Raw genomic sequence first — 52,840 nt, 5'->3', positions numbered from 1 at the left:
TCCAGCTAATTTATCTTGATTACCCCTGTAGTATCCTAGAAAAATTAAGCTAAAAACTTTCCAGGTCTTTGGGTCTTGAACTCTGTGTTGTTGTGGTTCTGAATGCCACACCCTGCAGACCAGCAAATTTGGGAGTGACTGCCACAGAAAGTTGTTTCATTTCAGTAACAGTTTCAATCATGGGTTACAATTTTATTCAGGAACTTTACTGCATCTCATTCAAAATTAACTAAACAGCTTGGAAATTCAATTCTGGAGCATTTCTGATCAGCATTCGAACATTTGGAGGCTCATTTTGTAGTTTCTCGTATTTAAATTATTATCGAAATATTAATATTGAAACACAAAATAAAATTCATATGAATGCTGAGCATCTCAGATATCGTTCTGAGTACAATTCAATGATCCGCAAGTATTGTGTTACATATTTTATTGATGTTTGCTGGAATTTAAATAAATCTGACAGCTGAACAGGTACTGTTATATTCAACAATCATCACCTTTAGAGCTGCATTCAAAATTACATACATACGATATACATAATATAGCTATCAGGCCATTCTAACCTTACACGGTTATCTGAAAAAAAAAAAATTAAATAATTATTACAGTGGTTAAGATAAAAAAATATATACATATATGTGTGCATGTGTACATACACATATATATGTAAACACTTTTACACCATATAGATTGGATAAAGAAAAACAGGTCAACACATTCGCTGCCTGAATGCAAACTTGCATTAAAGCAAACTGCAATTTTTGTGCCTCAATGCAAATATGCATCCATTCAATTGCAGTCAATAAATTGCAGTTAATAAAGGCACTGTAAAAAGAAAAGCACATAAAATGAACAACTGAGTAATATATATCAGCACACTGAACCATGAGCTATTGCATTATGGCTGGGATTTTGCTTAGCAACAATCGCACTGTCTAGAGATCGATATAAACACTGCAAAGCTGTAAATATTGGTTATTTTATCTAGTTCAGTATTTTCCATAAGAAAAAAGGTAACTTTTGTTTTTTTTAATATGCTTGCTGAATTTTAATTTTTTAGTTTGTCAAAAACAAAACATCTTTAGCGTGTGTCTACTGATAAAATTTTGTGTAAAAAGTGTTTTCCATAAAAAATTTTACCCTAAAGGGTTATTATAATGGATCCACAGCCTGGGACATCAGGATTAAAAAGGAACAGGGATGGACAGTAAGTTGAAGCTGATGACATTGAATCAGCTCTTTATAATATGTCATCTGAAACTGTATTAGAATTTTATTCAAGTGATGCAGAGTCTGGATCTCGTTTAAATGCATCTGTTGACGTTAGAATGCTACAAACAACAGATGCTCGCATTACTCGGAGTGATGATTCTTCACAGATAAAATCCATTTACTAAAAATCAGTGCCTACTTGTTCCAGAGCCCCAGATAAGTACCCCACAGTAGTGCTCCAAGGCACAAATAAAGGACCCTCATAAATATAAGTGGCAGCAAACATGTTAAACTGTATGTGGATTTTTTCAGTCTGCTTAGCATAAAAATGTCTTAATATATATATGTACACTCTTTATATACAGGGTGTTTCAGTTAAACGTTTCAGAACTTCTAAGAGGGGTAGGGTACATCCTGACAACTCGAAATCATATACCAATGGGCAGAATTGAACATTCCGAGCTTTAGTGCAGGGAATCTTAATTTCGCACAAGAACGCCAAGTTAGTAGGATGGATGATTACACGAACGCAGAGTTAGCCGATATGCATTTGGCGTACGGGGCTGCAAATTGTAGTGGGCCAGCCGCACAGCGTTTGTACGCGGAACGATATCTGACGAGGCGTATTCCCAGTCATAATTTCTTTGCAAGACTGCACCAGAGGTTAGCTGAGAGAGGTTCATTTGAAAGAGCTGACAGGGACAGGGTAAGAACAGCACGGACTCCAGCCGTCGAACAGAATGTGCTGCAGCATGTACAGGGGAATCCAAGAACAAGTACACGAAGTCTAGCAAACGCAGTCGGGGTTTCCCATTGCAGCGTCTGGAGGATTCTCCGAGAACAAGACATGCACCCGTTTCACGTGCGTGTCCAGACACAGCAACCGGAGGATTATGCACCTCGTATTGCTTTCGCACAGTGGTACCTTGGAAAATGTGCTACAAATCCCCTTTTTCCTGCTGAAGTGCTGTTTTCCGATGAGGCATCCTTCACAAGGGAAGGAATTTTTAACACGCATAACGACCATATCTGGGCGGTCGAGAACCCGCATGCAATACGACGTCGTGCAGCACAGATTTGATTTTCGGTCAATGTATGGGCCGGTATTATGGGAGATCACCTCATCGGACCTTACCTGTTACCGTGTCGTCTAACCGGACCTATCTACTTGATCTTTCTGCAGCAAGTATTGCCACAACTTTTGAGAGATGAACAGATTTCTGCATCGACGCAACAGACAATGTGGTTCCAACACGATGGAGCCCCTGCCCATTATAGCGGAGATGTTCGTAACTACCTGGATGTCACATTTGGTCAACAGTGGATCGGACGTGGCGGTCCCGTGCGTTGGCCTGCTCGGTCACCCGACCTATCATGTCTTGATTTTTATTTCTGGGGTCATATGAAATTGCTAGTTTATGACACCCCTGTTGACAATGCTGAGGAGCTGGTTGCAAGAATCGCAGTAGCTGCCGAAGAAATTCGAAATTCGCCTGGAGTATTCCAGAATGTTCGGATGTCCATGCGTCGGAGATGTGAGGCGTCCATTGTAGCCCGTGGAAGAAACTTCGAACACTTACTTTAATCCATGTACCTTTTGCTTCTTTTCATGTATTATTAAAGCGATTTCTCACTTATGGTCTCTTTTCTTCATGGTGCTTTTGTGTACAACACCGCTTCAGGAAAGCATTTCCGACCCCACATTGCTATATGATTTCGAGTTGTCAGGATGTACCCTACCCCTCTTAGAAGTTCTGAAACGTTTAACTGAAACACCCTGTATATTCATACATTATCTTAGTGGATATTAAATATGTACTGTATCATTATTACCATGGTTCTCAGGGTATCACCTGTTAATAGTTAGCAATGTAATGGCTACTAAACAAACAAGGACTGGCAACCAATGTGGGACCATGCCAACCAAATTAGAAAAATTATAGGCTAAAACTTCACCACAATGGCAAAACAAAGTAATCAAAAATTTTCATACTGGCTGGAATTCTGCCTGTATCAACAAGGCCCCAACTATACTTTAGAGAAATAGGAAACATAGTGCTGAATATGTGACTGGAATAACCATCAAGAGGGGTAATATGATGGCAGAAGATTAAATTGCAAAGTGGAACTAGCAAAACTAGGCTGATGTGATATCAGAATAGTAGGTATCACAGAAACCAAGAAAGATGAATACAGAAGAGCTGCAGTTAATATTTATAAATTATTTTATTCTGCAAGAGACAATGGAAGAAATTAGCTTTTAGAACTAATTTAAAAAAAGGAAAACATTATTCAGCAGAGTTATGCAGGCAAAATTTAAGATGGAAATTTAGATGATAAAATTTTTCTGTATATACAGACAAATTTTATCATCAAAATGTGAATGCTCAAAAAAAAAAAAAAAAAAAAAAAGAAAAATAAGACTTCTTTAACGTCTTAGAAAGAGCATAAGAAACTAATATATATATATATATATATATATATATATCCAAGTATAACAAAGCAAATATTAAATGTTATAATAAATATAAGTATTATAATAAATATTAAGTAGTAACATAACCAATTAATGCCATCTAGGACGATTAAACATTACATCGGTCTGTATGAATATGAGTTAAGTTAATAATGGTTAGAGTTTTTTTAAAAATAAAATATGATATACTAGCTTATCAGGCAAACCATAAACCATGGTGAGTACCCAACGTGACCTGGAAAAAATCAATCTATGCCATGACATAAGCAATAAAAATATATAAAAATACCATTAAAATGTTAGTTATGGCAATCAGATACATTGCAAGGGACTTTTTCGAGGGCTAACCCTTACAATGTATCAACCATAATTAACGAGCTATCCGTTTCTGTAGTCATCGTCCAGCATAACTATGTCCTAATATACGTAAAATAGTATTAAGTTAGAGCCAATGGTATAAATATAAAATTAGTAGTAATTTAGAGCCAAATAGTAGTAATAAATCCAAATTTAGCAGTTAACTGGCAAGATGACTGTTAGCCCGACGGATAGCCAAAATATTAAGTTAAATTAAAATTATAGAAAGAGCTATAATTATTGTTAGGCATATGTGCGTAGTTGATAGTAAATGCTGCCACGGTAGTCTCATCAAATTAATAAAAATAGTAACAGTGTGAGCTATAGCTAACTAAGGCGAACGGAACAAAGGTATAAGAATAGATTGGGTACTCACCATGGTTTATGGTTTGCCTGATAAGCTAGTATATCATATTTTATTTTTAAAAAAACTCTAACCATTATTAACTTAACTCATATATATATATATATATATAATTATTCTTTTGTATTATCATTCTATTGTGGTTTAATTCGTCTTTGTTCATCATTAATGTCATTGTTTTTCGCCATGATGGCTAATTAAACATTGTCCGTGCCGGTGTTTTTTACCTATAGATATTATAGTTAATACATTACTGGTCTTTAAGCTAGCCTATTCTCGGTTATCTTAATTACCGAGAATAGGCTAGCTTAAAGACCAGTAATGTATTAACTATAATATCTATAGGTAAAAAACACCGGCACGGACAATGTTTAATTAGCCATCATGGCGAAAAACAATGACATTAATGATGAACAAAGACGAATTAAACCACAATAGAATGATAATACAAAAGAATAATAATAGGTACTCTGTTTGTACCCATGCATTGCTAAAACAGCTACTGGGACAACAGAAAAAGCTAGAAAGAAATTAAATAAAACTACTATAATAGAATATTAAAAATAAAATGCGAATTGAACCATCATAATACAAAAGAATAATTATATATATATATATATATGTGTGTGTGTGTGTGTGTGTGTGTTACGGTAAATTTGATTAATCCGGTGATTATGAATAAATACTGGTTAATATGTATAATTGCTAATAATATTGGAGAATTTAATTAATATATAGCAATTTATTAAATATACCGGTCATTTTACATATTCTCCAGCGCTCGCTGGTGTATTTGATAAATAGGACAGAGAAATCATATGAATGAAATGAAGGGAAGTGCTTCTGCACACTGTCGAGCCGACTAGCCGCTTCTAAAACCTATAATATACCGCCATTTAGTTAGTGCAGTGCTGTTGGGCTGAACGAGAACGACCACTGTGTCAACATTTCTACCGTTTAATGCAACATACAACAACACATCAGCATTTAGTTAGTGCAGCGTTGTTGAGCTGAACTAGAACGACAACTGAGTCTGCATTCTTACTGTTTAATGCAACGTTATACTTATAGATAAAGTTAAATGTATTTAGTTTATGTCCATAGGTAAGTTTTCTGGGAAAAACAATTAGAAATGAACATGTAATGAAAATTTTTGTAGTTTGCCAAAGTGTAACGGTTATGGATACCATTGAAAGAATGAAAGAAAGTTTTACTGCAAATTTAACGAAAGTAATAGAAACAAAATGCAGTAACAAAGATTTTATAACAAAAGAAAAATATATACAGCTGATAAATGACATTTTTTCACTATAATTGAAAACCACAGGAAAACTCTAGCAGATTACCAAAGACTCAAGTGCTATGATATAATTAAAGTAGGTGATTGTAATAATTGATTTACCCTGTTCAAGAAAATAACCAAAGCATAAAATATTATGTCTGCACTGAGGAAATTTTTGATACAATACATAATATTCATATAGCTATTGGCCATGGGGGAAGAAATCGGATGATGAACGAAATTCAAAAAAAGTATAAAAATATAACCGCCGAGTCTATAATGGTATATTTAAACTTAGGTGAGCCTTGTCAGAAGAAAAGTAAAGTTCCTAAAAAAGGCTTAGTGGTTAAGCCAATGGTGTTTAACGAAATGAATAGTAGGTGTCAGGTAGACCTGACTGACATGCAAAGTCAGAAAAACAAGGGATACAAATTTATTCTTGTATATCAAGACTACCTAACAAAATTTGTACAATTGCGTCCCTTAAAAAGCAAAAGTGCTGAAAAAGTTGGATAATTGGATATATAAATTGGATATATTTACTATTTTTGGAGCTCCTTCTATCCTTCAAAGCGATAACAGTCGCGAATAAAGTTATCAAAGAATTATGTTCTTCTTGGGAAGAACTCAAAATCGTACATGGTAAACCTTGGCACAGCCAGAGCGTGCAAACCAGGACATAGAGAATATATTGAGTACGTGGCTAGAAACTAATGAAATATGCAACTGGAGTGAAGGATTACGATTGGTTCAATTAATGAAAAATAGAGCATATCACCAAGGAATTAAATGCAGTCTATTTTGTTTCTATTACTTTCGTTAAATTTGCAGTAAAACTTTCTTTCATTCTTTCAATGGTATCCATAACCAAAACATTAAAATTGGCCTCAAAACCTCATGGCTTCCCAAAGAAGTTGTTGTTAATTTAAAAGAAGAGGAAGAACTAGAAAACATAATGAAGCAATTTAAAAATGATCATATGACAGAGAAGGAATCAAATATTTATGATTCTGGAGAGATTGCAGGAGACACTAGCATAAAGAGTATTGAAATTGAAAATGACAATATAATGGAGAACGTTGAAGAGAATATGGAGAACGTTGAAGAGAATATGGAGAACATTGAGGAGAATAAGGAGAATATTAAAGAGAATAACAAGGACTTGGATAATATTGTTGCGAATAGGAAAGCACAAATATATAGAAAACGTAAAATACTAAAAGAAAATCTAAAAATACAAGCTAAAAAATGATAAACGTGTCTAACAAAAAGTTTCCTACTAGAAAAAAAGCCTCTAATGATAGGTTTATATTTATTTATTATGTTATTTTATATTTAACTTTTAAGCCATTATTCAAATATAAATTAATGGTAGTAGTGGGTTGATATGCTAAATAAGCAACGCCTGTGCCGCCATCTATTCCTTTCTTTCCTTTATATAAGCTGGTTAAGCTTACATTATGTCAGTGGTGTTGCTCTGATTTAGAGTGCTGTCTGTTCTATATATGATTTCTTGCTGCATAAGGACCACCGCCATGTAAATCCTCTGCATTGGCGGATCGATCGGAGGAGGATTGGGTGGTTTGGTTCTTCGATCTTTTCGCCTTTGCGATGATTTGTATGGCGATTGAAATGCAGTGATTCCATGACCATTATTGGCCTCGTGGTCCTCTGTCGATATGGGGCATAACGGTCAGTCTATTATTTTGATATTTTGTTTTTTATTTAGGTAGTTCTTTTGACCTCTTTTTTGGTGATATTTCACGTTTTTTCGGATCTGATACCTTAAAGGGGGGTACCGCTAAATCATATTATAATTGGCATTATTTTAAATTTGACACTGGTTTTATTAATTGGATTTAAATTGCTAAATTATATAGGGGACAATCGGCTACTGCTTATATCTTAGTACCTTTACTTTTCCTTCCCCTTTCGATTTTATTTTATTTTATTTTACGTTATTTTTATGTTAATTTCGCTCTACATTTTTAGCCATACTACTGGCTTATGTTTTTATTTTGTTTTATTTTGAATCATATATATATATATATACTATCATTGAATTATATTAAATAAAGTTAAATTATAATGAAATGAATAAATAAATAAATCCTTACGCATTCATTAGAGGCAGCGACATGCAATTCCTCCATATGAAGCTGAAATACATCCAATATTTTAAATTAAATAAAATAAAACATAAGCCAGTAGTATGGCAAAAACTGTAGATCGAAAATTAACATAAAAATAACCCAAATAAACAATCGAACGAAAAAAAAAAGAATAGATATAAATAGTAGCCCAGAAACCCTTGTATAATTTTGATCTTTAAATCCAATTAACAAAAACTATACAAAATTTAGGATAATGCCAATTATTTATTAATTTAGCGGTACCCCCCCCCCCCCGAGAGGTACCGATTCCGAAAGACGTGAAATATCACCAAAAGAGGGTTAAAGGAACTACCAAACGATAACAAAATAAATTAAAATAAAATAGACTGACCATCATGCCCCATCTCGACAGAGGACCACGAGGCCAATAATGGTCATGGAATCGCTGCATTTCAATCGCTATACAAATCGTCGCCATGGTGAAAAGATCGAAGTACCAATTCACCCTCCCTCCTCCGATCGATCCACCAATGCAGAGGATTTGCACGGCGGTGGTCCTTATGCAGCGAAAAATAAAATATAGAACAGACAGCACTCTAGAGCAGAGCCACACCACTGACATACTGTAAGCCGAATCAGCTTATATAGAAGAAAAAAGGAAAACAGATGGCGGCACAGGCGTTGCTAAATTAGCATATCGACCCATTACTATTGAATAATATTAAATGTTGACGAAAGTTAAATTATAATAAAATAAATAATTAATTAAGCATTCATTAGAGGCAGCAACTTGCAATTCCTCCATATGAAGCTGAAATATATACTATCATTGAATTATATTAAATAAAGTTAAATTATAATGAAATGAATAAATAAATAAATCCTTAAGCTTAGGATTTATAGCTTAGGATATTTCACGTCTTTCGGAACTGGTACCTCTCGGGGGGGGGGGGGGGTACCGCTAAATTAATAAATAATTGGCATTATCCTAAATTTTGTATAGTTTTTGTTAATTGGATTTAAAGATCAAAATTATACAAGGGTTTCTGGGCTACTATTTATATCTATTCTTTTTTTTTTTTTTTTTTCCGTTCGATTGTTTATTTGGGTTATTTTTATGTTAATTTTCGATCTACAGTTTTTGCCATACTACTGGCTTATGTTTTATTTTATTTAATTTAAAATATTGGATATATATATATATATATATATATATATACTATCATTGAATTATATTAAATAAAGTTAAATTATAATAAAATAAATAAATCCTAAGCGTTCATTAGAGGCAGCGACGTGCAATTCCTCCATATGAAGCTTAAATACATCCAATTTTTTAAATTTAATAAAATATAACATAGGCCAGTAGTATGGTAAAAACTGTAGAGCGAAAATTAACATAAAATAAAATAAATTTTATGTTAATTTTCGCTCTACAGTTTTTACCATACTACTGGCCTATGTTATATTTTATTAAATTTAAAAAATTGGATATATATATATATATATATACAGCAGACTCTCGAGTCACCGGGATTGGATTATCCGGGACACTTCAAGATTCCAAATAAAAAAAAAAAAACCAGAAATCATAAAATTCAAGTAATAAATAGAATAGGTATAACCAGATGTTTTGCAAGTCGTAAATAAATAAGCGACAAGAAGCGGCGTTATAAGTCATCACTGGGAGATTAGAGTGCACCTATTATCTTGCAACCCCCACTGTCTTCACACCCACTGCTCAAAACAAAAAAAAAAAAAAAAAATGACCAAATGTTTAGTTTGTTTTAGCACGTCCATTATTGTGTTCTGTCGCACCGCAAAAGGACAAATTTTGTTTTGTTATGTATGTCCGGTACATCGGAATTTTTTTTTTTTTTTTTTGTTTAGAAGTCGCGAAAATGATGGGCAAACGCAAGAGCTATGCTTCCAATTAAACAAAAACTTTGAAATTGTTCAAAAGTCTGAAAATGGTGCATCCGTTAAATCTCTAAAGAACCATTATAATGCTGGTGACCAAACCATATGCGACATCGTAAAAAATAAAGGGAAGATATTAGATTTAAAATCGATATCATAAAAAATAAATGGAAGCATCGTATTGGACACACGAGTAGTGCGTGGTAAGTTTTTTTCATTTTTTACCTATCGCCATACTTTTTTTACATAGGTTGCTAAATATTTTTCGATACAGTAAGTCCCCAACTTATGTAACATCATTTATATTTTTTTATATGACTGAAGATTGTAGTGAAGGGGACACACATTTCAGAATACACAGAATTCCAGCTATCAGTATTATCACAAATGGAATAAGATCGAGTTTACTACCCGTTTATAATTAATTGCACTGACAGAAAAGCCCAGTAACCTGGAAAGTGCAAATTGTTTTTATTGTTTTATGGCAGTGATCTCCGGAAATGTGCTTTAATAAAATGTGAGTTTGCATGGGATGATAATAGTGAGTTTTCGCCTTAACCCTGTGAAGTTTTTTAAGAAAATTTAATTTTGACCATTATCATGGTGCCGACTAAGAGAATAAGTGACAGCAGTACTAGTAAATCTATCAAGAAAAGTAAAGCGATCCAGTTAGATCAGAAAATTAAAATAATAAGGATGTATGAAAACAACCAAACATTAACAAGTATCGTGCAGAATTGAAATTTGTCGGTGGCAACGGTGAATGCAATAATAAAGGAGAAAGACAGAATACAAGAAGCGGTGAAGCGATCGGCACCAATTAAGGTCAACTATAATAATAACTGTTTGTACACATAATAAGCAAGGCGACGAAATACATATCAGTTTTTACAGTTCAATAACATGCGGTTTTTATTTTCTTATGTGCCACTCCACATAAGAAAAGGCTACTTCACCGCTGTTCCCAGATAAAGTTTTTAATTGAACTAATTAAAAACATATACAGTGAAACTTCTCCTAACGGACATCTCTCTACAACGGACATTTTCAAATTCCCCAACTCACCTCCATTGGTTTTAACGTGTTTGCAGCTTCTGTCTAGCGGACATTCTCTGTAACGGACGCGGACAGGCAATCTGCACTGTTTCGTTTAGATTAGCACTTAATTTGATCTCCTCATAACGGACAGCGGGCGAGCTCACGGCCCTTTTTCTAGGAACGTTTCTTCCACGTATTGCCTCAATCATGTGTTTATTTTCTATTTCCGATTCTCTGAATTTTATCAAGGTTTACGTCGCAGTTCTAAACCCTTTTTCAAGAATTTTAAGGCATGTGTAAAACTTCTGATGAATTCGGTGTGTGCAGGGGGGGGGGAATATGGTCGGCCTTTTGTCTTTTCAGTTTCAGTTTTGTTCAGTGTCGTGTAAAGTGCACAATGTCTTCACATAAACATTTAACTTTAAAAGATAAAGTCGAACTCATTAATGCGTATGATCGGCAAAAAAATAGTGTTTGCAATCTCGCTGCAAAATTCAAAATTGGGAAGATGCTGGTAAGCGACATCCTAAAGAAAAACAATGAACTGCTCAAACAATTTTGGCAACACGGAAATGATCAGGTTCAAAAATCATTCCCGAAAATTGTTGGGCTTCAAATTTGTCGCGCACGTGCTAAAAAAATTCCCATTAATGGGCCTATTATTAGGGAAAAGGCTTTGGAGGTTGCAAAATCTATGGGAGTAAATGAGTTCAAAGCTTCTGTGGGATGGCTAGACAAGTTCAAAACTCGGCATAAAATTTCTTGGAAAACTGTAAGTGGTTAAGGTGGATCTGTTGATACTGGGGTTGTAACAGAGTGGACCGTCAAATTGGAAGAGTTATGTCGTGATTTTGAAGCTAAGGATATTTACAACTGTGACGAAACAGGGTTGTTTTTTTAAAGCTCTTCCTGAAAAAACAATGAGTCTTAAAAACGAAAAGTGCCAGGGCGGAAAAATTTCTAAGGAACGCTTGACTGTACTATTGTGTACAAATATGCTGGGAGACTTTGAACAACCTCTTGTTATAGGAAAACCACAAAATCCTTGTTGTTTCAAGGGCATAAAGTTGAATCTTTTGAATGTTGACTGGAAGTCTAATAAAAAAGCGTGGATGACACGAGATATCATGAGCGAATGGATAAGTCACTTTAACCAAAACATGATTCGTCAAAACAGAAAAATTATTCTTTTCATGGATAATGCTGCATCTCACCAGCACATTGAATTGTCCAACATTCAAATCATTTTTCTGCCACCAAACACATCTGCAGAGTTTCAGCCCTTGGATCAAGGGATAATAAAAAATTTTAAACTTCACTACAGAAAACGTGTTTTAAGACATCTCATTGCAAACATGAACGATTTAACATGTGCGAGTGACCTTGCAAAGAAAATCAGCATCCTAGATGCGATTCAATGGATTTCCTCTTCAGTAAACGCAATTAGAAAACAAACTGTCGTGAACTGTTTTGTAAAGTCTGGCTTCTCAAACGCAAAAATTGAAGTTGTGAACAGCAATGTGGAGCACCAAGAACAAGAACTTCAACATCTATTGATAATGTACGATACTTCCGCTGCAAGTGATCCTGGCTACAAAGATATAGACTCAAACCTCACTACAGAAGATGGTGCTCTAGATATCAACGACATTATCATCGATATTTTTCAAGAAGTTCCTCATGAGGATGAAGAAATGGAAGGAGGTCATTCTGTCGAAGAACCTATTAACGACGAACCACCAATGAAAATAGAAGCGCTCATACAAATCAATCGTTTAAAAATGTTTTTCGCCGCTGAAGAAGATACTGAAGGACTTTTGATGGTTTCTTCACTCCAAACAAATGTTGAAAACAAAATTATCAGCTGGAAGAAGGTGCAGAAGAAAATAAGTGATTACTGTATGTATTTTCCTTAAGATAAATTCATAATATGCATAGCACAATTGTATGTATATTATTTAAAAAATTTTGTTCAAAATCTCTATATATTTTAATTTAATTTTACATTAAACGTTTAACGATTTTTCTTTCTTTCTTTTTTTTTTTTTTCTCCCTCAGACTTCTTGTTAGCGGACACTTCTCTCTAACGGACACATTTTCGTTCCCCATGGCTGTCTGTTAAAGGGAAGTTTCACTGTAACTATTTTTCTTCATTCTTCTGAGGATATTATGTGGTTTTTGTAATTTTGGCATATCAGGAATATAGTAGCAATATTTTATTAGTCATTCTCGAGTTATGTAAAACTCGACTTACATAAGAAGTCCTGGAACGTATCTCTTACATATGTCGGGGACTTACTGTATTTTTGGATTAACTGGGAAATCGATTATCTGGGAATATTTTTTTACCATCTATCCCAGAAAATCAAGAGTCTACTATATATATATATGTGTGTGTGTGTGTGTGTGTGTGTGTTTTAATAAATAAGACTGAGGTGTGAAGATGGAAGTGTAAGTTACACATAATGCCAAAAGCTAAAAGGAACAGGCTAGCAGAAATATGAGAAAGTGTAGGTGTGAAAAGGGAAAAAGAATGTGAATATCCTATAAGTTGAGATGAATTAGGTAAAATTATAGGCTGAATTGTAAAGCCAATTAGAGAGGAGTGACCTGTAAAGTAAAAATAATTAAGTCAAGACAATAAATTAATAAAAATAATGGTAGCTGGCAGCAGATAAGGGTGGGTAAATTTGGCTATAATTCAAAAGGGGTAGAGCAAATATGCAATTAAATCTGATGTAAGCAAAGGAAATATTGATACATGATCAGGTATTTCTTCAGGGGACTACACCTAATCATGCATCAAGGACTGCGTTTCTATACATGTCCATAACTGTGGAAGAGAAGAAATTTAATAATAAATTAAGTGAAATCAAAAGGAGAAAGCAGTATAACTCTCACAAAGTATGGACAAGGTAATCCCAACACAGTGTATGTTGTATAAATTAATTAACACACACACACACAGTTTTAAAAACTATTTATACACATAATAAACAGAAATATATACTCGTATGCACATTTTAATTTTGTGTATTTAACAGTTTTTTTTTTTCAAACTATAAAATAGAAGGGGCTAATGGTTTCATCTTTATATATTAGGCCTTTTTTTTTAATTTCAGCAGAATTAATTTTTTTAAATAAAAAGTAAAAACACAGAATTTTTTAAATATTTAATTTTTAAAAAAAAAAATTACATAAAATTAAGTGCTAAAATCCATTAGGGAATGATGAAATACTGGTATACTCCAAGCCAGATTCAAAAAACCAGAAACAATTTCCAGAAATTAAAAAGAAAGTTGTCACTTGTCAGGTTCTCTGCCACAGACATTGTTACAACATGGCATGCCATTGCAGGGTTAATTATGAAATAAATTATCAACTATCTTCTCTTTATGTATTTTGCTGCAGGCACAATTTCAACTGCCACGAGTATTAAAGACCGTAGCATTTTAATCATAACACTGGCGAAACAATATACAAACCAGTTCCTCAATTTATTAAAAAACAATTAAAAGTCTGAAAAACTCATAATATATAATTATAGCTAGCTATTAATAAAAAAAAAAAAAAAAGTCATTCAAAGTACTTACTGCTAAATTTGTGCACTGTTTATTTACAGCCATGCACCAGACAGGACCAGAAGTTATGGGTAAGCAATACTGGGAGAAAAAAAAAAAAATAAAAAAAAAAAAAAAATATATATATATATATACACATGAGAGGCATAAATATATTCTTGAACAAAAACATCACAACACTGTATAACAATTTTTTTAAATGTTCTCTTTTCTTTGTTTCTTGCAGTTTATTTGTGATTTTGAATATGCAAATTATGAATGACAGTTTTCCATTGCAGCCTTAGTTCTTTTAGAAATTAAAAAATCAAATCTGCTTTAAATAATAATATACTCTTATCATTAAGTTTGTCAAACTTAAAGAAAGAAAATAAATTCCTTTAGGGATATATTCTCTTTCTTTATCTTAATTTATAAATGATTTCTTTATCTTAATCATTTGAGTACAACTGTTACAAAGGAAAATAAACCAGGGCAATTTTGTCAAAAATTAACATTTAAATGTATTTCAATTTTGTGAACCATCTCAAATCAAATACTAGATGTAATCACCCAATCACAGCTGCATCATACCATCTCTGATATTACTACTTTGTTTAAATGGCTTGATTACTTAAATGAATGCATAGCAAAGAAAAAAATGAAAAGAATCTTAAGATGATAGTATCTTCTTAACTTGTGGTTCAATGAATATACCACCATTCTCTTTCACTTCAAACAATTTTGGAACCACTAAGCATACAAACTGCATTGCTTCACTTTAAGTATACAAAGCTTTAACAAACTGCTTAATATGAAGTAATGACAGCAATACTTCGTCTATTTTCACCAGAGCAATATCAACTATACACTGTCCTACCATTAATATCTGGCTATACCTGTATGTACATAAATAACATTTATTTACAGGAAAAATAATAACCTGTGCTGAAACCTTTAACCTTTATGACAGCCTCTGGTCTCCATTGAACACTTTCCACCAGTTTCTTGTAATGTCACCCGATAATTTCCACCATTGAGCCTTCAAAGCAATGACCAGTTCAGTTCAGTTTTTTAGGCGGTCTCTCTTCTTTCTCTCGTTCATACGCACACAAAAACCGAATTCATCCCAAAAATTCTCTACAAGATTGAGATCAGGGCTCTAGCTACCCAGTCCAACTTTTCAATATTCATATCCTCAAACTGGTCTTGTCACAATGTGAGCAGTATGACATGGAGTACTGTCCTGCTGATGACAGACCTCAGCATTTGTGGCTTTGTCAAAACAACCAATGGTCCCAGGCCAAACCATGAAAAACAGTCTCAGACCATCCTCTGCCAAACTTCATTTTCAGGATTATACAATGTAGCAAATAGCTTTCTTCAGGCATCTCACACTGGTAGACCGTGTACTTTGACTCATAATTCAGCTTTCCACTGGTCTATGGTTCAAGAATAGTAGGCCTTATACCAAGCTAGATAGTGTCTGGAATTAGTCTGGATGATTAGCAGCTTGTGGATGGCTGTATGACAATGGTAACTCATATCAAGCAGTGTCCTACACACTGTACTGGGGCTGATGTGTCCCAATCATCTTGTCTCACTGAGAGTCTGTGTGTGCTGCGGCATTGAGTTGCATTCTAAGCAAACAATTCTTTGCAGGATTCACCCGCAAATAATGTGAGAGAAAAAAAAAAAAAAAAAAAGTCATCTTCAGGGGTTTTCTAGGTCATTTCATGATGGTTTCACCACCAGTCCACTTCCATTTGCAGAACACATCACCAATCATTGTCGTAAGTCTTCAGTAATATTTCAATACCGTTGAAGTGGCATTAACAATTGTATTCACAATTGCATTCACAATTGTACTATTTTTCCTTGAAGGTCTATGTACACCTATATATACAGACTTTAATGTTTAACTTATTTTCCCTATTATTAGTGCAACTGATAATATGGGTACTGCAGGAGCGAAAAAAAAAAAAAAAAAAAAAAAAAAACATTATTCAACAATGTATGTCCTAACGAATTCTTTTGCCATATTTTTTAAAACTTTCATTTTTTTTCAAGAACATTCACATGGGCTACACAGTAACAATATTCATAATTTTCCAATGAAGTTTTCTTTTGCTATACACCAGTACATTTTATGCATAGGGAGACTTTGAAAATAATTCACTGTATTTTTCAGCAAGCTATTTCATTCAAATGGTATTTATAAGTTGACCAGGACAGAAATATTTTCATTATAGAGAAATTTTTGTTAAAATGGTATTTGACATAATGGGATGTTACTGTTTAGTAAGCACTTTTTAGCAATATTCTTCAAAGAAAATTTAGATGATCACTGTAGCGGGGCAGTGTCTAAATTTCCTGATAAGACATTACATCTTTCTATGTAATTCTTCACACGCCACCTTGGCCTTTTTCTGCAAAACATTATCTTGTGAATGCTGATAAGAAAAAAGTAGGTATAATTCTAATATGAAAAAAATATTTTAAATAGTGATGCATATATCCAACAATTTATGCTTGACCAAATTTGACCACACTGACAATAATAAAAATTTTCAACAGCTCTCAAAGCCAACACACATTCCTATTTTAAATACTTTAGTATTACACAATTCTTTTTCTATAATATAAACATACAGTATTTAGTCATTCACCATTCCATTAACAGTGACACATTCCACACTCTTTATGATCACTACATGATGTAATATACATCATGTAATGATGTATATGAAACTGAAAAAATTTGCATAACACAAACAAAACAAAAATTTTATAAAGCATTTAATATTTCAACTAGGTTTAATGCAGCTGACAATAAGAAACATAATAGATCCCAAAGTTTGCACTTACTTTTAATGATAGCAAAACAACATTAAATGATACCTTTCCCATAATTATACCCATACTTAAAAAAAAAAAAGTAAAGTGCAGCCATTATCAACCCACTGCAGGATGGAAGCCTCCTCAACAATTCATGCTGAGGGAAATGGACCATAATCTGCCACGCTGGTCCAGTGCGGGTTGGCAGATCGACCGTATTCAGCAGTCAGGGGCTTGAACCCCGGTCTACTCAAAGAGCGTGTGCTACTGCACTCCCGCTCCTGCCCACTTGGCTACGGAGGCCTATTTTCCTACAATTTCTTCATTCCATCAAAAACCAAATTATATACACAACCTATGTCCCAAAAATTATAGGACTGACCTTATTAAAAAAAAATCATGGAAGGCACACACACACACACACACACACAGAGGAGTTGGCAGTTACAGAGAGAGTATGTAGAGCACTTAGTTCTGATTATATTCAAGAGGAAATTACTGAAAAAATTAGTGAAAAAAATTTTTGTTTTTTCTTAATTTGTTTAAATATCTTAATAAATTTAATTTCAGTAATTTTGTATAACATATTGTAAATTCAATTCTTACCTTTTCTAAAACTCATTCTGCTAATTAACTCTTTCTGATATTTTGTGAGCTTAAATTTTTATGATTAAAAGATTAAAGCTAATTCTATAATATTTTGTTAGTTTTATTCTTGCCTTAATAATGGTTGTCACAAGATCCTGTTTGAAAAAAATAGCCTGTGGTCATTTCCATCCGAGAGAGGGAAATGACCACAGGCTATTCCCGTATGAATTGTAGGTCCATCACTTGTATAGCCTGTGGAATGTATTCAAGGTCAATCTACTTAACAATCACAACTCTACTGATGGTTCCTTTCTTTGTTCACAATGTAAAGAGTATATATACCAATCTCGAATTGAAACTTAATGCAGTACTAGATCAATTTGAGTCACTGAAGAAAAGAGTGCTTGCCCTTCAGACAAATAAAACTGGGAACTCAAATACCTAGTGACTTACCAGGTGATGCACTTTCAATTAGGGATCCCAGAACAGAACAGTCATGTGAATGCTACTCTGAAAGAGGATTTAGTCGTACTGGGAGATTCCATCATCATGGAAATGGATAACATTTTTTGTAATAAGGACAGATGAACTAGAACCAGGGCATGTCTGCTGGGACCAACAATTGATGATGTTACCAACTGATTGTCAGATTTTCAGTGGCTGAAGAGAGCATATATTTATATATATGTCATATATTCCAGTAATTAAAAACTTAATTACTGGAATAAGTTACCTATGGGTAGTTGGGGCTGTAAGTTTGGGGAAATTGAAAGGAGGAAGTGTCTATCCAGCTGCCCTTTGAATACACAGGTTATTTGTTATTATTAATTTATTTTTTTAATTTCAAAAGCCTGTGCTCCCTTGTACTATATGGCTAATAATAATAATACCAAGTAATGGTGCTTTTTTCTTCCTCCCTCTCTTCTCAAGTACTCTCACTGCACCAGTGAAATGTTGCTTCAATAGAGGTTGCTGACACAACTTTCAAAATCATTATTAGGAAAATGGTTCATACACACTGCTACAGCTGCTTGAAAAGTGGAACGTTCTCATTGTTGTTGTTATTTGGTTTTTAGGAGCATTAGCAACTAAGGCCATATTGCTCCGAGGATATGCGGTGGTCATTCCCTGACCTTTCCGCATCCTCTGTATTTGGTGGTCACGGGCTCGAACCCCGGTCTAATCAAGAAGTGTGTGCTACGCACTGCCGCTCCTGCCCACCTCGCTACGGAAGCAGTTAATGTTCTCAGAATGATGCCCTTTAATGGCACTTTCGAGTTGTAGGAACAGAAAGAAGTCTGGTGACAACAAATCTAGTGAATATGATAGATGAGGTAAGACGATAACTTGTCTTTTAGCCAAAAACCATGGAATAGACAGTGTTGTGTGTGTGTGTGTGTGTGTGTGTGTGTGTGTGTGTGTGTGTGTGTGTGTGTGTGTGTGTGTGTGTGTGTGTGTGTGTGTGTGCACATTACTATACAACACAAACCAGTTTCTGAATTTCATATCTCCAGTCATAATCATTCATGAGTAAGCACCATATTAGTGTTAGCCAAGCAGTGCAAGAAAACCCTAGGCTTTTGTTGGCCCAGCCAAAAAATAATAATAATAATTATGTGTAAATAAATAATAAACTACCTATTTGATTCCCTGAAATATGTATTTATCCAGCTGACCACTAAATTTCCTGCCTCAACTACCTGTGCAGTTAACTTATTCCAGTAATTAATTACTCGCTGGCTAAAAGAAAACTTTGTGCAATCCAGTCTAAACCTCTTTCCCTCCTTATAATTTGAATTTATTGCCCCTAGTTCTGGAATCGTTTATAACAGTGAAAATTTCATCCCATTCATTTTATTTTTACCTCTCATAGCCTTATACAGCTAAATCAAGTCTCTTCTAGAGTGCCTAGTTTCCAAGCTCTGTACTCCACATATTCAAAGTCTATTCTCATATCGATGCCCCTTTATCAATCTCACCAGGCAAGTTGCCCATCTTTGGACCTTGTTAAGAACTCCAATTTTTTTTTAGGTGCTGTCTCCACATAAGGTATATATTGAACATAGTATTCCAAGTGTTGTCTTACAATTGCCTTATATAGTGTGATTATGACCTCCCTATCTCTACAAACACATGTTCAATAAATCATCAATACACACCATCTATTAATCAAGACCCTTGCAAAAGTCTGGAAATTTAAACTCCTTATGAATAATCCCTTTTGCATCAAAGCAGCAATCAAAACGGATTTCACTTTGACTTCTTAGCACAAACTTTTTCATGGGAAGTAAATAAAATTACCCTCAAATCTTGACTATGTTGCTTGGTTGAAGGATAATACTGGAAACATCAAATCTCCAGCAAAATAATGGAAGTAATGAAGGTCAATGAATGAAGTTTATAGAAGATCAACACAAATCACAGACCAAATTTCCTTTTGTTCTGGTGTCAGGTTATGTGTAATCTATCTTGTATACAATTTTATTTTTCCCAAATTTTCAGTCAAATTCAGCAACAACTTTTTTTTTGCTCATAACTAGCATCAAAACATTACAAGTTGATTGTGCCGACTGGGCTAGCCAGGTGGGTAAAGTGCCTGCCTGGCAACCCAAAGGTCGCAGGTTCAAATCCCGCCTCGGGCTTGGATCAAAGTACTGCAAAAACCTTGGGAGATGCATTATGGCCACAAAAGCCGATGCGCCAACTACCAAAAAAAAAAAAACAAGTTGATTGTAGTGCAATAATTCCCATCTTCATATATACTCAGCTTCATATATACTTAAAAGGAAAAGAAATAACATGAATAAGCTTTAGCTTTTGCAATGCGAGTTTATCATATTACATAATATGCAGGCTGATCAAACAATACTCTCACAGACATTCAGGAAATAACTTCAGAGCATTCACAGTTTTGATCACAAAAAAATTTTTTTTCACCTGAGAGAGAAATTTGATTAATAAAATTAATACAAACAAAGAAAATATTATTTACCTTTGGTTTCAACTGCATCAAGTCATATTCAGCAACATGGGCATGCATACCCGCACTAAAGAGGCGTCCATTACACCATGTAACTGCTTCAATAGAATTATTAGGACTACCAGGTATCACCTGTAGAACAAAATTGTTAAATTAATCTAATAAACATTACTTATGCAAAATAATGTCAAATATAATTAAATGATTAGAGTAAAATTTAATTTAGCAAATACATATCAAAAGATACTATATAGTATCTTTTTATATATACAGTAAAATCTCGTTAATACAAACTTGGTTTATACAAAGTACTTGTTTATATGAAGCACATACCATTCCCCTGCGGAAGGTTAGGCTTTTCTATGTAAATATATTCGTTTATTACAAAATTCGATTAATATGTATTACAAAGTTCTTTTTCACCCCATGAGAAATAAATATTGTCATTTTGTATGTTTAATACAAATCTTGGCAGAGCGATCCAATTATTGCCCCCAGCCACCTGGCTCCCTACTTCCCAAAGGATGGCACTGACTTGTTAGAAATTAGTTTTGTGAAAACAAAAGCAGTTTATGATAGCTACAACGTCAAGTGCATTCTGAAAAACATCTTTCTGAAGGATGAGGGATGAGTTGTTAAATTAACAAAAGAATAAAAAGTTTTTCTAAGTTGTTTACATGCACTCCCTCGCTCTCCATGGGAATAAGGTCAGTTGCAATTGTTACCCCAGTTCAAAGAGTCTTTTGCTATCATATACAGCAATCTATTCTTTGTGCCATTTTATCTGAGCTGATGTCTTTTTCAGAATGTGTGTTTTTAAATTAATTTAAAATTTGTTTATATTAAACCTTATCTAGCAGTGTTATGGCGACAAAACATAGACAGACAGAAATTAGGCCTGGAAATTATAATACAAATTATACAAGAGGCTGATAGGAATGGAAAGAAGCAAAATGGACATTGCAAAGGAATAGCAACATCCCTTTACCTACTTTATCTACAATACTGAAAAAGACTTGAAGAAGAACAACACTGTAGCAGCGATGAAAAACAGGAAATGAATTTGTGGAGCAAAACACAAGGAGCTTGAAACAAAACTTTTCGAGTGGTACCAACAAATGCATGCATTTAATTTGCCAATATCAGGTCCCATTTTGCAAGAAAAGGCAAATTATCTCAATGGGATTAGCAACTTCAAATGCAGCAGTGGCTGGCTCCAAAGATTTAAAGACAGGAATAACTGGAAATGTTTGCAGTGAGTCTGGATTAGTCGACAAAGAAAACGCTACAGACTAGTTATATTCTGTATGGTCCATCCTTGAAAAATACGAGACAAAGGATATTTTTAATCTTGATGAGACAGGTTTATTTTATAATTGCTGCCAAACAAAACATTTGCTGTTCAAGGAGAGAGTCTTGTCATGGTGGAAAATTAAGTAAACAAAGACTCACTGTTCTGTTATGCTGCAATTCAGATGGCAGTACAAAACTATGTCCACTTGTGATTGGTAAGTTTTCCAAGCCAAAATGTTTTAAAGCAATTAACTAACTTCCCTGTGATTATGAGGCCAATAGAAGTGCTTGCTTACGGTCAAAATTTTTCAGTCTTTTTTATCAAAATTGGACAGAAGAATGACTTCAGAAAAAAAGGAACATTTTGACAATTTTAGACCGTTGTACAGCACATTCTGCCGAGACATTTAAGTTTACAAATATACGGCTGTTGTTTTTATCCCCCAATACCACCAGTTTAATGCAACCACTGGATCAAGGCATTATTTATAACCTCAAGAGAGCATATAGAGCCCGCCTGATAAAGTACTTGATGCGCAACATAGAAGAAGGGAACAATTTGCAGCCAAATTGGAATGTCTTGGATGCTATCCATAATCTTGTTATTGCTTGGAAAAGTATTACATCAAGTGTAATAATCAACTGCTTCAGAAAGAGTGGCTTTGGAGAGAACATCATTGAAAAATATGGTCCAGCAGACGAATGTAATAGCAACAGTGAGGAATGGAGGAATTTGAAGGAGCATATGGATTTTGTTGGCGAATTTGAAGAGTTTGTGAAGGTGGATGCTACCATTGCAATGTCAACACCAGAACAGCTGCTGGATACCAAACAAAACGATGTTTTTGTTACCAGCGACAGCAAAAGTGAAGCAGCACGCACACTACCATCTAAAAAAGATGCCCAAAATGCATTGAACATAATAGAGAATGTGTTGGCCTGCCTAACGTTGATAAAGAAACAACTATTGCATTTGATAACATCTGTGCTGTAGTTGAAATCCATCCGGAATTGATTAAAGCTACAGGTGTGAAGGGCGCCAAGTTTTTTCATAAAATGATTGTAAAAATTTGGGAAACGGGACAGTGGGATCAGATTGGAAGAAATCAATTTTCATCCCCTTACCAAAAAAAAGAGATCTGAAAATTTGCTCAAATTACAGGACTATTAGCCTAATTTCTCATGCTAGCAAGACTCTTCTTAAAATCATATTAAACAGAATCTCATGAAAACTTGAAGAAGAAATGCCAGAAGAGCAAGCAAGTTTCAGAAGGGATGGAAGAACCAGAGATCAGGTCTTAAGTCTATGACTGATTATTGAAAAATGCAAAGAATTCAACGTTCCAGTCATTTTGTGTTTTATAAATTATGCACGAGAAACTATGGGACACGATAACTATTATGGGTTTCCCAATCCACATAATTCAGCGGTTTAAGCTACTGTACCAGGAACAGGAAGGAACTGTGAGAACAAACACGGAAAACACAGACTTTTTCACAATAGGTAACGGTGTCAGGCAGGGCTGTATTTTGTCACCTCACCTTTTTAATCTTTATGCTGAAGATATTATATGTGAAGCTTTGGAAGATTTAGAGACTGCCATCAAAATTGGAGGACTGAAGATAAACAACCTTTGTTATACAGATGATACTGTGCTAATAAGGATCATCTTAAAGAAACTCTGGGGAGAGTATGTGAAGCAAGTAAGAAAAAAGGATTAGCATTAGTAGAGGCATATGATGCAAGAAAGCAAGCTTATTCAGCATCAGCCAAAAAAAAAGAAAAAAAAAAAAAAAACCACTACTCCCATTTCACCCCTCAATTCGTTCGAAATACCTGTCCAGCTGAGCCTTAAATTTGTTTAGGCTATCAACTTCAACAACAAGCGATGGAAGTCTATTCCACAAACCAACTGCCCGCTGGCTAAAGGCGAATTTCCGCACGTCTATCTGACATCCGTCCTTCCTCAATTTGAATTTATGCCCTCTCAGGTGATTATTCTGAGCAAGAGGAAGAATTCCATCGGCATTGAGCATGCTCAAGCCATTCAAAGCCTTGTACACCTCTATCAGATCACCTCGGCGATGCCTAGTCTCCAGGCTCTGTAATTTGCAAAACTTAAGCCTTTCTTCGTAAGAGCAACCCTTTGTTCCATTCACTAATCTTGTTGCCCTTCTCTGTACTCGTTCCAGCAGCTCTACATCCTTCTTGAAATGAGGCCTCCAGACCTGTATACAGTACTCAAGGTGTGGCCTGACCAATGCCTTATACAAGGGAATAATCACATCCCTGTCCCTGCTAGAAAAATTCCTGTATATCATTGACAAGACACCATGAGCTACTCTTGCAGCTCGTCTGCACTGCTCAGAGAACTTCATATCTGCCTGCACAATTACCCCCAGGTCCTTTTCATTCTCTACCACTGTCAGCGTAGTACCACAGAGTTGATACGTTGATCTGGGGTTACTGTTTCCCATATGTAGTACTTTACATTTGTCAATGTTAAACTTCATTTGCCACCTCTCAGCCCATCTGCTCAACCTTTCCAGATCCTGTTGCAGCAGCATAGTATCAGTAGTGTCCTTAACAACCCTGCCAACCTTTGTATCGTCTGCAAACTTGGACATTAAGCCTGATACACCATCATCAATATCATTTATAAATACAGAAAACAACAATGGACCCAACACTGAACCCTGAGGAACTCCACTAATAACATTAGTCCACGTTGAGCAGTGTCCATTGATTACCACTCTCTGTCTTCTGCCACTCAACCATCCCTTTATCCATAGCAGCAATTTGCCTCGAATGCCACACTTCTCCAATTTGTGCAGCAGTCTTCCATGCGCAACAGTATCAAAAGCCTTTCTAAGATCCAAATATATAATATCAAAGTTATTCGCTGCATCCAGTTCTTTTGTGACTACATCATAGTATCCAATCAAATTGGTCAGACAAGACCTGCCCTTAACAAACCCATGCTGTGTCTGAGCTATAACTGAATACTTGTCCAGATGATCCTGCAGTGCTTCTTTAACCAGTGCCTCCATTAATTTTCCTGGAACCGAAGTTAAACTAACAGGTCTATAATTACTTGTGTCAGCCTTTGATCCTCCTTTGTGAATTGGGGTTACATTTGCACATCTCCAGTCCATGGGTACCTCCCCTGAGTCCAAAGAAGCTCTCATAATTATGGCTAGGGGTTTGCTTACTTCCTTTGCTGCCTCCTTTAATATAACTGGATAGATCCCATCCACCCTGGGTGCCTTTTTTATGTTTATCCTCAACAATTTCTCCTCCACTTTCCTCTCAGTTATTAGAAAATCATCTAGCTCACTGCCAATGTTTACTTCACCTACGACATTCCCCTTCCTGAATAACTCCTCATGTGTGAATGTAGATGCAAAATACTCGTTTAGATTGTTAGCCACCTGAGCTGGATCCTCAACTGTTGAACCATCAACATCCAGTGGACCAATCTGATTCATCCCTTTCCTTCTTGAGTTTAAATAGGTAAAGAACTCTTTTCTGTTTTTCTTTGCATCCTTTGCCAAGGATTTCTCATAATCTGCCTTTGCCTGCCTAATCTCCTTTGTGACTTGGTTACAGACCAACTTATATCTATCATAGGCTTCCACGTCACCCATTAATTTGTATGTATCCCATGCATTTTTCTTCTCTGCCATATGTCTCATTAGTTCATCTGACAACCATTTAGGCCTGAACCTTGAACAATATTTCTTGGTTGGTATGTAAAGCCTGGTAGCTTCCAAGATTAGTTCCTTGAATGCTTCCCATTTTGAATTTGCTGTTGGTAACATCATCAGTTGGTCCCACTGTATAGAATTTAAATACTGTCTCAGACCAGCATAGTCTCCTTTACAAAAGCAAAAACCCTTCCCTTTACCTCTGATGGTAGTTACCTCCTTGAGTAAATCCCACTTCAGCACACTGTGATCACTGCCACCCAGTGGTTCATTTATCTGCAGATTCCTAATGCATGAAGAATCACTACTGATAATCAGATCAAGAGTATTACTCCCTCTAGTTGCCTCCCGACTCCCTCTAGTTGCCTCCCGGATTGTTTCTGAATGTGTGTAAAACTAAAATTATGGTGATTGGTGATAATCTCGGTTCCAGTAAAGTGAAGGTTAATGGGCAAGATATCGAAGAAGTTGATGAATTTGATTACTTAGGGTCAAGAATAAATAAAAATAATGACTGTTCAAACGATGTAAAGGGATGACAGGCAATTGCTAAAACATTGGTCGCTGATCTGATAAAATTATGGAGAGATCATGATCTGCCCCTAAAGACGAAACTGAGAATCATTGATTCGTTAATTTTTCCAGTTGCCACTTATGGATGTGAAGGATGGAATCTGAAAAGAGTTGACAGGAAGAAATTTGAGGCATTTGAAATATGATATTACAGGAGAATACTGCGTATCTCTTACTTGAAATGAAGAACAAATGAGTGGGTATTGAATAAAATTGGCAGGCCTAAAATTCTTCTTCATAGCATCAACAAAAGAAAACTCAAGTTTTTTAGTCATATAGTAAGAAGGGAAAACTTTCTGTTGAAGAATATAATGGAAGGAAAAACCGAGGGGAAGAGGTGCAGAGGAAGACCTGCAACTAGGTGGAAGGATGGGATCAGTGAACTTCTGGACATGACACTTTGTGATGCTGCTTGTATAGCACACGATTGATGCAGTTGAAGGAATTTGTTGGTGGCCACAACAGCTCCTCAGAGAGCTAATGTGACTGGAAGAAGAAGAAGTGCTGTAGTTAAAAATGCATATAGGACAAAAACTGTGCAAACAACATTGGATTCTTTCTTTAAATTAGATTAATTTATTAAAAAGTTAATGGTTTTTACGTCTCCTTTTATATTATGATTGTAATTCCTTTTACTGTGATACTAAAATATTGTGTATATCAAAACATATACTATACAATATTTTAATTTCCGTTAATATTGCTTTTCTCTTAGTTGATCTTACAAATAAAATAAAATCTTTAAAAAATATGTTATTCCTATTACTGTATTGTTAGACAAGGCTTTTGTTTTTATTTTATTTTATTAATTTATTTTTGATATTATTATTATTTATTATTAGATATACAGTATGTACCAAAAAAAAACAGTAAAATTTTGACACTTTTGGGGAACCTCGTTACTACAAACCTCGTTATTACAAAACATGAAAATTTAGGTCCCTTGAACTTTGTATTAATGAGATTCCACTGTATTTTCTAAATTAAATGTGATTAAGCAATCACATTTAATTGTGATTACATTGTGATAAAGTGATTACATACATTTAAAAAGTCTGCTGAGTGTTGTCAGAGATATTCATCTTCAACAATACTCACATTTCTAAACAAGATCACATATCTTTACTGGGATAATTGTGACTTCTAACTTCTCTTGGCATAAGCATATCAAAAATATTGCTTTTTCTTCATCGGAAAAACTAGGTTCTTTCACTCTATGTGCTTTTCTTCTAAGAAGCTCCTGATTTTGTACAAATCAGAAAACTGCCCTATATTGTTTCAATGTTGTTCCCAGATGTGGGAACAACATTGAAACAATATAAGGCAGTTTTGTGATTTGTACATATCATTTTGAGTAATATCCCCAAAACCTGTCATAAACTCCAAGACTCTATTCAAATGAGGGCAGGTGGTCAATTAATGTTCCCTTATAAACTCATGCCCTATCACACAAACATTCAGCTTATGCTGTACCTTTTTCTACTCCAGGGGCACACCTGGAGAGTATGGGATTGGTACACCCAGGGGTCCTGAGCTGGATATCATCATTCTTCTCTTTCTTGGTGATCCCCTTTTACCTCTCTCTCTCTCTCTCTCTCTCTCTTAGGGTAACTCAGGAATTTTTTTTTTTTTTTGTGGCTGGTGCAGCATAAGCCTCAGGCTTCCTTGCACCATATAGCTAATAATAATAATATTTTCATGAGCATTATTCTTCTGAATTATCTGTAATTCCACCTCATTCTTCCAAACTAGTCTGAAAACAGGGGCTCACATCTGACTTGGCACACCTAGGGTCCTGATATCATCATTCTTCTCTTTCTTGGTGATTCCCTTCTACTTTTGACTCTCTCTCTCTCTCAGGGTAAATCGGGGAATTTTTTTTTTTTTTTTGGCCGGTGCAGCATAAGCCCAGGCTTCCCTGCACCATGTAGCTAATAATAATAATAATTTGCCTCATCTAGTCAACACCCATTCATAGTTAAATCTTAACTAACACATAGTATTGGAGCACTAGAAGTTCCAATATCTTTCATATTTGGAATTACCATAAAAAAAAAGTTAACCAAGATAATTTGTAATTTACTGCTTGTGTGCTCAATTACTAGCTTAACATCAGTAGAAAACAAAACTTTATTTCTGGTAATTGTAATTTGTTGCAAAAAGAAAGTAAAAGTGCTGTTTAGTTTTCATTTTTGGGAAAGAAATCTGCCCCAAATGCATGGTGATAATTTTGACACCTATCTGTTTTTTAATACTGGGCACAGGAAAGGACTTTCAATGTCTGTAAGGTATCATGATCAGTCACATATTGGTAAGTGACCACTGACCACAAAACTGCCAACCTTTGACTTTTGAAAGGCTGCAGATAATCATAAGCAGGAGAAATACAGGAAATTTTGGACAGAAAAAGAGCTCTTCACAAAAAAAAAAAAAGAAGAAGAAAAAAAAAGGATTATTTGGGAAAAGGAGTTTTATATAGTTTTTTATAGTTCACACTGCACTAGAAATTAAATTTCAGTGTCAATGTATATATTTTATACTAAAATAGCCATAGGATTGTTTATTAGTACAGTATGCTTTCAAACATTAGCTTAATTAGGATTTTTCTGTCTGTGGATTTCTGTTTGGATTGTCTGTTAGACATCAACTGAATGTGCTGCCTCAAGAAAAATACTGTTGCAAACTTTTCCCTCTTCAAAAATCTTATAATAAAAATGGCACTGCTATTCAGACTTGACAGTCAAGAGCATTTCAAAAATTCACCAGAAAGAGAGAACTGATACTGCAAAATATCTATTTCGAATGATATCTAGAAGTACAAGAAACATTTTTTTTTTTGGTAAAATAAATTTGTTTTGATCTGGCTCAAAAAATATGTTCTCTGAATAATGCGCTGAAACATACTGGTTCTCCAAATATCAAATACAGCCACTCCCCGATTAACGTAAGGATTGCGTTCCGTGGAACTCTATGTAAGTCAAAATTTCCCCCATGCTTGTGCAGCACTCACAACTGTGCTCACTGAATTGACTGAATCAAAAAAGAAATGTTCAACAAACATGTGAATAGAATTATTTATTCAATTTTTTATCTCATGCGCAGGAAAAATTACAAAAGCGTGCAATTTAAAAAATTTTCAAAATTATAAAATTACAAAAAAGAGAGGAGATAGGCATAACGTCAGTAAGTTTTACCTCTCGAGCATTGTTGTCAGAATCGACGTCTTCAGCTGATAAGTAGGGTAAGATTTAGAAGGGGTCAGCCACTCAACATGACAAAAGAACATATTAATGGATGACTGGACGATAGCTTTTTTCTTTTCATCGTAGATTTTTTTGTAGCAAGCAAGCATATCATTCACCCCTCTGTTAACTTTTAAGAATCGATTGCTGTCAGGATATATCTTCTCAAACCTCGCCAAATATGAATTAACTCGTAGTCGGCAGTAAACATGTTAAACAACTTTTAGTAATTTCCACCCAGGCCTTATTAATGTTTACGATGGCGTGGTAAATATTGTAAGATTTCCAAGTCTCTTAATGTAAAATTTTTCTCACCGTCTACTGCACACAATGCCTGAGCAATGTTGTGCGTAAATAGTATGCTTTTAAATCTGAAATAACACCATGATCCATAGGTTGGATTAGCGAAGTTGTAATTTTGTTATTTGGTTTTTAGGAGCATTAGCAACTAAGGCCATATTGCTCGGGGGATATGCGGTGGTCATTCCTTGACCTTTCCACATCCTCCATATTTAGTGGTCGTGGGCTCGAACCCCGGTCTAATCAAGAAGCGTGTGCTATGCACTGCTGCTCCTGTCCACCTGGCTAAGGAGGCACCTAGCGAAGTTGTGTTTGGAGGTAGAAATATGACTCTCACATTCAAATTGAAATCATTTAGATGTGTATGATGTCCAGGAGCATTATCTAATAGAAGCAAAATCTTGAAGGGAACGTCGCTGTCTTTACAATATTTTTCAACCTCAGGAATGAAGCAGCATTTAAACCAATCCTCAAAGAGAGATATTGTTATCCATGCTCTCTGGTTCAATCGGAAATGCACGGGTAGGGTGGTTTTATTGATGCCCTTAAATGCACAAGGATGGTACACAAGCAGTGGTATTAATCTGTGATCTCCTGCTTCATTAGCCCCACACATGGCCCTTATCTTTTGAAGCCTTGAAACCTGGCACTGTCTTTTCCTCTTTGGTAATGTATGTTCAATTTTTTTCCAATACAGAGCAGTCTCGTCAATGTTAAAAATTTGCTGCTTTGAATAGCCGCCTTCAACAATAATTTTTCCCAAAAATCACAAAATTTCTCTGCAGCTGCAGAATTGGTAATGGCGACTTCCTGCATACTTTAATGTTTTGGAAATCAGTGCAATGCTTGAACCTATTAAACCACCCATTGCTTGCCACGAACTTGGCATGGGGTTCACCGTACTTATCCTTAATATCTTCATAAATACTTCTTGCTTTTGCTTGAATGGCCATTGGATTCAGGGGCACTTACTTCTGAATCTGATTTTGCATCCATATTATTAATCTTTGATATAGCACCTGAACGCTGTTTTGTGATCACTGTTGATCTTAAGCATGTTGATCCTTTGACATGTTCTTTTATACGTGCACTGTCCTTTAAAATAGTATTCACTGTTGAAGCAGCAAGACCTAATTCCCTTGCAACAGATGACAAACTTTGTCCTGCTTTGTACTTCTTATCTTCATTTTCATCTTCATTTCAAAATCAATTTTGTTCCGTTTCCTAGCACTGCCAGCACTTGCACTTTCCATTGGTCCCTTTCCCTTCATCATTGTAATACATAAATAGGAATGAAGAGAAGTTTCTGAAAATTGTGCTTTATATGATTGAAGATTTCAGTGAAGGGGACACATTTCACCATAATACCATAACATAAAAACCCAAACAATTCCAGTTATCGGGATTATCGCAAATGCAATAAGATCGAGTTTACTACCCACTTATAATAGATTGCACTAACAGAAAAGCCCAATAAACCAGAAAGTGCAAATTGTTTTTATTGCTTTATGGTAGTTACCCCCCCAGAAATGTGTTTTAGAAAAATATCACAAAGGCATTCAAAAATCGATTCTTATAACGGAACATATGATAACAATGAAAGTGCAGTGCAATTTCCATTAAAAAAAATGACCTTTTAGAGAGATGCTTAAGTTATACAGCGAATATTTCAACTTCCGAGGTCTTGGAACAAATTACCAAAAAAAAAAAAAAAAAAAAAATGGTTATTGGGTTCACATTACGATATTTTCACGATACCTCCATTTATTCCAATGGGATGCAAAATATGTTTCCATATTTTTTTTTCAGTTTGCACCTGCCGCAAAAACTTACATAAAGTCGAATTTGCATAAGTCGAGTATTACGTAAGTCGGGGAGTTCCTGTATTAAGTTAACACTTCTAAAAACTCAGTTGGGCAACTTGCTATCTATGAATTCTGTTTGAAGCCAGCAGACTATAGTCTGCTGGCTTCAAACAGAGCTAAACCAAAGTGTTTCCTGACAGCAGTTGATAGCTATCAAATGCCATCAGGAAACTCTTTAACATTAGGAATTCATGACAGAAAGTCAGCTGACAGAAAGGCTGCCAAACTAAATCCATAATTTATCAAATTTATTCATAAAGTCAGAGAGCTTCTACAATGAGAGTATTAAATATTTGAAGTTGTAATGCTATATCAGATTATATTATCACACAAATAGCCTCAATGGAACAATGTTTGTGGAACTACACAAACACTTTCCCCCTCCCCCTTTTTTTTTTAAACCACATATATGAAACAGATTACTGCAGTTTACCACATCATGTTTTGATATTCATTACATACTATCTCAGCATTTGTTTCCCATTGTTTTTGTGATTTTTATCAACAAGGAAGGCTGGTTTTACTAACTGAGAAGGGCAATGTTTTGGCTTCTATTTCTAAACTCTATCAGCAATGTGAGAAGGCTGGCTTTACTAACAGAGGAGACAATGTTTTGGCTTTATTTCTAAACTCTATCATCAGTGTGAGTTAGATAAGTTGAAAACCTGTAATATTGTTTCTTTCAAAATAATTATTTAATGATATTAATTTCTGATAAACTTTTAAGTTCTTTTATTAATCTTTGGTGCATTCTAAATTAAGAGAGGGTGTAATGTATCCTAGGCTGTAATGTATGCATTGCATTGGAAATGAAAATCTGCAAAATAAAGTTTGCTTTTTTTATATAGTTTACTGAACAATAACAGCAAACTATTCTCAGGTGTTTATCATGGCCATATTCATTAATGAAAATAAAAGCAATTCACAGAATTTCTTAAAAGTTCTGATTTTAATGTAGTTTTACTATTTTTGTGTAGAGAAAAACACAGAAAAAAACTGTTTTTTCAAAAAAATAGAGAAACTCTATGGCACCAATTATATAACAATGGTGATAAGGAGGAATCAAGTCAAAGCGATCCATTATAAACACAGAGAGTTAGCAGCTATATGGTTAGATGACATCACATGCTCTCTCCTTGTCCTTGCAATTGTCTCCTTGTCCTATCCATATGCAAGGTACTGCATATGAGTAGCAGTAATTCCAGAATAACATACTCACTGTGTTGCGTCACTTTCGGGATAGTGGAGAACAAAAAAAAATGGGATAATTGTGCAGTCAGGCAAAGTTCTCTAAACAGTGCAGATGGGCTTCTAGGGCAGCCTGTGGAGTTTTGTCAGTGATATATATACAGGAATTTTGTCAGCAGGGATAAGGAGGTGATTATCCTATTGTACAAGGCAATGGTTAGGCCACAGCTTGAGTACTGAATACAGGTCTGGAAGACTCATTTTAGGATACAGATCTGTTGGAATGGGCTCAGAAAAGAGCAACAAGATTTGTGAGGGATATTTCCTGGATTTTCTTACCAAGAATGACTTCAGTTCTGAAAACTAGTGTCTAGAAACTAGGCACCTGCTAGATCTCAGTGAGGTAGATATGCCCCCCCCTCCGACATATACAAGTAGCGTGTATGCGGGAGGGGGGCCATTGTTGAGGCCATGTTATGTCAAAGAGCTAGGTATATTCCTGCCATGTGCATACCATATCCAAAAATTTCATTATTTCATACATGTCCTCCCCACCTTTTCTTATTACTAAATAATCACGAATAGTCAAACCAATAGAATAAACTTACCTGCAAAAAGATATAAACCTCCCAAATACTTCCTCATTCATTTCACCAATATATATGGGGTCTCAGTTCAAATCTCAATGATGTCCATTTCCTGACAAAATCTCAATACAGGAACTCCTTGATTTATGTAAGAGTTGCGTTCCGCAGAACATTACGCAAATCAGAATTTCCCCCCTGCTTGTGCAGCACTTACAACTGTGCTCGCTGAATTGATTGAATCAAAAAAGAAATGTTCGTCAAACATGTAAATAGAATTATTTATTGTATTTATTCAATTTTTTATCTCATGTGCAGGAAAAATTACAAAAGCATGCAATTTAAAAAAATTTCAAAATTATAAAATTACGAAAAAAGAGAGAATGCAGGCATAATGACAGTAAGTTTTGCCTCTTGAGATATTGTTGCCAGAATCGACATCTTCAGCTGATAAGTACGCCACTGCTGAGGTTGAGGGCTGTGGAGATTTAGAAGGGATGGGCCAATCAACCTTACGAAAGAATATATTACTGGATGACTGGACAGTGGCTTTTTTCTTTTCATTGTAGATTTCTTTGTAGCAAGTATGTACAAATGTATATCATTCACCCCTCTTAACTTTTAAGGATCGTTCACTGTCAGGATCCATCTTCTCAAACCTCGCCATTGCCGATGCAATTTCACAAAATGCCTTTGCCATCTCTGGTGATGAAAAGTCTCGGCTCCTCATTTGGTTTATCCCCAGGGGCTCACATCTGGTGAGTATGGGCATGGCACACCCAGGGTCCAGAGCTGGATTCCTTTTTACTTCTGACTCTCTCTCTCTCTTATCTCTCTGGGTAATTCAGAAATTTTTTTTTGGCTGGTGCAGCATAAGCCTCAGGCTTCCTTGCACCATATGGCTAATAATAATAATAATAATAATCTTGAGCTTCGTCAGCATTTTCTTCTTTCACTATCGCTGCCTGCAAGTCAATAAATTCTTCGTTAAATAATCCTTCTCTTCTTCCTCTATTAACTCCTCCACATCTTTGGCATCAACCTCCAACTGAAGTAGCTCTACAACCTTTACAACCTTATCTGTAAACTCTTCGTATGATTCGCCTTTTTCAAACCCTTCGAAGCCTTTTACATGCCGTAGGCATATTTTCTTCCACGCGCCATTTAAACAACCTTTAGTAATTTCCTCCCAGGCCTTATTAATGTTTAAGATGGCTTGGTAAATATCGTAAGATTTCCAAAAGTCTCTTAACGTAAAATTTTTCTCATCATCTACTGCAGACAATGCCTGAGCAAATGTTGTGCGTAAATAGTATGCTTTTAAATTTGAAATAACGCCCTGATCCCTAGATTGGACGAGTAAAGTCGTGTTTGATGGTATAAATATAACTCTCACATTCGAATTGAAATCATCTAGATGCGTAGGATGTCTAGGAGCATTATCTAATAGAAGCAAAATCTTGAAAGGAACGCCATTGTCTTTACAATATTTTTCAACCTCGGGAATGAAGCAGCATTTAAACCAATCCTCAAAGAGAGATACTGTTAGCCATGCTCTCTGGTTCGATTGGAAATGCACGGGCAGGGTGGCTTTATTGATGCCCTAAAATGCACAAGGATTTCCAGAATGGTACACAAGCAGTGGTTTTAATCTGTAATCTCCTGCTGCATTAGCCCCAAGCAAGAGTGTGGTCCTATCTTTCGAAGTCTTGAAATCTGGCATTGTCTTTTCCTCTCTGGCAATGTATGTTCAATCCGGTGCAATCTGCAGCGCCTGGAGACTAGGCACCTGCGAGGTGATCTGATTGAAGTGTATAAGGCCTTGAATGGGCTGAGCACGCTGAATTCTGATGGGATTCTTCCACTTGTTCAGATTATGAGCCTAAGGGGGCATAAATTGAAATCGAGGAAGTAGAGATGTAGAACAGATGTGCAGAAATTTGCTTTTAGCCAGCGGGTGGTTAATTTCTGGAACAAACTTCCACCTGTCATTGTGGAAGTTGATAGGTTAAATAAATTTAAGGAGGAACTGGACAGACATTTGGAGGGAATGGTGTGGTTTTTTTTTTTTTGGCTGATGCTGCATAAGCTCATACATTTGCTTTCTTGCATCACATGCCACTACTACTACTACCTTTTAGAAAATAGCTTAGTAATATAGTAAAATTTTCAACTTCCAAAGACTTGGAACGAATTACAAAAAAAAAAAAAGAAAAAAAAGAACAATGTGTTATTGGGTTCACATTACAATACCTCCATTTATTGCTAAGGGATGCAAAATACATTTCCATGATTTTTTTAAGTTTGCACTGTCCGGCAAAAACTTACATAAAGTCGAATTTCCATAAGTCGAGTATTATGTAAGTCAGGGAGTTCCTGTAATCGGTTGATTCAACCACTGCTCATCTCAGTTGTCCTAATTATTTTCTATATGATTCCTTATGCTTTAAAGGTGGTACCTGTGCATATGTTCATTTTGATATTCCCTGTTAGAGGCTTAGCAATTTGGAATATCCTCTTTTCAATCTTCTCTGGCTTAAATCTCTATCCTATTTCTGTTAAATTCATCTGTCTCCTCCATCGTTCTCCCAAATCCACTAATCATTTGGAACTCTTTGAAACTTGACCTCCAATCTAACTTTCCTAACAGTGAGGTAATTTTCTTTGTTGATTTTAATGTTCACAACTCCAGCTGTTTTCCGAATAGATGACACAGGTAAACAATGCCACCAGGCCCCAGAAACAATTAAGCACATCACTGTGGGATGCAGAATGATCACCCAGATAGAGTACACTCATATATATATGACCAGGTCACGAGGATAATACATCAGAAGCTAGTGTAAAAATACTAGTTGGCTGATCAAAGTAAGTATACCATATTACAAGCACGGTAATATGGCCATACTAGAGATCTCTAGTATATCATACTAGAGACCCCAGGCCATACTAGAGATCTCTAGTATATCATACTAGAGACCCCAGGCCATACTAGAGATCTCTGGCTCACAAACTACTCTGGGACCATCCCATAATAATGGACAAGATGTCTCGCACAACAGACCATACATAATACTCATCAATGAGAAGCAAATAGCTGCATATTTGTGCTATCAGGGGAAAAGATTGGGAAGTACATAGACATAAGAGAGGAAGTCAAAGAAATATGGCATATGGAACAAGTAATGACCAACCTGATCAATGCATCAACCATCAGCATGGTGCCAAAGAGCTTCCATCCTGTTCCTAGCAGCAACAGGCCTCCCAGAGAATACTCAAGTGGAACTCCAAAAAGCTGCAATCCTGAACACTTGTAGAATAGTCAAACAGTTCTTGACCAACAGTAATAATAATTACAGTAATCACATTCAACCAACCACCCCACGCACTTAATATTAGTACCCATCACAAGGTGAAAAAACCATAAGGAGAAAAAGTCATTAAAATAATCCCAAGGTGAGTAGTAATCCCAAGATAATATCAATTGTGAGACCCCATAGACCAGTGTGGCCTTTACATATAAGACTATCATGAAAAAACATGTAACATCGTGAAATTAGCAGATGAAATGATCATAGTGACAGTGATAATATACTATCACTATGTTGCTTTTTGTACAGTTTTTTTGGTTAAACATGGAATCACTGAAGTCCAGCAACTCCTGTATTCAAGTGATATAGGAGTAGACTTTTTTGTTTCCTAGACTGAAAAAAACCTGAAACGACACTGACTTTACAATATACAAACAATAAAAAGTAATAGAATAGCTCGGCATTAAGCAAATTTCAAGATCAGCTTTCCAGAAGTGCTTCCAAGGTGGGAAAATCACTGGGTTAAATGAGTCACATCAGAAGGACACTGTATTGAAGGGGATTAAGCTGCTCACTTCATAAGTATGCTTTTTGTGACTATATCATATCACTCTGGATATTTCTGAGCAGATGTTGTATACTACATTTATTCAGCAGATGAAAGCAATAAATATTATATGACCCTTCTTTACTGCAATTTTAATCAGTTTGTATTTTTCCCATTTTTTATGAATATATCTGTAAATTGGATATTTTATACTATTAATATAGCACAAATATTCTTAATTTTACTATAATTATACAATCTTACTTCAGTATTATATTTTATAAAGAAAGCAAATCATTGAGGCATTTTAAATTCAGTCCGGATTGCACAGCCAATGCAACAGAAACATAGAGGATTAACTACTTCCCTTATTGCCAGCTAAACCTGTTCAAACAAACCATAACAGTCAAACATTGGGTGTCATGGTGTATAGGTAATGTAAATTTGTCAAAATAGCAATAAAGCATTTTGACCCATGTCAGAATATCTGTTTTTTTCCAGTTTAAAATTATATACATACAGAAGAGAATCAGATGCTTTGTGGTATATCTTTACTACTTCATCAGTGATTGCTGTCCTTTGTCATGGATGAGAAAATCCATGTGATGGTTGTTTTTTTTTTTTTTTTTTTTATGTAAACCCCAAACACGAGAGGTATCAGAACCTATAGTACTTAGTACCGTGCTTGGGTTGGAGCAGGCGTGGGCAACTTTTTTCGTCAGCGGGCCGAATGAAATTTTTGTATCATGACGCGGGCCGAATGAAATTTTCGCATCATGATGCGGGCCGGAATAGATTGAACGATTTAATAAAAAAAATCAGAATCTAAAAAATATTATATTACTTGAATTACCAAATTATTAATGTATTTTTAAAAAAAATATCTGAATGTCCAATTATCATTGAAAATGCGGCATTCGGCATCAATTTTTCTTTTTTTTTTAATTGGCTCATTTTATGGGCTATAAATTATATGAAATTAAAAATTGTAATAATTAGAAAAGGCATAAAACATAAAATATCTCGCACCAATATTATTTTTTTCAATAAGAAGTCAAACCCAAAGGAACTTCGTTCGATCGATGCTACAATAATAATTAGGAAATAACTCTTTGACGCTGCGTAGAATCACTTGGTTACTGTTGTACTGGCCGCGATTCCCGATTGAACCGAATTAAGCAGAACGTTTACGGCGATGTAGTCAGGTATGGATTTTCTATATTTATGCATTTACCGCGGGGGCCGGATTCAACATCGTCGCGGGCCGGATGTGGCCCGCGGGCCGGCTGTTTCCCACCCCTGGGTTGGAGGTTGAGAAGACGAAAGAAGATATTTGTTGACATTGGACTTGAACTTCTGTAGACTGTAATTATCAGGAAAGACGTATGAAGGAAGGAAGGTTGTTCCAGAAAACGGCAGTTCAATGAATAAACGAGGAAGATGAAAAGTTGGTTCTGTGAGTTTGAAGTTGGACAGTAAATGGATGTTGGCTGGAGGCTGCACTGGGTTCGGACTGTTTTGAAAGAGAGAACGGGAATTATAGAAGCCAATTCAGAAGAACAGTGCCCATGGAAGTATCTGTAGAAGAGGCATGCAGCAGAAACAGTACGTCTATGAGACAGCGAGTGGAGAGAATCTGTTAGAGATGAATCATAAATTAACCTAACTGCCCTCTTCTGAATGGAATCAAGAAGCCTGAGAGAGGTTTTGGGGTCACCACCCTAGATGTGGGAACAATATTCCATGGCAGGGCGGATTTGCGATTTATACAGAGTGAGCAGCTGTTTGGAAGAAAAGTAACGCCAAGAGCGAAAGAGAAAACCAAGTTTTCTAGATGCAGAGGAAGCAATATTTATAATGTGCTTGTGCCAAGAGAGATTAGAAGTCAGGGTAATCCCAAAAAGAGATATATCATTTTGCCTAGAAATCAAAGTGTCACCAAAGATAAGAATAGGAGCAGAAGAATCCTTTTTGCGAGATTTAAGACAAGACTGAGTTTTAGAAGGGTTGAAATCAACTAAGTTGTCTTTGCCCCACTGGAGAATTACCTGAAGATCGGCATTTAAGGAATTGGTAGCAAATTTTCGAGAAGTTGAAGCTGATTGAGCAGAGCAAGGTTTCTCAAAATGGAAAGTGGAATGCAATGTGCAATCATCGGCAACACAATGGATAAGATTTCCAGGCAATGGAAGAAGGTCATTAATATACAAGAGGAAAAGAGTGGGGGAAAGAACTGAACCTTGGGGACACCGGCATTACTGGAGAAGTTAGAAGACAGAGAGCCATCTACCATCAACCTCAGTGAGCGATCAGAGAGAAAACTGGATAACCAATTACTAAAAACAGTTGGCAAACCATAAGATGGAAGCTTGTTTAGAAGACCTTTATGCCAAACACGACTGAAAGCCTTTGAGATGTCAAGAGCAACTACTTGTGTTTCACCAAACCTTTCCATTGAATTAGTCCATAAATGGGTAACATAAGCCAGAATATCACCAGTGGATCGACACTGACAGAATTCATACTGGCGATCGTTGATCAGACGGAAGGTTTCTAGGTAGTTTAAAAGTTGGCGGTTAATTGATTTCTCCATTACTTTAGAAAGAGCAGAAATAATTGCAATAGGATGATAATTGGATGGGAGGGATTGTTACCCTTTTTAGGAACTGGCTGGATATGAGCAAATTTCCAAGCAGAAGGAAAAACACCTTTGGAATAAGAAAGTGAAAAAAAGTGGCAAAGAATAGCAGTAAGTTCAGGAGCACAGGTTTTGAGAACAAGTGGAGAAATACCATTGGCACCTGGAGCTTTCTTAGCATCAAGATTCATCAAAATCCTTCTGACATCCTTTTGACGGAAGACCACAGGAGGCATTGAATGGAGCGTGTTGAGAATGGTGAGAGGTGTTTTACCAAGATCATTAATACATGAGTTGAAAGAGAAATGGGATGCTAGCAGGTCAGCTTTATCCTTGGCTGAAGTGACAACAGAACCATCTGGTTTGGACAGAGGTGGGAGCAGAGATGGGAAAAAGTTGCGGCCAATACCTTCAGCAAGAGACCAGAATGCTCGGTTACCATTAGGGTAAAAGCAAGTTTTCTACTCTTGGCTTATTAAAAATCTAGTTTGGACCGATTAATAACTGCTTTACAATTGTTGCGAGCTTTGGTGTAGGCAGAAAATGAAACTGAAGAATTAGAAACAAGCCAATTACGATATGCAACATTCTTCTCTTGAACAGCCTTAGCACATTTATTGGAAAACCAAGGTTTAGATAAAGGACAACATTTTAAAGTGAACTGTGGGATAAAGGATTCCATTCCTGCAAGAATAATTTCACTGACACGATTTGAGAAATGTTGACATCAGAAGTTTTGAAACAGTAATCCTACCAAGGAAAAGAAGAAAAAAAATTGCGGAGATAATCCCATTTTGCATTCTTGTAATGCCAAACAACATGAGGTTGGGAATAGCAATGAGATAAAGGCTCCATTGGAGAAGAAACAATCACCAAGTTGTGACCTGAAGTGCCTAAAGGACCTCTCACTTCGACCTTGCACTTAGAAGGGTTGTTTGTCAGAAAAAGATCAAGCGTGTTGACTGTATGTTTAGGATTGTCCGGTATTTTTTAGATAAATGAACAATCTGTGCAAGGTCATTAGTAATTGCAAAAGCCTCAGAATCTCGACCAGTCGGGTCGGTGTGACTAGAAAATGGAAGCCAGCTGGAATTGTGAACATTAAAATCACCAAGGAAAATTACCTCACTGTTAGAAAAGTTGGACTGGAGAAAGTCAAGTTGCAAAGAGAGGAAGTCAAAGAGCCCCAAGTGATTAGTGGAGTTGGGAGAACAGTAGAGACAACACATGAATTTAACAGAATGAGGTAGAGAGATTTTAAGCCAGAGGAGATTCCAAATTACCAAGTCTCTGACAAGGAATATCAGAACAGACATATGCACAAGTACCACCTTTGAGGCAAAAGGAATCATACAGTGAATAATTTGGGCAACTGAGATGAGCAGTAGTTGAATCAACCAATAACTGCGATTCTGTCATCAAAAGTACATGGGGTTTGGCAGACTGTAAGCGGAAATGGACATCATTGAGATTAGAACTGAGACCACGTATATTTGTGAAATGAACTAGGAAGTGTTTAGGAGGTTTAGATCTTTTTGCATATAAGTTTGTTCTATTAGTTTGACAATTCATGGTGTTTTCAATAGTAAGAAAAAATGGGGGGAAGGGACATGCTGTATGAAGTAATGAAATTTTTGGATATGGCGTACACATGGTAAGAATATACCCAGATCCTTGACATAACGTGGCCTCGACAATGCTCCCCGCATACACACTACCGGACTCCCTCCAGTCACTAACTGGCAGAGTAGAGGTAGCAGATTATACACTAGCTGATCCGGAAGCCTCCTAGAGAGTTACCAATAGGTTCGGTCCGGTGTACTAACTAGCGGCCGGCCTGAGAACACCATTTTAGAGCTGTACCCTTGAAATGTAAGGAATATTGGATCTTGTCACGATGTTCATCATAACCTCAAAAGTCATCAATCATACTGCATGGTGGAAGAGATGGGGAAGGTTGACCAGAACTTAGCTCTAGAGACTAAACATGGGTTCCACCACTTCAAGCCTCCAATAAGCAAAGTGGTGGTATTGCACCATGTGATGAGAGTCATCTACCACCTAGTACTGCCTGGTAACATAGAGGGACGGCATTCCTCCATGAGGTGTGGGCACCAACCCCTGCTTATGTTGGTTCACACCTGGGTGGTCACCCCCCATGTACTTGTGCATGGAGGTTATACCCAGGATTACTAACAGTCCCACCATCGTGAAGGTGCAAGCAGAGGATTTGGCTGTCACAGACCATCCGGACTTCATCGAATTTGGGTCCACTTGACTTGAGTGTCACCCAAATATCAGTTCCATCAGCGTTTTAGACTCCCAGGTAGCACGTACAGCTTGTCTGGCATATCTGAGAGAATGTCTGTGACAACCTCAAGGATCAGTTACTAGTGGTGAAGTAGCAACAACAATAATCACTAATAAGTGGTAAGAACATGTCATGAAATGTCAGATTCCCTTCAGTACGTAAATTCTGAATGGAAATAAACATATTCTAATTACTAGTATCAATTAATTGATATTAATAATGTTCCCCATATTACAGTTTCACATAAAATATGGGGAACCTATAGAACTCATACTGCAGAAACTACCCTCCCTCAAACTTCCCTATCCATTGATCCTAAAGCCATCCTTCCTTCCTAGTTCCAGTTTCTCTTCCATACCTTCCCCACCACAGACTTCAGTTTTAAAGATTATCCTCAAAAGAAACAGAATACTTGTTCTACAGTGTCCTACAACTTACTCCAGATGACCAAACTATTCCTAGAGGCTTTCCCTAAAAAAGACCACAGCACAACAATACACCAGAGCACTACTTGCCTATGCTACATCCAATAGCTCCAGGCCCCCAGGTCACATGTCCATAAGTAGACTCCAGTTACCCATTTATGCATTTCTGATGTCTTTCCTCTGTATATACTATGTAATCTAAAATTATTTTGATTTAATTACAGTTAATTTTCTATGTAACCATCACTTTACATCCAGCAAAGTGGCAATTCTTAGCATTTTTGACACTATGTGACAACTTTTAATTCAATAAATTTTATATGGACCACCAATATATTTTGCAGCTTTTGATTTTCAAAATAAAAGATATAATCTAAAGTTATTAATATAAAAGTATTCTTAGGATGGACCTAGACAGACATTGACCATGGAAACATGTCTGTTATAAAAAAATAAATAAAACTAGCCTTCTATTTAAAAAAAAGTATCAGTTTGTTGTTGATTTTTTGATCAGTACAGAGTCTACCTGTTAGTGTTTTTTGGGTGCCACAAGGGGTAGGTAGAAGAACACAAAGGAGAAGCTGAAACATTAGTTACTAAATCTACCTGTTTTATGCAGTGAAGTGTTCTATTAAGTATAGTGCTGTAAACAGTATCTTCTCTGAATAGAGTCACTGTTTTCCTAACATCCACCAGTCTGCAATGGGCATTTGATCTCATGCCTTATCCATGGGGGTAGGAGGGCATACATTCACTGCACTGCCACATTACATTTTATATTAAGATAAATTTATTAATATTAATTATATTATTCATGAACATTAATAAATATTGAGATGAATTATTTATTAATATTTTTGACCACCATAGCCTCTGCAACATTGGAAAAGACAACTAAACATGGTTGTCAGTAAAGAATCATGGGTTTTGTATACAATAAGATTCATGAAGCCTGATAAGGAAAATCAATCCCTCATATAAAACAGTAGTTAGGTTCCTATAAAATGTTATGTTGTGCGAAACAGTGTTATACAGGACTAAGAAAAAGTACAAAAAGGGGGTGTTACGTTCCAAAAGCTAACAAAAATACACCATTCTAGATTTCGTGTATCTTCTACTCTCTTTAAAAAATCAGTAATCTAGGTTTGTTTGCTTTTGCTTGATAAATCTTTGTGAATTTCATTGTATGAAATGAAGCATTTTTTGAAGCACCCTTTTGAACTTTGGGCTCCTTTCATTCAAGAATCTGCATTCAAAAAATAAGATTCTAATTGCTCGACTAACTTTATGCCTTCCCGTATGCTTTTTAGTGTAAAATTTGGAATTTTCTAGAATTTTCATCTGCACTATCATCCTCTGAATTGATTTGGTTTTACCTCCATTGCCATTTCCACCAAATCCACTTCGCCAGTCTCTTTTTCTACCACTAATTCTTGAACGTCTTCAGTAATCATATTTTTTTTATTTTTTTAGGAGCATAGGTGACTAAGGCCATGTTAATCTATGTATATTGTCAATAAAATTGCATGTGTCCTGAGGTCGATTTTCTGGCTTGCTGGATGAAAAACCCAAATTTCCGGGAGGAAAAAATCATGCTATCCTCGCCTCAGCCCAACTAACTCAGACACATTGTGAAAATGACCCATAAAAATTCCTCCCGTCATCAACAGCATTCGAACTCAGGTCTTTTCCACCCAGTGTGGAGTGGAGGGCAATTTTATCAACTGTGCTACCCATAATGGCTTCAGTAGTAGTCATATCATCAAAAACGTTCCCCTCCTACCAGTGTAGTAAGTTCTATTATTGCACTGATTCCCATTTCTGCCGCTTCAACCATATTTCCTGAATAAACTGACTCTGGCCATACATTTTTCCACATGCAAATGTTGACAGTTTTACTTCTTTCAGCAATAAAGCTACGATTCTGATACAGTCCACAATTAAGAAATGTTTCCATGCCGCCATTACTTCAATAGATACGGAATCAATGTCTTCCAAAATCCACTGTAACGATTTTCAGATGTATTGAGTTTTAAAGGTAGCTATAATGCCTTGATCTAATGGCTGAATGAAAGAAGTTGTATTAACGTAGTACAACTGTGGTGGTAGGAACAAATCTTCAATGTTTGGATGGCGTGGTGTGCTATCCAATAGTAATAAAAAAACTTTGAAATCTATATTTTTCCACAAGTTCAATAGCACAGAACATAACATGAGAATTTCTCAACAAAATAAAATACAGGGATATTTCAATGTTTTTTTTTTTTTTTTTTTTTTTACTAGTGAGTCAACAGCGGGGATTCAAAAATAGTGGAAATGTTGAAAAATTACGTCCAACATAATAGCAGGGTTTCCTCTGCACAAAAGCTCAAAAATACCGTTATGTGAGATTTACCAAAATTCTCTAACTGTGTTAGAGTGAAACCGTGTTATATAAGTACCATGTTGTGTGAGGATTGCCACAATTTATCAATCGTGTTGTAGAATTACTCTGTTATACTGTGTTTTACATCCCCCTTTATGTGTTGCCTGTACTGGCAAATGATGCAAGGAAGCAAGCTGATAGCGTATAAGCCAAGATAAAATAAAATAAAAATAAACAAAACAAAAACACTTCCAACTTCATGTCTATCTCCTCTAATAATTTGAAAAATTCTTCCTTAAATTTATTTAATGCATTCACTGTTTTCTTACATGTGGCATTGAATTTTAATCCGTTTGGAGGAGGAACCACCCTACTTTTAGAACTTTTTATTCCAATTTAACAGAAGTAAAAACCAGATATCTTGGTTAAACAGCCTTTACCAGAGACTGATTAATTGTCATAGTGAGAAGAAAACACAAAAAATGTCTGTGTCCTTTCCAATCCAGGTTGACTTCATCCTGTGGATTTTAATCCTGAGTAAAAAAGGTTGTCAGAAGACCCAGCAACAAAAGTGTTTAAACTATCCATTTCCACAACACCAGAGTTTGTTTCAACAATAAACTACCCTCTGGTTGAAAGGAAATTTCCACACATCTGTCCTGGAATCATCCTTCTTCAATTTAAATTTACATCCCCCTATGTGTGTTGTCTAAGCAAGTGAAAGGATTCAATCCATTCAAAGCCTTAAATACTTCAATCAGATCACCCTGCAAGTTTCCAGATGCTGTAATTTGAGGAATTGAAGTCTTTCTTAGTGGGAGTACCCTTTTGTTCCCCCCTTAGTAATTTCGTTGCTATTCTCTGTACCCAGTCTAACAGATTCACATCCTTCCTAAAATGAGGCTTCCAAACTTATATGCAGTACTCAAGATGGGGCCTTAACGTTGCTATATACAGCAGAATAATTTATTTCTTATCCCTTTTAGCAAATTCCTTTGTTTCACTGCTCAAAGAACTTAATGTCCAACTAAATGATGATAATGATGGTGGTAATAATATTAAATATGATATGTTATAGTAATCAAATCTCTTCTACATTTAAAAAATGCCAACTTACTTTTTCCTGGTAGGGTATGCAGCTGAAGTTCCAGATTTCAATTGAGAGTCAGATCTAAATTAATAAATAAATCATTAAACAAAATAAAAAGGCATGATGTAATATTAAATGAGATGATGTCACATATGTGAAATGTGATTTTTTTAAGATTAAAGACTATATTATTCTTGCAAGATGAGGAGAAAAAAAAGGCATTCTAACAGAATAAATGAAGATATTGCCTATTTGCCACAATGCTAAATTGAGATAAACAAGTAACTTTTTTAAGGGGCCAAATTATTGAATGGTTTTAGACTTTTATCTCATATTATTCATAACAAATAACTATAGAAGCACTATGATACAATTATATTTATGTATTTCTGCTTGATAATAATGAATTTGGTTCTATATTTAACAGTCTAAAAGACTTTTAAAGATATATATATACTCTCATTATTAAGTTACATTCATAAAAAGCCAATTACAGTAAACTCTTGATTTCATGGACCTCGATTTAACAGACTTCAGATTTAATGGGCAAAAAAAAAAAAAAAATTACTGAATCAGAATGTATTCTGAGTGTGCTAATTAAATAGAGGAAAATGAACTCATGAGTCATAAGCAGGTATTCCAGTCTGTTCATGGATAAGCTCACTATCATATCATTGTATTCATTTTGCCTTGTTTCTTTATTATAACCCCACAGTATCATCTTCACCCCTAAAGCAAACTCTAAAAAGCGAAAGCATGTGCATCTAAGTGTTATGCAGAAATTAAATCTGTTGGAAAAGTCAAGGCTCTGAGCTTCTTTGCCATATCTGTCAACAATACGGTGTGAAAACACAAACTATATCAGATATTGTAAAAAAAGAGAAGCTTAAATAATTACAGGCCATTCTACTATTCTTTATGCTCATACAGAAGAATGGATTCACAGAAGAACAAACTTTACCTTCATAAGTTGCACTGCACTGGTATTGCACTACTTCAAATAAACAATACCAATAAAAGGGGGTTGACCAGTAAAAAATGAATTATGAAAAAAAACACAATTCAAGTTGCATATGTAAATGCAATAGTTATCATAAACATGCAACAAGAACACTGCATAAATGCAGTGTTCTCCCCAGGACCTATTAAATGGGCACACCACCCGGTGAATTTAACTGACCACCCAGCTAAAATTTAAGCAATTCTCGTAGTACTGTATGGTACTGCTCACTGATCCCAATCAATATTAATTTGAACATACTATGCAATCAAGATCAATGCGACAGGAGTATAATGTTAAATTATATGCTCATTACGAGTTGCACTGGTATCGCACTACTTTCAAATACTAGAACACAGACAGGTTCTCACAAGCAGTATCTCTGGGGAAACCGTACACAATTTCAAAAACTGTACCAATTGAAAATACAGATGTATTTCAGAAGCTACACAAAATTAGATTTTTATCTTCAGTTATTGCAGATTCGTTACTTTTTAAAGGAACCTTATTGGCGCAGCGCTGACACAGCAGGATTAAGTTGTTTTCATTGATGTACAATGTTGATGGAAGTGCTTCAAGCGCTTGCGATATAACGCACATTAAAGTAGCAACCGCTACTAACCTCGAAGATGCAGGTGTGTAAGTGGTGTGTGCAACTGCGCTCAACTGGCTAGATAAAATGCCAGGTGAACGCATTGGGAATACTATTCCAGACTCTGAAGGTTCACCAGTATCTCAACTTTGATTTCTTAGTTCTGACTAAATAGCTTTTCCAGGCACCAGCATACCCGTCATGGTAAATTATCTTCTACTGACTACATACCAACCAACAGTCAAAAAGGTAAATACAAAGCTTGATTTTTATTGTTTAAATTTATTTCAGTGTATGTTTAAACTGTCAATTATGATGGGTACAAATGGTTTCAAAAAAATAAAAACTTTCGATTATTAGTCCTTAAAATCGAGGGTTTCCTGTATGTTGGAACCAGGAGCCAAAAACTGTCTCAACTTCGTTATGAAAATGCTTACCGTACTACGCATAACTTCCACAGCTGCTTACAGTAGGCTAGACAATGAATTGCTGAATAGTTTCTCTGGTAAAAATTTATTCTGTGAACTCTAAGATTACACATTCTGCCAAAATCTTTCCTTCGTATCAATTAAACTACAAATTAACATTACAGTAAGAACATAACCACATGTTAGAGCGTCAGAGAAAATACTGTAAATATCTCCCCCTAGTGGAGGAGCGATCAGTGCTAGTTGCGTTTATTTCAAAATAACAGAAACTTAATTCCGTTATTAGCTATTGATCAGGATTCCATACATTATTATTATTATTATTATTATTATTATTATTATTATTATTCCCTGATTTGGGTTTCCACCTAGTGACGGGTATTGCCACCAAGTACACAGGGTGGTTGTTGTTATGTCTGGTGTTACTGTTAGTTGAGGAACTCTCTGACTGTCCTACAGGTGTTCAGAATTGCGACTTTCTGGAGTTCCTTGTAGGTGTCCTCTGGGAGACCTATTGCTGCTAGACTGCTATGGAGGGTCTTTGACACTGTACCGATGGTCGACACGATGATCAGGATGGTCGTTACTTCTTGCGTATGCCAAATCTCCTTGACCTCGTGTCTCAGGTTCATGTACTTCCTAATTTTTTCCTCATGGGTTTTCTGGACTTTGCTAGTGTTGGGCACCGCTATATCAATCAGGTAGGTAGCCTTTTCCACCTTGTCCGCAAGGGTTATGTTCGTTCTGTTGTGCGGGAGGGTTTTATCCGTTATTATTGCGCAGTCCCAGTACAGCTTGTGGGTTGGAGACTCTGGTACTGCATGGGATTCATACTTGTAGTATGGTACACTTTCTTTGGTCAACCAGTATTTCCTCGATAGCTTCTGATGTATTTTACTTGCTACGTAATCGTGTCAACGAGCGTACTCAGTCTGGGTGATCACCTTGCATCCAGCTGTGATGTGTTGGATCGTTTCTGAAGCCTGATGGCATCGTCGACATTCCGAGTTCCTTTGCGATGTATTTTCTATAGTTTCTGGTGTTGATTACCTAGTCTTGGATGGCCAGCATGAATCCTTCAGTCTCGAGCGTCCCGCTTGTGAGCCCTGCATTGGAAGCAATGTTATCGATGTGATCTTGATGGAGGTATTGTGGTGTCTGCCATGGAGTGTTTTCTTTGCCCATCGTTCTAGCTTCGTTTCTTGTGCCCTCTGGGGGAGAGGACTCCTCGCTTAGGATTTCTTCTTCCAATCGTCTTCTATTCTGGATACCATGACTTCGACTACTCTGGGTTGTATTTCTTCTTGCTCTTCCTCCTCTGGTTCCTTTGTTCTTTGTAGTTGATCGCTCACATCCCGCTTGATTTTTTCCAAGATGGCAGGAGTTATTAGGTTCTTTGTGATGATGGTTTTTATTTGGTCCGCTAATCGCTGTTCAGTGAACTGAATATCCAGGAATCGTTCCAACCACTTGGTATGTAGTCGCGACCTGTACATTGTCATGTCGTTCTCTAGCCTGGTTATTTCATAGCATGCTCGTATGATGTACGTATTCATTTCAATGTTCCACTTCATGCGTTGGGGGCTTCTTCCTTCCTGGGTGGTCACTAGCGCAGTTGTACAGGAAGCACTTCCAGTTGATGGGGCTGGATGGTCTTGCCCTTCTCTTGTGATAGCCTTGAGAGACTGTTTCCCAATGATGATAGAACTCTTGATTCTGCCTACCACTCTGGAGTTAGGAAAGAAAATGAGCAATATGATTCTCCCATTTCTACTACTTTATTTACTATGGAAGAGCTTAAAAACGCAGTTTCTTCTATAAGTAATAACAAATGCCCAGGAACTGATCTACTGGACATCATTTTCATAAAAAGATTCTTCTCCATTAGACCAAACCATCTTTTGTGACTCTTCAACAAATGTCTTGTAGTTGGGAATTTCCCTGTTATTTGGAAGTCTGCTCTCATTAGAATAATCTCAAAACCAGGTAAACCACCAAGTTATCCTAAATAATACAGGCCTATTGCTTTATTGTCCCATTAGGCAAGTTACTAGAAAAGCTCATGGCATACAGATAATAATCAACTTCTTTTGGAAAGTAATCTATCTTCCTCTCTTCAGTATGGATTTAAGCGTGGTTGTAGTTGTGAAGATGCGCTTTTTGAATTGAAAAATGTAATTGATAGCTCTATTTACAAATATGCACTGGCAGTTTTTATTTATTTTGAAGGCGCCTTCGACAATGTTTGGTTGCAGAGTGTCTTATGGCGCCTTACAATCGCATGTTGTTCTAGACATCTCTTCCTTTTGTTCAAAAGTTACTTTGCTGAATGTACTCTCTACAACGAAACCAAACATCAGTCGGTATCCAAAGCTGTTTCTCGAGGGTGTCCCCAGGGTTCCATTCTTGGCCCTCTTGTTTGGAACCTCGTCCTTGATGATTGGCTGTCTTCTCCCTCCAACACGGCCGACGTGCAAATGATTGCCTTTACCGACGATCTCTCCATCTTAGTACATGGTAACTCCAAGTCCCAATTGGAACAACGGGCTAACTCTGTACTCGATAACTTGCTGGATTGGACTTTAAAAAATAAATTAAGAGTGTCACCATCTAAAACCAAGATGATGATATTTCACGGAAAACTAGACCATAATAGACCTCCGGTTGTCAAGTTTAATAGAGTATGCCTGCCACTTGTTACCACTCATAAGCATCTTGGTATTACTTTTTGATGAAAAATTGTCATTCTTACCACACATCCAGAATATTTCCAAAAAAAGTGAACACTTTTACGGCCTTGTTATTCAAAATCTCTCGGCAGGACTGGGGTTTAAAAAAGGGAACCCTCAGAATCGTTACGTATGCAGCCAGCATATGGTTTCACAGAACCAAACTCATTTCAGTTCAAACCAAACTACACAGTGTCCAACGAACCTTTTTGCTAGCTCTACTGAGAACTTGCAGTTTTAACTGCATCTTTGCAAGCCATCGCAGGCCACCATTGCAAGCCACCTCTGCATCTTACGTACAGAAGCTTTGTTTACTATATTCGTAAAGGATATCCTCTAATTTTTCTGATTTCACCAATGATTCCACTGCCGTTCCAAAGAGTGAAAAAGCGAAATGTTGGACTGAACTTCATAAAAGATGGCAAGTGAGATCGAATTCCTCGACTAAAGAAGCAGTGACCAGATGTTTTATACCTGATATTAAATTCACTACCTCAAAAAGTAATCAGTTTTGGTTCTACCCAAGCCTTGTTACATCATACATTCTAACTGGTCACGGTTCTTTGAACGCTCGTCTTCTTCAATTCAATCTATCCACGACAGATACCTGTTTGGGCGGCGCCTCTGAAAACTGGAATCATGTCTTATTCTACTGCCCAGTTTACCAAGATTTAAGACAAACATTATCTAGTACAGTGCATAATTTCTCTCCTGGAAATGAAAGATATCTTATTGAAAATTAAAATGCCTTCTCAGCTCTACAGGAATTTGCCACACAGGTTTTCAACAGACGACGTCGATTGCTGAGCTGCATCTACAATCAACAAAGCTACTTTTTTTTTTATTTCTTTTTCTGTCTTTCTTTTTTTAAATAATAATTATTATTTTAACATTTTATCTAATTAATTTATTATTATTATTTTATTTTATTTATTTATTTAGTATTTTTATTATTATTATTTATTTATTTATTTAGTAAAGCTCGAGGCGTCCCCTAAGAAGTGTTTCCTTCCATCATGTGCCTCTACTAATGCTAATGTCTATTCAAAAATAATAAAAATAATCAAAAATTACAATTACAGTAGACTTTGTCTGAAATTTAATTATATGTATATTTTATTTTTTATGTAATTTGATTATTTTTCAATTTGTTCATATCAATCTTTTTTGGTCATGGCAGGTTTTTTCTCTCCCTGTACTTGGGCAAACAGGAGAGGGAGTATATAAGAGTACTGTTAAATTATGTGTAACTGACAGCGGGGTTGCCATTGGTTGGCTGGGACCGCTTTAAGTAATAAATATCAATATCAAATATCAATCAATTACAGTAGACTCTTGATTATAAAATAAACGAATTTCCTGTTTATATTCGGAGATTGTTAGATAACGTGAGAAGCGTTTAACAAGGATAGAGAGAAAACAAGCACGACACGTATTTAGAAATCATATGGGCTTAAACAACAGCGAACTCAAACACGTGTACTACTGTACCCTCGAGTTTGGCAATCGGCTACGGCGGCGTAAGCCGAATTAACTGGATTCTCTATTTTCCGCAGAAGTTTTAGCTAGTTTACATTTGGTAGTGTTCCTTTACACTGAGTGGACAGAAATCATGGGATACCTACCTAGTAACGGGTAGGCCCACCTCTCGCCAGGATAAGGGCAGTCACACAGCGTGGCTTGAGTCCACTAGTTCACGAAAGCGTTCCACAAGTATTTCCATCCATGCTTGCTGCACCGCTGTCCATAATTCCGTCGCATTCTTGGGTAGAGGATCCTAAGCCCGAACGCACCTTTCCACAGCATCGAAAACATGCTTCAAAGGATTCATGAAAGGTGACGGGGGCGACCATTCCATAGTGGTAAAATCTGCGAAATGCTCGTCGCACCATTTTCTAGTCACTATGGCTCTGTGGGGAGGC

General features: G+C 36.0%; 1 long non-coding RNA gene across 1 annotated transcript; it reads right to left on the bottom strand.

Annotated features, from left to right (window-relative positions):
- Positions 1-14,351: 14,351 nt before the first annotated feature.
- LOC150078839 (uncharacterized) lies at positions 14,352-46,243 on the bottom strand. The gene is made up of 3 exons (XR_016547535.1): positions 46,197-46,243; positions 20,742-20,861; positions 14,352-14,428 (listed from the first exon to the last, which is right to left on the bottom strand). It is a non-coding gene; the product is annotated as an uncharacterized LOC150078839 (long non-coding RNA).
- Between the last annotated feature and the right edge of the window lie 6,597 nt (positions 46,244-52,840).

The sequence above is a fragment of the Mastigoproctus giganteus genome, chromosome 10, assembly GCF_048544385.1.
Source record: "Mastigoproctus giganteus isolate SK-2022 chromosome 10, ASM4854438v1, whole genome shotgun sequence".
Lineage (NCBI taxonomy): Eukaryota > Metazoa > Arthropoda > Arachnida > Uropygi > Thelyphonidae > Mastigoproctus > Mastigoproctus giganteus.
The sequence above is the reverse complement of the archived record's forward strand: the minus strand, read 5'-3'. Positions and strand labels throughout refer to the sequence as shown.